The sequence below is a fragment of the Gymnogyps californianus genome, chromosome 1 (assembly GCF_018139145.2).
Source record: "Gymnogyps californianus isolate 813 chromosome 1, ASM1813914v2, whole genome shotgun sequence".
Lineage (NCBI taxonomy): Eukaryota > Metazoa > Chordata > Aves > Accipitriformes > Cathartidae > Gymnogyps > Gymnogyps californianus.
This window is the reverse complement of record NC_059471.1, coordinates 17510634-17580407: the sequence shown is the minus strand read 5'-3', so window position 1 is coordinate 17580407 and position 69774 is coordinate 17510634. Positions and strand designations below refer to the sequence as shown.

The following is a 69774-nucleotide window of genomic DNA, read 5'->3' as shown; positions in this document are numbered from 1 at the left end:
AATATTATTCTTCTTCTTCTTAGTTAGTAGTGTATTTTATTTTACTTTAGTTATTAAACTGTTCTTATCTCAACCCACAAGTTTTACCTTTTTTTTTCCTCCTCCCCATCCCACTGGGAGGGGGAGGGGGAAGCGGGCGCGTGGTGCTGAGTTGCTGGCTGGGGTTAAACCACAACACGTGTGTATGAAGGCCTGGAATGAGTGTGACTCAGGTGACCTGAAGATCAAATCGATGGGGTCAGGTTATTCACAGTGACCAAGGTATCTAATAGTTTCTTAGGAGGGACTTAATCCCTTGCAGAGATGTGCCTTGGGAGAAGGGCTCCTGGAGAAGATCCTGCCTTGTGCTCATAGAAATCTGCACATTTCTACACGCACTTGGCGTAACTTTGGTCTTGCACATTACTGTGACAGCCTGGCCTAGATGCATCCTCCAAAACATCTAGCGGGAGTGACCCAATTCCTTAATCAAAACTATGGAACACACTGAGCAATAAATAATCTAAAATGGATTTTGCATGTACCTCTTTTCCCTGCAGTATTCAACCATTTTGCTGTTCAGCTTCTTGTCCACTGACATCTGTTGGCATATCTGAAAGCAGGGACATAATTTTTTAAATACCTGCAATGCAGTGTCACTGGTGACTGCCAGTTTCAGTAGGATTAACCTGAGCCTTTCGACTAGGTTAGGAAAGATCTGCTTCTGTATGTTGCAAGCCATTTCCCCAATGGCCTTCAGTGGAGCTGGGCCTGGTGACATCAGACAAGGATCGGCCCCTTTGTGTTTCCCTGGTTCTGATCTGCTCTCTGCAAAAGCCTGTTTCAGCATCACCTGGAAGAGATACGCCAGAAGTAGTTTTAGATCTTTCACTTGAAACCAGTTTTGAATAGAAGAATTTCACTATACGAAATCTTACATCCTATATTTATTAAGCTATATTAACTAACACTTTAATGAACATATGATTTGGAAACACTAAGCTTCACACTTTAAATCCATAGCTATATTTTAAAATACACCTTTGAACTGCTAGGTTCTAAAACTTATTGGGCTATGAACAAAATAAGTAATAACAATTAACTGAGTTTAATATATTTTTTTCAACAAATTTATTTTTACAGTCCCAGTAGAACCTTAAATCTGGTCTAGTTTTTTTGAAAAAAAAATTTTTTTTTTGTTTAAAACTAAGTGAACTCAGGAGCTAATAAGCATTGAAAACACTAAGCCTTAGTTGTTTTTTTTTCAGCCTAGGATACTTCCCTACTTAACTATACCTCTGGGTACTTCAGCTGCATTTTCACTTGTGTGTCAGCAAAACAATTAAACTGAAACTATTCAATAAGATACAGTCAATTCCATGTCACAAAGAGGCTAAATAAAGTCTCCTGTGAGAATAATAAGTGGGAACTCCTACCTGTCACACTAGAGTCACACTCCCTTTGCAGTCTTGGTTGTGAATTTTGGCTCTTTCTCTGAAAGCTCTCACCTGAGCACAGTAAGTACTGAAAACTCCCTTACAGGCTTGAGGAAAGCTTGTCTGTATAAACAGCCAGACCCAAAGATATAGTGTTCATTTTCTAGACATAAGATCATATCATACTGCGCCCTCTGATAAAGAACAGGATGGAAGTCGACGAAATTCAGATGGGAAACACAACAAACAGCAATTTCAGCAAATAAAGGCCTATTTAGCCAGAATCAGACCAAGCCCCAAAATAAACATACTTTTTTTTCCTGGAAATATTACTGATTACAAAATGAAGTTGGGTACACTAGAACATCTGGTTGTTAATCAGAACTGGCCTATAAGAGAGGTGGTGACTGGGAGACAACCAGTAGGACATGGTGATAACGCAAATATCAGAAAGACAAAGCAGATGATATCAATAAGGAAGGTGCAGCATACATTAAAGGAAGCTTTAGAAAAATAAACAAACTGTTAAAAAAAAAAAATAGTACCCCTCTAGTCTGACATTTCAAAAATAGGAGCAATGCAATTAGGACTAACTCTCAACCAGGATATGACATGCTACAGGACACCAGCGAGGCTGTAGGCAGAAAGCACAGTGGCCACGGAAAACTTCAGTTACACACCGCCTCCACAAAGTGGGGACGTGTCAGACTGGGCTCTAATTCATGTTACATTTTTTAACAACATAAATTATTGTTTCTTGGGCAGTCAGACATCACAGAAGGAGAAGCCGTGCAGCCATTAACAGCACACAGGATCAGGATCAAATGTTACCTTTGAAAAATGATGGTGTGATAGTGACCACAATGTGCATGAGTGAAACATCCTTATGGGAATGGGAAGGCCAGAAAAAGAATCAGCAAAGCACACAAAGTAATTATAAATAAAATACTACCGTTCAAAACACAGAAAATGCATCCAAATTGGAAAACCTGAAAAGAACTCAGAAAAGTTAAATAAAAAGTCATAAGGAGGGCAAGAAAAAATGTTGAGTAACACCAGGCCAGATGCATTAAAAGCTAATAATAAACCACATCAGAAACAGGAAACCTGCCAGGGAGACTGCAGGGTCTGCAAATGATAGATGCACAACAGGAGTGCTCAGAGAATATAAGATTGGTACAGGAAAGGTATATTAATTACCTGTGGCAGTGCTCACTGTGGAAGGGCTTAGGAGGGTTCCCACACTAGAACTTTTATCTGCAGGTGATGAGTTGGAGAAATGGTCTCAACTGAAGGGCCAGAAGTCAATAGAATGAACAGTGACATACCAGGAGGACCAGACGATGTTCACCCAGTGATTTTAAAGGAGGTCAGATATGAAATTGCCTGCCTAGTTACTGTGGGGTGTAACTTATTGCTCATGTTAGACTGGTACCAGAGGAACAGAAGGTGGCAGATGCAGTATCAGTTTTTAAGAGGGCTGCAGAGGACAGTTACAGGGCAGTTACAGACCAGGAAGTTTCATTTCCATATTGGAAAAAAACCCAAACCACAGAAAAGCAAACAGATAGAATTCAAAGGCACATAAATGGAAAAAACTAGCAAGGCTTCTGCAAAGGGAAATCCTGCTTTTGGTATCTATTACAACTCTGAAAGGGTCAGTGAACGTCAGTAAAAGTGAGCCGATCGATACATTTAAAAAACCTTAAACTGTCGTGGGATAGAAAGGGAAGTTGTCCCTTTAACTGGTTGAAAGGCAGAAAGAAGGTGGCAGTGAAATTGCATAATAAAAGGAGGTCCATAAGAGACTGCATTGTTTAACACACCTACAGGAAAAGCAGGAGGATTGCAAAATTTTCTGGTGGTACAAATGTCATAGATGAAGAGTTGTAGAATGTCATCTCAATGCCAAATGATAAGTGATAAAATGGTAGATGATACTGAAGTTTGACAAATATGAAGTAGGACACACAGGGAGAAAAATCACTCCAACAAACAAAACAATGAGCACAGCAGACACTGGCACACAGGGAAGATCTGGGAATCGCTGCAGAGAGTTCCCTGAACACATCAGCTCCATGGTCAGTGTTGGAAAAATTGCAGAGAGGGGCAATAAAATGATAAAAAAACATTGTGACAGCTTCGGCTTGAGAAGAAATTAAGCAGACTAGATCTCTTTAACTTGAAAAAAAAAAAGCTGACTGAAGAAAGGATATGAGTAGTAACAAATGAGGGCACATGGACTGGCTATTTACACTTTCTCAGTCCATCAAATAAATAGCAAACATAATAGGGACACATCAAATGAAGAAAGGCATTTCACAGAGCAAAATTGAACTGTAAGACTCAGAAGTACAAGATGTTCTGAAAGAAAACAGGACAGATATGTTTAAAAATGTTTAGACAAATCTGTGGAAGGAAAAAAAAACCCATCAAGACCTGTTAAATATGAGGATAGACTTGCTGGCTCCATGGGAAGCTTAACCCACAGACTGCTGAAGCTCAGAAGGTATTCTGAAGAGTTATTGCTCCTTGGTTTACCTATTGTCAGGGCACTGCAGCGGCTGGGGGCTCCTCAGGGGCAGCAGAGCAGGGCCTGGCAGCCAGGGCCCGTCCCACCATCCCAGCCATGGAGCAGGGTAGGCCAGGGGCAACCAGTGGCAGCCCCAGCAGCAGACATCAGGCACCTCACTGGGAATGGGGATGGGCCAAGTAAGAGAAAAGAAGATTGTTAACAGCCTTCAAATATATACAGTATAGCAGCAAAGAAGAAAGCAATAAACTATTTTCCTTGCACACAAAATAATGGGCTTGAATGTTAGCAAAGGAGATTTCAGAGCAGTTTTCTTAGTCTAACTAATAGACAGCATAGTTGAGTAATATGCTACACTGTTGGGAGATGTGGGACTACCAATATCAAGAGATGCTGTCAGTGATTTTTAAGAATGGATTCAAACATGCATCAGAAATAGTTTATAGCAGCTGTCCTAGCTTGGAGAGGAGTACTATCTCTTGGGGAGCTTCCATGAAAGCAAATACCAAAGGCTACCCTTCTTTCAGTGCTTAAGAGGTCTCAGCCTCTGCAGCCCAGCTCAATGAAGAGGAGGATATTTTACAATGGAGAAAAACGCTAATAGAAAGTTGCTGCAACTTGCTTACAGGAATTAACAACGGGTATGTGAATAGGCCAATTTGCACTTTTCTAGATGGAATTTAGGAATTGTTTAGGTGACTTAGAGCAGTGTTTCCCAGCATGGAAAATGCTTGCCTCAGCGAAGGCAAGTGCTACAGAAGTTTTATTTCCTCCAGGCTGCTGCAGCCTCTTTGGGATCTCTCAGGCCTTGGAGTGCAGGATCCTTGGCAGTCTTTCTCCAAGGTGAGGGCATTCACAACAGCTGACTCCTATCCAGGCAACACATCATAGAATAGAATCGTAGAATATCTCAAGTTGGAAGGGGACCCATAAGGACCACTGAGTCTGGCTCCCTGTTCCTTGCAGGACTACCTAAAACTAAAACATATCACTAAGAGCATCGTCCAGATGCTCCTTGAGCTCTGACAGGCAAACTGAGTCAAAATCTCCCAACACAATTCCAACCCCCTGAAGGGGCACAGCCTCAACGTGATTGCCAAACTCTGATTTCCACCAGAAACTCAAGTATAATCAACCTAATTCGGTTAACAGAGTTTTCTTGGAGATAGTTAAGAAGCATCCCCACTACAATTGTTCCAGCAGTCAACTAGCAGCAAGGAGCTGAAACGCGGAGGTAGATGCAAGAATAACAAGGAGCTAGCAGGTAGTGTTATTTTTTGCCTTAGAGACCCGGTGGACCCAGCAGCACCGGGCGCCGTGATGGCCCTGCCCGGCGCTGCCCGGCCCGACGCTGCCCGGCGCTGCCCGGCGCTGCCCGGCCCGGCGCTGTCCAGGGTGCTGCAGCGGCGGCGCTTCCCCCTTCGCCTGTGCCAGGGCGGCTCGGGCCCGGCGGGAGGCGGCGGCAGCACAGGGCGTGGGAGGGACCCTGACACAGGGGGAACGGGGTCGTCCAAAACCTCTGGGGTTTTTTTTTTGCACAAGATCAGAAAGCTCTTGATTTGACCCCATAAAGTTCCTTGCTTATAACTCGGGGGGGTCAACCGGAAGGGAATTAATGTGAGGCTGTTCTTAAAAATATTGGTGCTTGTGGCTTTGAAGTTGTCTTTTGTGTTTTCTTCTCTTATCTGTCCTGTCTGTCTATAGAGGGCCTCATTCGCTCAGTCTTCCTGGTCAGGTGGCCTGTAGCAGACTCCCACTATAATGTCACCTGTCCCTGCCCTCCCGTTAAGCCTGACCCATAGGCTCTCGGTCAGCTCCTCATCCATCCCCAGGAGGAGCTCCAGGCACTCCAGCTGGTCATTGACATAGAAGGCGACAACCCCTCCTCGTCTCCCCTGCCTGTCCTTCCTAAAGAGCCTGTATCCTTCCTTTCCAACAGTCCAGTCATAGGAGTCATCCCACCATGTCTCCATGATGCCAATAAGATCACAGCCCTGCAAGCGTGTGCACACCTCTAACTCCTCTTCTTTATTCCCCATGCTACGTGCGTTTGCATAGAGGCATTTAAGTTGGGTCCCCAATGAAGCTGACTTACTGGCTGGAATTCCTTTGTGCTGCCCTTCACGTGCTCTCCAGCTGACCTGTGATCCCTCTGCAGGCTCTGGGCATCTATTGCTGGCACTGGCATCAAAAAGGTAGGAGTGGGATGGATTGAGGTTCCCCTCCCCTGGCAACTGTAGTTTAAAGCCCTCTTCACCAGCTTGGCAAGCCTATGACCAAAGATGCTCATCCCCTTCTCTGACAGATGGACCCCGTCAGCTCCCAGTAGACCAGGTTTCTCAAAGCAAGTCCCATGGTCTAAGTAGCCGAACCCCTGGCTATGGCACCAGTCCTGTAACAATTTGTTCATTCACCAGATTCAACTGGCCCTTTCAGACCCCTTCCCTTTGACCGAGAGGATTGAGGAAAAAACTACCTGCTCTCCAGAGTCCCTTACTGCCGCTCCCACGGCTCTGTAGTCCTTCTTGATACTCCTCAAACTGCTCCCAGCTGTATCACTGGTGCCCACATGAAACAACAGCAGCAGATAATAGTCAGTGGACTGTATAAGGCTTGGTAGTCTCTTGGTGACATCCCTGATACAAGCCCCCAGCAAGCAGCACACCTCTCTAGAGAGTGTGTCAGGTCAGCAGATAGGTGCCTTGATACCTCTCAGAAGAGAGTCACCTACTACTATCACCCGTTGCCTTTTTCTAGTTGCACTGGTTGTTATATGGGGAGCAGATCGGCTTGCCTTACTCAGCTCCAGTGTCTCTCCTGATGTGACAGGTCTTTCCTCTTCAGTCTGCGGAGCGGTGAAGTGGTTCTGCAAGAGCACCTCAGGCTTCAGGGGAAGTCCCTTCCTCCTGCAGGTCCTTGCTGTTGCAAGCTTCCATTCTTCCGCATTATTGGCCCCCCTCCCTTCCGTGTGCGCCAGTGGGGGAGTTTTTGGCTGTTTGGCCATGGGCTACAGCTGCACTGCAGACTGCGCTTGGAACCAGCTATCTAACTCCTTCTCAGCCTCCCTGATGTCACGCAGCCTTCTCACCGCCTCCTGCAGCTCAGCCACCTGCTGCAGGCGGTCCTCTACCTGGGCACACCTTTTGCAGGCAGGTCTGCCGCCTGTCCCTGCCCCAGGAGAAAGGTCTAGGCACTGCCTGCAGTCTGAGGTCTGCGCTGCAGCCTCTCCCTTCAGCAGCTCCATTTGGGTGGAGGCATCGGCCACCGCTGGGGCAGATGGTGCAGAGCCCCAGCCGGAGCTGCAGCCTTTGCTCTCAGAGGAGTGCCCACCATTCTGCCTTGAGGGTCAGGTAGGACGAGTGCCCTTGACCTGCACAGATGGCCACAGAACGGTGCCTGGTTGCTGGGTTGTGTGGACTTGGAGCCTCTCCACTCGGCCAGTGGAATGTCCCTCCTCCGAAGAGGCGCCCTCCCTGCACGAACTGCCGCGCCGACTGCCGCACCATGCCCTGGCTGCCGCGCCAGGCCCTGTTTGCCCGCTCTGGTCGCAGCGCTCCCTAGGGCTGCCCTGCGTGGGAGTGGGGGGTGGCTGCCGTGACTCCTGGCCCCTGCCTCATCAGCTGCTCTCCCTCGTGAGAGCTGCCGGCTCCTGGCAGGTCTCCGCACTCTCCTGGGCTTTCCCCGGCTCAGGAAACCCCCCTTGCACGTCGTGATCTCTCGCTCCGCTGTGGACCGTGCCTGCACTGGAGCTGATCGCCTCGGCAAGTGACTGGCATGTCTTCCATGCTCAGTGTACATATTGAGTGAGTAAGACAAATTTCAGCCATGTCAGAGAAGTGGTTGCCACAGTACCTGAGTCAAGATAGTGAGATCCTACCCAAAAGTTTTACTTACCAACTATAAACCAAGATATTCCATTCTCAAAGGATATCCTACTTGTTTTTTGGAGAAAGCTTCCTCATGGCTAGAAGCAAGGAAAGAGAGCTTGGGAATTCAGGCCTCTGCCATGCACTAACATAATTAAAACCTAGATTATTTTCCATTGCACCTCATTTTCCCCAAATGTGCTAAGTAGGTGTTAGTTGTCCATGTACAGGGATTTTGTGAAACTGAATTCCTTCTGATGTGCAAAGCGTTACTTGTCCTGGCTGGAACATGGCTATTGGGAATCAGTCGTAACAACAGCAGCTTGCTGAGATACATTGATATTATGTGGGCTTGTTAACAAAAATTTGCTCTCTCTAAAACACAGTATTTTTTCCCATTGCAGTGTTTGTTACAGGTAATTTTATATGAAGAAAATCAATTTATTACAACTGCTTTGATCCTAAGAGCAGTGAGCCGAGGTATCCTGGAATTAACTCCTGGCAGAATACAAGACAGATGTAGAAGTCCCACTGCTTATGCAGGTAATGCATCACCCTGTAGTTCCCAACTGCCTGTGGGTATTTCAGACTCATCTTTTTTTTAGATAGGTACATGGTCTTATAAACATTTTTGCTTGTGCTTATCTCCCTCTCTGAAGTTTAGGCATTTGATATTAGGGTTATATTATTGATTAAATTTTCAGTAGCATCCCAGATGACCTAACCCAAATGGCATAGGATGCAGTGCCCCCCACGATGCTCTACCCCAAAGGCAATTCTCTCTCTGGGAGGAAGAGAGTCTCTAACCCCCATCATTCAAATGTCTAGGAGCTGTCACTGCTGTGCCTGAAAAATAATGGAATAGAACTGTGGCATAGAATTTAATTACCCTTATGTATGAGACTCATGGGCAGTGATTATAGACATGCATAATAAATTTAAGAGGATCACAAAAGATACTGTTGCTAGACAGCGATGTTTAATTTGCATTTATAGGTGTAAATTAAGACTACAGAATAAAACATTGAAGTGCCAGCATCTCTCTCCATGACTCCCAGTTCAGAGAGCTCCAAAATGACTTGAACCACTGCGGGTTCCCAAAGGCACTGCACAACCTCTCTGTAGCTTTTGGATATCTACTGGAATCAGAAATTAGTTTAGTGCTCCAAAAGCACTGATATTTCTACATGATAAGAAAGTCACTGACTGGCTTTTCAAATAGTCCCTGAGGATATGAATGCTTAGTCTAGCTTTTAATACAAGGGCACTCATACCACCAAAGAAGGAAGACTTTCTGACCCACACAGTAGATAGTTGATGCTCACATCTCCCTCAGACCTGCCTTTTTATCCAGCAAATGAAGGAGAGGACCGCGCTGGGATTATAACTCCTTGCTGGGGCTCAGGGTCCCCTATTCTTTGCTGTTGCTGGATTCATCTCTTCTGGCCAGATTTGGAGCCAGTGTAAATTTGCACAGCTTCACAGCAGACAGGCATGACTTACACTAACTGAGGCCTGTCTCAGGCATGGACAAAAAAATAAAATAAATTCTGTTCTGCAAGACAGAAGAAGCTGATTCTCCCTAGAGAGAGCCTGGTGGGAGTTTGAGTGTGCTTTAGGGGCAGAACAACCCCATGCACTAAATCAGCAGCTGAGCTAGAGAAGCTCTGCGTTCCCCATGCAGCTACATGCTCATGCCCCTTTCCCCCAGCCCTCATGAAAGGCGCAAAGCAATTGGAGGCAGCAGTCTTGAGACAGCCAAGCTCAGAGTGGCCCTCCTACGCCTGGTGTCACAGTGGCCCCCTGCAAGCTGGGACAGGGCAGGATGGAAGGAGGGGGCTCACCAGGTCAGCTGGTGCCTGCTCAGACCTCTGCTCCCACCATTCTTTTTCTGCTCTTTTTTGGCCACAGAGCTACAGAGAGGTGACACCCACGTCCTCTGCAAAATGCTTCTCTGCCAAATGTGTGTGACAAGAGGTGAAAGGGAGAGAAGCTGAAGGGGCAGTGGGGACGGAGACATGGAAACTCAGGCAAAGTGTATGTCAGTTGGCTTAAATTCAAACAAACCAACCAATGTGAATGGAAAACTGGGAGAAAGTGAAGAGGCAGATGATGGTTTAGTCACAACAGCTTAAAGGAACATGTGAGACCATCCAGAGCCAAATCAGCATCACAAATACCCTTATCAAAGAGAGGCAGCAAACTGCATCCTCATGTCTTCTGCATCCTGCCCCTCTGGCATTCCCCTACTCCAGCACATCAAGCACGGGCAGCTTCACCGGGGTGAGCAGGCAGGTTTCATAGACTGGATCAGCCTGAGAGGTCTGTGTCACGAGGTGCAGAACACATGCCATTCCCATCGGCTAGAACTGAGTCGACTCAAAAAGATTGAGTCATTCCCAGGAGTCAGTCTGCAAGTCAGCAAAACTCACACCTGCCTTTGAGCAGGCAAGGAGGGCTCATGTGCTTGGGTAGTGCTTCCTTAATGCGTCTTGCCAGAAGGATGCCTTAGTTTGACAAGGGCAAGTGACAAAAGCTAAGGGGCTGAGCTGATTTACTGCTTTTGAAGATTTTAGTACTGTTTTTGCTGGGTGTATGCACTGCTGATTGCCCTGTGGTGAGATGGGTACTGCACGAATGCTTTGCTGGATGAATTAAAAGGAGTCTGCTCAGAATAGAGCACATCATCAGGGAAAAGATAGAGAACTCAGCTGTCAAATGCCTTTGACACAGGTGACCATGGCTGTTTTCTCAAATTTGGTCTCCCCTTAATTTCTGAGACTGTCCTCTCCTGCCTCCCACCTTTCTGATCATTACTGCCACAAGTCCTGTGGAGGGTTCTTTCTATCCATGGGGCTTTCCAGGGGGGTCTGCCATTGGTTTATTTTTCATTCCTGCTTCAACACTTTCTCCTTGGTTAATCTTGTTTGCAAGCACAATCTTGGCAGTTCTTGCCCCGTCAATGAGTCACAGAGCTCTCTCTCCTCCAGACTTTTATCTTGATGTCCATATTACAGTCCCAAGTTGTTCACCATTTCTGAATGACTCTCCCCGGCTTAAGCCTGATGTGCCTACAAAACTCTTTCCAGCTGTGGAGAACACTCCCATCTTGTCTCTGGACCATGACCAAGGGCTCCACTTTTGCCCCCAACCTTTCTTCAGGGCTTTACATCTAGGTTATGTCTACATCTTGTTGATACTTCCTGACTGGCCTCTCTTGAGAAGCATGGCCTCTCTTGAGAAGCACAGCCTTTCTTATCCATCCCCAGAAGTAAAATTTGCCCCCAAAGTTGTCCTTATCTTCTCCGGCCCTGGACCATGCAGTGTTGCCATTGACAGACCCATTCAGGACCCTGGCACACAGCCCTTTCTGAGCTCTCTGTGCCAACTGCACCAGCCCCATGATAATCACACCAACATCTCTGTGAATTCCCCCTTCAACACACATTCTCTCACTTTGGACTAGTTTTTCTCTCAAGGACCTTCTCAGCCATGTTGTATCTACCAGGGGTATGTCTGTCCTCATTTCCAGTAAGTCACAGTGCCATGCCCGGTTGTCCATTGGTTAGGTTTTTCACAGTCATCTCCTTGTGCCTTTCTTGGTTGCCCTTGCAATTGGGAAAAACTGCCCGTAAACATACAAGCTTCCTCATGTCCCTTTCTCCAGCTTCTCTTGTGCTGCTCTGCTTTGCTGAGCTGCCAGCTGTGCTGATAGGTGTTGACCCCATGCTCCCCTGTCTTGCTCACCTCCCTTGTTTCAGGCTGTAAGCTCTTTGGGGAATATGCCACCTTCAGTCGCATGGTTTTACAGTCCTTCAGTACAGTGGAGCCCAGGTCTAGGAACACAGCAACACAAGTAACGAACCCTCTCCCCTTCCCCATATTTCATTTTGATCTAAGCTGCTGTACCCAGTTCTTGCTTGGAGGTTTTAGAGCTAAATCTCTTTTTCTAATTATAGCTCTATATAGAGAAGAACAGTTTCCTTTACTGGAATAAGTAATGACCTGATTTCTATGTGTGCTGCTCACAGGGGAAAGCACAAAGCCAGTCCTACTATATTCCTACATGATCTTGTAGGAAGACTCCTGTCTAATCTTTGGCAAGTCTTATAGAAAACCTGCACTGCTGCGAACTAAGGAAAACAATGAATAATTCATTTTCTTATCTGTTTCAGGATTGTTTTCTGCAAAACATCTATTTTAATAATTCATGTGATTTTTAGCTACACCATGGTGCAGGTGCAAGTGTACAGAGGAAAGCCATACTGTTTTTCTCAGTGTAGCCTGGAGGATTCATTAGTGCAAAATTCCAGCTCACATTGGACCAAATTCCAAGTGAGGAGTGAGAGGTGAAAATCAGGGTGGTTAGCAAGATTCAAAGTAGAACATTTCTCCAAAAATCAGAGATTATGAGAGTGATCCACAGAGGAGTCTTCCTATGATGCCAAAGTGGTCATACGTTGATGATGTCAAGCTTGTCAAGAGCCAGCTGGGGGACAGAGGGAAGTATATAGAGTTCCCACATTTCCCAACAGTATATACAGAGTTCCCCTATTTCCCAACAGTACTTGCCAAACACATGAACTTAGCATTTATAGAATTGCACGCGGTTACTGTTTCAGGCTGTAACTGATTCCTACCTCAGTCAGATCCATCCATGTGGCAGAGCTGCAGATTGAGGTTTCCTCCAGAGCTCATGCAGGAATGACTCCAGTCTGCAAGACCCCACTAGTGGACAACCCTGCAATGCTGGTCGCCCCTGTGGAAGGGTCAAAAAACTCAGGTCACATTACGACAAAAATGGACAGGTCAGCAAACGAAATGTTAAAAGCTAACCACAGCCCATGAAGGGCAGGATTAAGAAGGAAATGATGATACCAACTGCATAAAGGAAACCAATGTGTGCATGATGCTACCAGGGATTCTTCGGGTCAGTAGCAGCAGATCTGGGTTTATTAACCTGAGCATCAGCGCTATGTTCACATACATCCTGCTCCACCTAACAGCACTTATTTCAACTGGGAACATGCTGAAAATTCTCTGCTCGCAGCAAAGTGCTTCAGCCAGCACCACTAAGCCATCACCACCCGGCTGTGCCCCACAGGGCACACAGCACAGACCACTCAGCGGGTACAGGTGCTTTTAAAGATTGCTCTTCCATTAATGAGGACAATGGATTAATCCTCTTTACCCTCTACACGACAGGAAATTTTCCAGTCCAGCTTCAGTGCTGCTCCAGGAAACAGCCAGGAGATACAATTCTCCAAGACAAACTGCATAGATAAGATGGACTTTATTTGCTTCTAAAAATAGTACATAGAAATACCACCAGCACCAGCATTTGAAAAAGTACCTTCCAAAAGAGACAGTAAGAACCTCAGCAAAAATAACTCTCCCTTCCCCAAAGGCGGAAAAAAGTTACAAGCCAAAAAGTGATGGGAAGCCAGAGCAGCACTCGCTCTCCTCCCGGCTGTAATCAAAACCCCGGGCACAGATCCTGCCCGCGCTCACAGCCCCAGCTCCATAGGTGCTGATGGAGCACTGAGGTTACTGAAGACAAATCAGTGCCCAGCCACGGTGTTGAAGGCGCCCTGGCAACAATTTAAATTCACATTAGCCGGGATAAGGAAGTGCTGTGCTATGGGAAGTGCCTGAATCTGTAACACGGAGAAATACAGGCCACCCTTGTATAATTTCGCATACAGAATTAAAGAACCACAACGCTACGTGGCCCTTTTTTCTGTCTTTAAGCAGATCAAGGTAAACCTTTCTGCATTTTAAATCACATGCAACCTGCCCATATCATGTTTTCATGAATTATATTTTCATCTGCCTGCCCAAAACAAGACATATTCTGTATAGCATCAGTACGTTATCTTGTATTTTATACAGTAAACTGGCAGCTTAGACTTACAACATGGCTGTGCCTTTTTAAAACATCTGGGTTGCATGGCGCTGCCAATGTAAATTATTTGCCTGAGAAAAATACCTGTTAAAAAAGTAAGGTGCCAAAGCGCTTTACAGGCTGGGCAGGCAGCACTTGCTGCCCAAGCTGCCCGTGCCATGCAGGGCCAGGGATAATGTTTTCCCAGCAGCAAGTGTCCGGCCAGCTTCACGGGAGCCTCCGGGAGAGGAGATGTCAGGTAAAGTGCAGCAACCGTGAGGCTGTGGAAAGTTTTTCAAAAGATCCAACCTAAATCTTCTCTACGCTTTATTAAACCAAAACCTGCACCCTGCGGTGAGTATAAATATTGATTCTACTTTCTTGAAACAACTTTTTATACTACTATTTTTTTTTGCTGTTTCTTTAGCTTTCTCCTCCCTAGGGAAAGCAGCATCCAGTTCCTCACAGGTCAGTTTGGAGATGTATCAGTGATAGTGTAAAATCTAATTTTTTAAAGAAAAGTTTAGGTATGCATTGTGGCAAGAGGCCGTTCCTGGGGAGGAGGGCAGGCAGTGCCAGACAGACATCCTCCCTCAGCAGCGCACAGCCAGTTTGGCCGTCACCAGGGACATTCTCTGCCCCAGGTTTGACAAGGATTTTGAGAGCAAGGATGTCACAGGCCAAAGCTGAAGCACGAGTGGGCAGGACAGTAAGATCTGTAGGCACCAGCATGCAGGGGCTCCACAGGAGGAGGAATTTCACACTTGGCTTCATTAAATCCATCCCCCTGCAAGACAGGAAAAACAATCACCCAAAGCAGCTAGATTATAGTGACACAATCTGACACGGAGCCAGATGACATTTTCTGATTTTATTTGAAGGTGACACCTTGAGACAAGGCATAACAGCTGAAAGGATCACACCAGTAAGAAGGTAGCAGGGACCTTTGGGCCTCCCTCCCCCCCGACTCCATGAACTCCAGTGCAGAATATTAAAAATAAACCAGCATAGCCTAACAAATTGCAGAAAGTATTTAAGACAGAGTGGGGCAGGAAAAGAAAGCAAGAGTCTAAGATTTGAAACAATGAAAACTGTTGCTAGAAACTTATTTTAGAAGCTTCAAGAGTGACGCAAAGAAGTCCTCGATATCTAATGATTATAAATAACCACTTTCCAAAATCAATGGTAGTAAGTTAAACATGCACAGTTTTTATTCCTTGTATTTTCATGCAAAATACGCAATAGTTAATATTTCCAGTTCCATATTTCCAAATTCATTGGAGAGGACTAATTATTGCAACACCCATAGAGTTTTGCTGATTAACTCCGCAATGAGTGCGAGTTTCCAGCCCTGCAGAGAAGTCCTGATCCCCATCTTACATTTTCACAGAGAAATGAGAGGGCTTAAATCCAAGGAGGAGTTTTCCAAGAATTTTAACCACTCCAATTGCTTTATTTTTTACTTTTGAAGTGATGGCACAAGCTGTAACTAGAAACGGTACAAAGAAGGAACCGGATCCAAGAAGTTCCAGTCACTCTTCAGACTAGGGAAATACCACGAAGCTGTTACATCCCCTTTTACCTGATCCATTAAAGTAAAATAACTTTCGTCTGTAATACTGCATATCTCAAAAATAAAACCCACAGTGCTTCAGTTTAGAATGACATATAATTTATTCATATAATTCACAAGTAGTTGGACACTACTCAATTTAATCTCCATATGCAAGTGATTTACACAAACATATAATACTAAAATTGATTGCTTAGAAGGTAAAAAATACCATGGGTATGAAATGCCATGGTAGATGCTCTTCAATATACTACACAATCTTACTGTCAGACGCTTTCACTCATTTATGTTTTTAGAAAAAAGGCAGTTTGCCATTTTTAATTTTTTTTATAAGTAGTCTGGGAAACTCAAGTGGTTTTGCACTAAACCTTCTAATCAATCATTTCTCCCAGTTCTTAGGAACTGAATTGACAACCAAAGCAACATTTTCAGTAGTTCAAAAAAATATATAGATTTTTGCTCCTCTGAATTCACCAAGCACAACGTGACTGAATCATGTTGCCTTCCAACATGCGACACAAAATACTAACCCCTGTATATTCAAAGGAATGTGCAGGAATTTAGACCATGCTTGAGCATGGTGGTGTTGGTGACAACAGCCTGATGACATAATTTTTGGCCCCTGCCAGTATCCAGTAGTTGTGAGTGTGTTTGCAGTTCACTGTGAATGTATTAGCATCACCAGACCATTTGGTATTCATGCAGCTGTGGACTCTGATTGTAATTCTGCATAAACTCTTCTCACCGAAACTTGTATCTCATAGGCCTCATTAATTCTGTATTAAGCATATAATGGCTGCATGGAGAAAATTGGACTTTAATGTGTGTGCCTGCATCAGATTAAGTTACACACATCTTCTAGACGAGGTTCAAACATATATTTTGCTTGAAATGCCAGTAGTTATCTTAAAACATACCAAGAAGTTAAAAAGCTTTCACAATACAAGATCCAGCTACTTATTCCACATATACAAAAACACAGCTAGAGAAATACAATTCAATTGTCAATGCTGAATTATGAGGAAAGTCTAAAAAAATAGAAAAACTCTGATACATGGACATCAATTCAGAATGTAACACTGCATTATGCGGCAATATGAGCACCCATTTAAAATGAGAAATCCCCAACAAGAGAAGCATAAGGGGATCTAGTACGTGTGACAAAAATAGATGAATACTGCACCAAAAACATGCATACAATCGCCATGGTCATTCAGTATGCTAATGATGGTCTGAACAGTGATCTAACACAAGAGTGAGACAGTGTTTCCAAATAAAAATCGAGTGAGTAACTACATATTGATTAAACTTTCTGATGCAGCAAAATGAGGGCACAGAGCCATCTCTGGGTTCTGGAGCTGTTTCAAGATTCGCTTGTGAAACTTCTCTCTGACACGATTGAACTCCATTATGTCCAGTGGATCTTCTTCAATCCAGAACTTGTGGAATTCATGCATTAAGTAGCCTACAAAATAATAAAAAAGAAGAAGAGATAAATACAGTATGTAAAGATCACATACAAAATTAGAAAGAAACCTGCAATTAACAACTATGATTTACACAGAGAATCCTGGTCACTGAGGTTTGACACCTCACAACACTATGCAGGGACAAGACTAAACCTATTTTGAACAAACCCAAAATTTGATGAATATTATACATTGGCAGAACTTCTCACAATGAATACAAGAAGTCGCTAGTTGTTTTGACATACGGATACATGAACTGAAACATTAAACTAATGAGTATAAACGCAGGGGAAGACGCTGCTGACACTGCTCCACCAGCCTTTTGTTTATATTCATGTTCTGTCTCACAGATATTTCCCCATGGGAACATTGCTTACTGTCCACTAAAAAAGAGCGCACTCGTAGGTAACGTAACAGTTGCCATCACGTCTGTCTCTATTAACACTTCCTCCTCATGCACAATTTTACCTTGCGTGTGCATGACCTTGCTGGAAATGTTGTTTAACACTTACGTCTATGATCCTGAAAAGATGAATGATAAGGTGATATACAGAACCACTAGCTTTGGTAAGACATCCCTGTTACAGGAAGAAACTTGATTCCGAAGTGGGTTAAATATACAGGCTCTGATTAAGGCCTTTACCCTCTCAGTTCTGTGCTGTCCTTGGACTCAGAGTTTCACTGACAGGAAAAATGTTACATCCAGCACTAGGATTTCAATGAACTGGACCTGATCTCTTGATCCCAACTTCCACAGCAGATGAACCGTTGAAGAAGTATAATCTTTCATCCCAACACAGCAAAACGTGCAAGTAAGTTTTCTGTATTCCAGAAAATGAGGGCATTTGTTGTAAAAAAGTCTTAATTGCTTTTATCCATTTATTTCTATTGTATGACAATTAAACCACACATACTTCTAACTTAAATTTCAAGGTATATGTGCATAGTCATATTTTTTTCCCCACATCATCACTTTGAGAAACTTTCTGAAATGAAACTTAACTGAGATGTTACTTTCAAAGAAAAGCTCAGTAAAATCCCTTTTAAAAAAACGTACTATATAAAATGTAAAACATTGTTAGATCTTCACCCTCCAAAATCTAGGAGATTTCCAAGAGGTACCTTCCGTACTTCAGCAGTGACTGTGTTGAGCACGCCATTGAGCAATGCAGTTTCATGCATTGCTTGTACAGTCAGAGAAGGCAACGGAGCCCAAGAGCAGCGAGCCAAATGCAATTCTCAGCTTCATGTGTGCCCCCATGGCCTGAGGGAGCAGAAGGGTGCAGATGAGGTGACATGGTGGATCAGCATTTAGGAGGTCCATGCAATACAACCATTGTGTTCCTCTACCAGCAAGGCTGCTGGCTGGGCAATGTAATTTTGACTTTCCAGTTCAGTCAGGCAGCCTGTAGGCATTTAATGCAGCCTAATGGTGTCTGGGTTTGAAGGAAATTTGAAGGAAACCTAGGATGACTGCAGTAAGGAGAGGAGAGAAACTGCAAGAGCATAAAAGCAGGGACTTGTCAGACTCAGTCTCTGGATGAATCGTCCTTGCTCCAGGAAAGTTTGTCTGTTGATGCTTTCTCTACAATAAAGTCCATTTGATAACCTCAAGTTTTCCTAGGACGGCAGGCAGAGTGTGCAGGAACATCCACCACCTTTACTGGCCCATTACTACACCAGAGACCCATGCAAGTTTTATCCCGCTTCATAACTTGTACATGCATGGGCTGTAGAGGGAACAGCTGCCAAAATCAGTTCTCCCTCCAGCGTCGTCATGATGGACTGGCCAGGCTGGTCAGCAGACACACTGGTACTGGGGCACAGTCCCAGGCTTAGCCAGCAGAACAGTCCCTCCTGCAGCCAAGACTTTGGCAGTGGCAAGAAGACACTGTAAAGGTACTAAAACATGTCTCTTCCTCCCCCAAATTCAGTGGTGGGGGATTTTAGACATGGCAAGAAACCAGAACCAAGACTAGGATACAGAATCATAGAATCGTTTAGGTTGGAAAGGACCTTTAAGATTATCGAGTCCAACCGCTAATCTGGCACTGCCAAGTCCACCACTAAACCATGTCCCTAAGTGCCACATCTACACATCTTTTAAATACCTCCAGGGATGGTGACTCCACCACTTCCCTGGGCAGCCTCTTCCAATGCTTGACAACACTTTCGGTGAAGAAATTTTTCCTAATATCCAATCTAAACCTCCCCTGGCGCAACTATGAGGCCATTTCCTCTTGTCCTATCACTTGTTACTTGAAAAAAAGAGACCAACCCCCACCTTGCTACAACCTCCTTTCAGGTAGTTGTAGAGAGCGATAAGGTCTCCCCTGAGGCTCCTTTTCTCCAGGCTAAACAACCCCAGTTCCCTCAGCCGCTCCTCATAAGACTTGTGCTCTAGACTCTTCACCAGCTTCGTTGCTCTTCTTTGGACATGCTCCAGCACCTCAATGTCTTTCTCGTAGTGAGGGGCCCAACACTGAACACAGTATTCAAGGTGCGGCCTCACCAGTGCCAAGTACAGGGGGACAATCACTTCCCTAGTCCTGCTGGCCACACTATTGCTGATACAAGCCAGGATGCTGTTGGCCTTCTTGGTCACCTGGGCACACTGCTGGCTCATATTCAGCTGGCTGTTGATCAACACCCCCAGGTCCTTTTCCACCAGGCAGCTTTCCAGCCACTCTTGCCCAAGCCTGCAGCGTTGCATGGAGTTGTTGTGACCCAAGAGCAGGACCCGGCACTTAGCCTTGTTAAACCTCATACAAGTGGCCTTGGCCCATCCGTCCAGCCTGTCCAGATCCCTCTGTAGAGCCTTCCTACCCTCAAGCAGATCAACACTCCCGCCCAACTTGGTGTCCTCTGCAAACTTACTGAGGGTGCACTCGATCCCCTCGTCCAGATCATTGATAAAGATACTAAACAGAACTGGCCCCAGCACTGAGCCCTGGGGGGAACACCACTTGTGACCAGCCGCCAACTGGGTTTTACTCCATTCACCACTACTCTTTGGGCTCGGCCATCCTACCAGTTTTTAACTCAGCGAAGAGTACACCCGTCCAAGCCATGAGCAGCCAGTTTCTCTAGGAGAATGCTGTGGGAAATGGTGTCAAAGGCTTTACTGAAGTCCAGGTAAACAACATCCACAGCCTTTCCCTCAACCACTAAGCAGGTCACCTTGTCATAGAAGGAGATCAGGTTAGTCAAGTAGGACCTGCTTTTCATAAACCCATACTGACTGGGCCTGATCACCTGATTGTCCTGTACATGCCACACGATGGCACTCAGGATGATCTGCTCCATAACCTTCTCTGGCACCAAGGTCAGACTGACAGCCTGTAGTTCCCCAGATCCTCCTTCTGGCCCTTCTTGTAGACGGGTGTCACATTTGCTAACCTCCAGTCAACTGGGACCTCCCCAGTTAGCCATGACTGCTGATAAATGATTGAAAGTGGCTGGGTGAGCACTTCCGCCAGCTCCCTCAGTACTCTTGGGTGGATCCCATCCAGCCCCATAGACTTGTGTGGGTCTAAGTGGTATAGCAGGTCACTAACCATTTCCCCTTGGATTATGGGGGCTTCATTCTGCTCCCTGTCCCTGTCTTCCAGCTCAGGGGGGTGGGTACCCGGAGAACAACTGGTCTTACTATTAAAGACTGAGGCAAAGAAGGCATTGAGTACCTCAGTCTTTTCCTCATCCTTTGTCACTATGTTTCCCCCTGCATCCAATAAAGGATGGAGATTCTCCTTTAGCCCTCCTTTTGTTGCTAATGTATTTATAGAAACATTTTTTATTGTCTTTTACAGCAGTAGCCAGATTAAGTTCTAGTTAGGCTTTGGCCCTTCTAATTTTCTCCCTGCAAAACCTCACGACATCCTTGTAGTTCTCCTGAGCTGCCTGCCCCTTCTTCCAAAGGTCATAAACTCTCCTTTTTTTCATGAGTTGCAGCCAAAGCTCCCTGTTCAGCCAGGCCGGTCTTCTTCCCCGCCGGCTTGTCTTTTGGCACATGGGGACGGCCTGCTCCTGCGCCTTTAAGATTTCCTTCTTGAAGAACATCCAGCCTTCCTGAACTCCTTTACCCTTCAGGACTGCCTCCCAAGGGACTCTGTCAACCAGGCTCCTAAACAGGCCAAAGTCTGCCCTCCAGAAGTCCAAGGTGGCAGTTCTGTTGACCCCCCTCCTTACTTCTCCGAGAATCGAAAATGATAATTTCATGATCGCTATGCCCAAGATAGCCTCCAACCATCACATCACCCACAAGTCCTTCTCTGTTTGCAAACAACAGGTCCAGTGGGGCGCCTTGCCTAGTTGGCTCACTCACCAGCTGTGTCAGGAAGTTATCTTCCACACACTCCAGGAACCTCCTGGACTGTTTCCACTCCGCTGTATTGTATTTCCAGCAGACATCTGCTAAGTTGAAGAACAAGGGCTAGTGATCGTGAGATACGGGAGCCAAACCAATCATACTAGACACATCCGTTCACAAGGCCATGGGCACATCAGGAATGTGGCAAAAAGACAGAGTAACCCTTCCAATGAAAATATGACCTGAAGATGCGTAAGTGGATATTTAGGTAGACACTTGTCTTTTTTTAGTTATCAAGCCAACCACCACCAAAGACAAAAGCCTAGCAGCTAAACTGCCCAGAGTTCCTACCAGCCAGCCTATCTAGGGCAGCAACCCAGAAACCATTGCAAAAAGGAGAGCCCTGCTACACCATGATATCTGGCCACATAAGATTTTGGGTGAATGAGTCTTATTACATAGCATCCTTATTCTGAAAAGCCTATGCTATTTAATGAAAGAGATGTACAGGACACTAATATTTGCCATTTATCCAGTTAAACAATAAGAAAATATTATAGCTGCAAAACAAAAAATCTGTTACCTAAATTGCCAAACCTAAAAAAAAAAAAAAGGAACAAACCCCTTGCAATTGTCATAAACGTGCAAAACAGTGCATGTTGACTTCTTTTATCAGTTTCTTGTCTATACACTGAAAAATAGTAGAAGTGTTGCTCCCACTGTGCAAGGATGCACAGCAGGTCTGTGCTGTAGAAGGGATGCTCGAATACAGGGGAAAGAGCTGGGAAAGCATTATTTTCAGCAGGGACAACTCTACTGAAGGGTGGAGGGTAACACTTGAATGTAGATGCAAATATCTTAAGACAGTTGGATTTATGGGGAAGCAATCTCCAGAAGCTCTTTAAAGTACCTTTAGTTTCTTACTATTGTTTTTTAAAAGCAGTCTAAGAAGATAGGAAGGTCACTTGTTCAGGCACTTGGTGGTTTTTTTGTTTGGGTTTTTTTGAGGTTTGTTTTACCCCTTGGTTTGGTAGTGGCATCCATCACAACCAAGAACTGAATCCAAGCATCCTAAAGACGGCAGAGCAAGACTAGCATGATAGTCTCTGTGCTGTGTCAGCAGATTTTTTTTTTTTTTTAAAGTATGGGTAGTACAAAAGTGTTAGCAGGAGTACAAATTGTGTATTTCCCACCCCCCTGCAACTTACAGAACGTCTGCTGAAAGTGAGTTAGTGTTGGTGCTTCTGGAGCAACGTTGTAGAAATGGGTCTTCAGAGCTCCACTCACAAGCAGGTTGTATGCGAGGTCTGTTATGTTAATGCCCACAATAGCAAAAGAATAGCTGTAAGAAAAAGAAGCAGCAACATTTGTGGAGAGTTTGTCTTCTTTCAGCACATTATAAGAAACACTGATGACACTGACACTGCAGATTTTGCATGCTACTGAGGTGTATTAATTCTCTCCTTCGTGAGCTTCCAAGGTGGGGGGTGGAAAACAAGAAAAACATTTATCCTGCCTGCTTTGTACACTCTAATGGCAGTGTTTCCCTGGCGAAACATATGGTCACAGTGAAAACAGGAGTTTCATCACTGTGCCAGCATTTTCAGTGGAGCAGCACAGATTCATTCCTACGGAATAAGAACAAGCCCAAGCGTCCCTGTGCTCCTGCACTGACACAGGGCAAGCACTCCACATGGTGGCTGTGTCTGCACGGTGACCCATCGTTTGCTATTTTAACCCATCTGCCCCACTGGAATTCATTACCCCCAGTTAGGAACATCAGGTTTCAACAATCAGTCTTATGAAGACATTCATGTGGCTAAAGAGCCTGTGAAAAAGATCCAGCTGAGTCACCTCCAATTTCTTCCTAACAGAGAACTACATACACAGGCCACAAAACAGGAAAAAACCTAAATCAGAGCATGCTAGAAACAGAAATAAGAAAATCAGACTCATGAAGAAAACTCCTGTCCTGCTAAGAGATATCAACAAGGAAAGTATATTTAGGCACAACAGAACTCAGAAATTGGAAGTTATTTCTTAATTTGTGAGCCTATTGAATAAAGAACTTGACATTTCTGGCAGTGACTATTTCCCAAGAAAACATATAATGTTCCACACTGACACTGATTAAACAAGCAAACTTGTTTAGTTATTCAATGATTTTTTTTTTTCTCCTCCTCTAAACACAGCTGTCTTATGTGGACTGTCCTAGGTATTTTTTCAGTTATCTCTATCAAGCAAACCAAAATACCTTCCTTTTCTTTAACCTTTGATATATTTCAGGAGAGAAAAAAAAAAAAAGTCCAGAAGTTAACTGCAACATGAGGCTTAATGGCAAGTTTCACAGAAAAATGAAATATGGGCATTAGAATGTTGTATTACAGATTTTCAGATACACTCAGAAGGAACATCCAGTTCCATACTCATGAATAATGCAGCTATACCAAACCCACTGCTTAAAAAGAAAAAAACCTCACTACTATTTCTTCCCTATTATACTTTCCTGAAAGCAGATCAGATCCTGGCTCTGACAGTAAGAAGTGAGACTTGATCACGTTATATGTTAAGAAGAATTGAACAGATATTCATCACTGCACTATTTATAGCATACAGAGAAAACTTCTCCTTGCTACAACATTTTTGTGTTATTTTTCCTAATACTTACTTCAAACTGTTTTTCCTGTAATCTTTGATCAAAATCAAGGTGTGGTTAAGACAATACATGTTAGTATGTACACTGAAATTTCCTTTAAAAAGTAACCAGGAAACACCTTTTTCCCCTCAAATATACAGCATCATTGTTAACTGTTGTGTTTGTGGCAACTTTAAAAAGATTTTTAAACCTACCCGATTGCCTTATCAAACTTTTTCTTCTCCCATTCGGCTTTGCTGAATTGGCTAACGGGGAAAAAAAAATAAATTAAAATCCAGATATTGCCATGCATTACTAACTGACAAATATTTTCTTCCAATTGCTTTGATATTATAACATTGACTGAACACGGTATTTTACCTCCATTGATATGGCTAATCACATTTAACTCTGCTTCTGACTGAATGGATTGGTATAAAAAGACTTGAAATGGGTAACTGGCTTTATAGCATGACTGATAAACTTGTCTCATCATTACAAAGTATGCGCTGACATCAATGCTCTCAGTAAAAGCCAGTTATTTTCTATATTGACCACAAAGATGATCCACTTCAATTAAGTCTGGGCTATACAAAAAGTTGAAAATACTACATTTCTTTTAACTAATCAAAGATGGTTTTAGCCTTTTGTGTTTTCAAAGATATACATGACACTCATCACTGGAGGCATGGTTCACCTGAGGCAGCAAATGTGAAAAATACTCCTCTGATAGAAAGTTTTTATCTCCAGCCAAATTAGAAACCACTCAACAGCCAAAACCAAGGAACAGTATTTCCTATTATTTGGCACAATAATGCAGAGCTTTTCAAGGGCACAGAAGGTTCCTCCCTTAAAACAAAACTAGTTAAGGAATGGATTGATTTTAGACTAAATTTCTGCTGTTCAACAACATATTCATTTAAAAGAGCTGTGTGATGCATCCAGTCAGCCGACATCCGACTAACCAGGTTTTAATCTACTCAAATGGAGCAAGTTTAGCAGAAATCATTGCCTGCATTTATCACCAGCTAAAAGCAGGCATGGAACCAACCCTAACCAGTGGGCTACAGCTTAGACATGCCTGTGGGAGTTTTGCCTTGGTAAGGCAGATCAGAGTTCGCAAGCTTTAGATCCCAAATTATAGACAGCTATGTGTGAAAGCCTTGTTCTTGGACTACACTTGAAGTACAATAAGTATATATTACACTAAAAACAATCCCCTGAGCTTCATGTAAATATACTATTTAGAAATTGTTGCCATTAAGTATTTCAGATGCTAATAGGTTCATACCCATCCTGACCTGAGTGTTACCAGGTGGCATGTGTGAGGACAAAACTTCACCTCCTAAAGGGCTTAGCATACAGGAATACAGCAGTCTTCACTCACTCTCTAAAATCTTAACCATCTTTGTAGGCTGTGGCATAGCATCAGTTAAAAAAAACCCAAGCAAACATGGAATAATAAAGGTGGCACATGTAGGATGCGGACAAGCAATACAGTTCAACAGAAACAGAAATTACATTGATCATGATCACATCAGAAACCAGCATGGCTGCTACGCAACCACACCAGGAAGAACACCTTGGGCACCACCAGCAGCATCTATCTTCTACTGAACGCTCTTTCAAGGGATAGGAATTGCACATGCTCACACAGCACTCCAAAACGGTCCTTGCTAATCAAACATGTAAATGAAGAACACTAATGTGTTCCAAGTGCTTTTTGTCACAGAATTACCATTGGGAACTCAACCACAAAATACTGAGGAGATCAAAAGCTTCACAGGATTCAGATGTGGACCTGCTATATGGATATCTAACATTACTGGCAGAAGAAAAATGTCTTTTAAGGCAACTGATTACTATGTAACTGGCTAAGAGGCATCTCCCCCCCCATCCCCCAGTAATTATGGAATAAGTCTCCATTCACAAATCATTCACAACACAAAATTTTTGCCACTTGAAGGTACCTGATCTCTCAACAGTCAGGACAATGGACTAGCCAGATTAGACCCATCATTAGTCAAGGTAGACAGACTATGTGGCTATAAATAAAGGGGCTCTTCAGCTGTGCTAACAAGCTTGGCCTAGACTACTTTTGATCAGGAAGTCAGTCACAGCTGTTGTGACCATAGTGGCACTGCTTAGACTTTTTTCCTACAGGTAAAAGTCACCCAAAATTTGTTCATTAAGCCTGGCACTAAATAGGCCTAAAATACAGTGCTCTAGCTACATCAAGCAAGGCTGATTTCATTCTTTATATATAAGCATGCTCAGATGTACCCAGTGTTGCACCATCAGCTATGTTTGAGTTAACTTTAGAGAAAGGAATATGGATTTCTTGGTGTTGCAACAGACTTTCAGTTTAGAACACACCAAATTGCAGTACGGTTTGATCTTATTTACATGTAGGGTCTCATAAAACTAAGAGAAAAGAAAAAAAAAATACCTTAGTTCCTTCTTAGTGACTTCCCTTCATTATGAAAAGACAAAAGAATTAAAAGAAAGGTAAATAAAAATACAAAATCACTTGAAATTAGAAGTATAAGTGAAAACATTTAACACTAAGTTTAACTATTTCTAGGATTCAGTATACAAGTTTGCCTCTTGGACTCGAACAGTTTTCAGGATCAGTACTTGAAAACAGATAGCACGTGGCAATACCCAAGCATATGCCCAACAAAAAGAAAAAAACCCAGCCCCCTCCCCCAAACACTAGCCAGCACAGTGCTCTCTCAAGTCATGTTTTCTGGTCTCAAGCATTACCTGTATTTAGGCTGAAGAGAATCAGAGAGAACTTGCTGAGCTATCTCAGTGTCCCATTCGGCAAAATACCTGCAGATAGATATGTTTAGGGTGAATTGTTAAAGAAACACAACAAAAAAAGGATCTTAAAGTCATACGAAGCTGTCCATACACACCCTTTTAAAGGTCACTATGTGTGTTATGCAGTATAAGTAGCATTTAACGTGTTAAATTTGTTAAGCTACCACTCAGACCCCCAAAATGAAAGATAAAAGCAACCTCAAATTACAAGTGCAATCCTATATGTGCTTAGTGAATGTGCATTACCAGAGTCCCCTTTCTACCCACCCTACAGAAAACCAGTTGATTATTACTAGAGCATGTTGGCTGCTGAGCCCAAGAGAAAGCAGTTCAGGCTTCTTGATTTGGCAGATTCATTAAGCAAGATAAGAGTCATCACAAGAGACTAAGAAATGAAATACATGGCAGGGATTCATCTCCAATGGAAGTTCAAAGCCAGAGTCAAGAGTCCAGATCCTCAACTGAGCTTTGCTAGAGAACGACACACGGACAGTGGATGATTTATGTCCTTCAATCTGTAAGAGCAGAAAATATTTCTTTTTCCCCTCGTAGGGAGAGGTTATTTTACCAATGTTTCTAAGTTATGTAACTACCTGCAGTAGATACAAGGGCTGGAGGAAATAACAGGCATTGATCAATTCCCAAATTACCAGCCACAGATATGGTACCAACACCTGTTGTGCGTGGGGCAGCAGGGAAAAGTGGTGTAAACTCACTGCTTAATTTTGAGTATCGATAGAAATTGAAGAAGTAGTCCAACTACAGAAGTCTGCCATCAGTGGCTGCATTTCAAGTGTTTTGCCTAAGAATTCAGCATGAAATTCCCAATCAAGAAAGCTGAGCAATAACATAACCCTCCCACCTACCTACTTCCAGGGCATTTTGTTTAAGGAGATCTAGATAATGGTGAAAATATACTTTACAGTTTCTTTCTTGTGGGAAGAGAGTGCTAACTTACTGTGTCAGAGTAACTAAAAAAAGCGCTTAGCAAGCGGTATTACTGAGTTGAATTAGGAATACTGAAAGAAAGGAGACCCCTTCGAGAAGAGAAACCCTCCAAAAATTGGGCTAGCAAATAAATTCTTTCAGGTTTTTTATATGAAGTCCCTAACACTTTTATAAGTTATTCCCACAGACTTGCTAAAAATCTGCAAGTAATGCTGCTTTTCATGACTTCAGACACACATAAACCCATCTACAGAGGAACATACTTACACCAAGTTATATAAGCCCAGGAGACCCATCCCTCTAAAGTCTGTTTTAGGATCGTCACCTTGGAAACCAATTTCACACCACTGCTTCGAAATCCGAGCTTTCAGTGGCGAATTGGGCTTCAAGCATTTCCACAACTAGGAAGATTACAGGTAAAACATAATTAAACATCCACACATTAGTACGGCTTTTTCTTCTTTTTAAACCAAGCTAAGTTCTGATGTAACATCTCTGCGTTGCTATCCCAGCAACCCAAACATAAAATCAAATTAAATTCCTGGGGGTGAGGAGGGTGGGGGGGGAAATCCCAAACCACTCTTAAGCATTGCAGACATCTCAGCCCTACAAGGCCCTTCCGACCTTATCTTATCGGCAGCTGCTGTAACGTCTCACACAAGGACTTGTTTTGTTCACTCTTTGTGCATCAAACTAGCGTCTGCCTCCATAAGCACAGAGACCAAAATGGGCTGGAATTTGGTTGTAAATCACTGACAAAGCGGCAGGCAATCAGCCCTCAGGTCCCTGAGGCTCTGCAGCAATCTTTTCTCAGGCATCTGTTGCAAGTCTCTGGAAGGGTTATAAATCAAGAGTGCTGACTTGGCTACCACAGTGCTGAAAAGCAAATCAGAGAACATAAAAAAAAAAAAAAAATCCATACAAGAACAGCATGTGCCACCTTCATATTTAACTAAGAGGTGAATCATTCATTGATCTCACATAAAAAAAAAGGACAAAGTGATTTAACAAGCCAGATCCTCAGCTGGAATAAATCCACTTAGCTGCACTGGTCCAGCAACTTTAGTGCCTAAATATCATGTTGCTAGGCACCTAAAAGCAGCCTAAATTGACATGTCTGACAAAGACATACCTTTCCGCACACCTTGTGCCATATCACAAACTCACCCTTTCCAAAGTCTATTAAGAAATCAGGTGTTCTCCATAAACCACGAGTTGGTGAGTAGGGCCTCAAGAAATGCACTTAGACAAAGCCTACCCAAGGGAAAGAGCTGCACGCACATTTCCCAAATAAAAAAATCCAGAAATTGTATTAATTTTAGCAATTCTAACTGCATTTAAAATGAAGTGCCTTAAGAAGGTTAAAACTTTAATGATTTCACTTTGTAACGACCGCATAAAGCATCACTGTTTAAATCGTATCTGTTATCTTTCTTGTTCATCCATCGACAGTAAATACAGTATTATTCATTAGTTCAATCACATTAACTTAATCTTTCTCTCATTCATAAAGTGCCCTCCTGGTAAACATGAATAAATGATAGACATTAGGAACTTGAATTACCCATTGCAGAGACCACTTAGCAGAATACCTAGAAGGAATGAAAACCAACCGGCCTATTCTTCCCCAGTGTGGGTTGGAAACCAAATTAAACCCTTGGACATATTTCCATTTGACATGAGAATTCGCAAAAGCAAAACGCCTGCTGTAAACAAGTGCTAATACACAGGTTATAGTGGAGGCAGATGGTGAAACTGATACTTTCTTGAACATTATGAATTTTACAGAGTAAGCTGCACTGTTTAATCTGCCGTCAGACAAACGCTCAGTTTCCATTCTGCTTTTATTCTCATGCAATTATGTTTTTAAAGCACTTATGTGACTACACATCATTGCTGACATGATTTGCAGGAGCATCTAAGAACCAGGACCTTGCCCTCACAGGCTGGGTGGCCAGGAAGGAGACCACTGCCAGCTCCTTGGTGCTTCTCACCTGTGATCCCATCCTCAGACCCAACTTCTTGCTCTCTGGGCAGTGTAGATGCCCAATGTATTTAGGAATGCTTTCCTGGAACCAAAGGCCCTTGTTAAACCTGCAGCCAGGTACCTGGTATTTTCAGGGACCAACATTGTAGGCTGGCACCTGGATCTCCCACCTCCAAGACACAGGCTTCCTCACTGGGTAAATCTGTGCGTCCTTTTAGTTAAAGTCCACTCCCAGAAATTTGTGCGTCTGGCTGCACAGGGGCAGGACTTGAACAGGAGTCGTCTGTCTGCCCCATCCTACCTGGTGGCTAGAGCACTCCTTCAGGGGCAGCTCTGAATTTGACTCCTCCTTGGCGAGACTCCCACCTCACAGCAAGGAGCCAACCTTAAAGACAGCTTTCCAGACACCTACAGAAACTCTTTGACCATTGGAGGCATTTTTCAGAAATAGTTATTTGCATCTGTAAGTGCTTATATAAGATGCCTACTGGGATTTCTGGAAGTACCTGGAAGCCCAAGTAACTAAGGTAAAATTTCCAGAAGCTCCTGCTGTAACTTGTGTAAAGCACTATACGGCAAGCTAGCGTGTGGAAGCCAGCTTCACCATCATGTGCTGTAAAAATCCCAGCCAAAGTTGGATAGGTGCAAAAGCACAGGTAGTGTTTAAGTTTTCAATATTTTTGTTTAAAATAATTAAAAAAACCCAAACACGTGGTATGTTTTTATGAGACCTCTGAAAATTCTATAAGAAGGCATTTTGCTTGGAGATAAGCTCATTATCATTATTCTATTTTCTTGCCATTTCTCTAAAGCATCTTGCAGTTGCTATGATCAGAAACCGGGTCAGAAGAAATACTGGGACTTGCTATTAGACTATTTTTCACCCCCTTTATTCTTTCCTCAGTTCCTTTCTAATATAAGAGCTCTCTAGCTCTCCCTCTGCTTATGGCTTCAAGATCATCTTCACAAAAAAATAATTTTATTATCTGCTCCAGTGCAAGGCTTTCCTGAAAGCATGAAGTAAGTAAAACCCAATTGGTATGGTTTTCATCACTCTGCATGTATTATCTAAAGAATGGTTTAATTTTGTTTTCATTTGAAAATATATTTGGTAAATACAAATGTGTAAGTCATCATCTCCCATCTTTCCATCCCACACAATGAAAGCTAGAGGTTTGCCATTGGGATACAAAGACAATGTCTTCAAAAATACAAGAAATTGAAGAAAAAACCCCATTTATTCTGGTTAAGAGAGAAAATACCCTTCTCATCTTGAAGAAAGGTGTACTGAAGTAGGACATAGGGCTATTTTTCCAGAGCTCATAGCGCAGAGCTGTTACCTGCAGTAAGAGCTGGGTATCCGTGCCTAGATACAGTCCAGCCAAGGGACATGCATTCATCAACCAGGGAGTGAGCTGCTTGCTTGGCAGGTGTTACCCCCAGACCAGATTAATATGTTGTATAGCCTTATCTTAAAACAGGTACATGATGGAGGAAGGCGCAATACCTCTCAATGTTTTAAAGAGGCTTATAAACCAGGCCATTTGGAGCTGACATGAATAAAGGATGCCCTCTAAGTACCTCTTGAGCACCTACCTTCAGAAGCATTTCCTCATGTTGCGGATTCTCCGAATCGTAAGGCTCTCTGCGCAGCTTTTCAACCTCTGCAATCAGACTTCTGTACCCCACAATCTGGAGCAGGCATGCCTGAAGAGACACTCCCAACCTGAGGGGGGGAAGGAGCAACATAATCCAACTCAATCATATGTAGCCATGAAACAGCACTACCACGTACATACCCGTTTAATTCACATGAGTAATGTTACATCAATTAATTGATAGTCCAACACTTTAATTACAACGGGAGAATTTCCAAGAGATCAATATTACATTAAACGACGTCTTGTGAAATGCATAGTCTTATTTAGTGCCTTCCTTAGATGATAAAATTTGGGATTTTTTAAAACTCTGAACAGTGAATTTTCACATTGAAATCTCATTATAACTATACACAGCAGCGTTGAACGCCTGCAACAAGCACATCGCTGAATCTTTCCCCTCATTCAAATGACAGCGCCTCAAACAATGCCCTGAGACCAGGGTTGTGAACTTAAAAAGGGGTAAGGGGGAGAAGAAACTCAGCAAAAAGCTAAAAATACTCATTTTGCTTCCATGCCACAAAAGCTAGCATAAAGAAGCCAAAACCACAAAGTAATATAGTTCAAAGATCTGCCCCTAGGCAGCTTTTATTTTTTGGTCTGATGTTAAGAATCACCACAATGGCGCTCTCTTCATTGTAATGCAGATTTTACATTTCCTTTTTACATTTCCTGATGCATCATTTTAAAAAAACAAACAACCCCAAAAAAAACCACCACAAAAAAAACCCCACACCACAAAAACAATCCCCAAAAACAAAACAGAAACCCCCCCAAAAAACTCCCCAAACATGTGGCTTCCAAGGCTTTAAATTACAACAGCTTATTCAGTTTTAGGTTAAGATTTTATAATATTAAATACAAGTTATGCAGTACACAACTACATAAGAATATTTAATTATATATGCAAATAAATCCTTTAATTTTTAATAATGTCTCAAATTATCTGAACACCTAGTATGAATTTGGAGGGCACAGCTAAATCTGTACCCTCATTCCTCTGTGGAACACAGGCTGCACTGATATTAAGCTGCACAGGTTCCTCATCTGTCTTGTTTGATATACTGAAACATTTTGTTTATTCCATAATAGTATTAAATTTTCTGAGCAGAAGGATTTTCACTGCTTATCTTTTGAGATTAATCTACAGAATATCAGAGATGTCATCACTAGGCCATTTCTCTTGCTGCAATTTCATGCTATTCGTGGCTATAACCCTTTCAGAATAACCTATGCAGTGTTCCCTCCTTTGCTGTTTGGTTTTTTTACATGCTTTACTTGCTATACCCTACAGTTTTACAGAAAGGCTGCATTTCAAAGAAAGCTGAAAAGCCTGACAAGACTGCATGTGAATTGCTGTAGTGCATCACTAAACCACAGCCATAATGTTTTTAACTACTCTATAACCTCAGAGTAGTTTAGAGCAGAACACCACAGGCAGTGGCAAAGCAGAGAAATTTTATATTAAAATATATATATTTTTTTAAGTTCCAAGTTGCACAATGTATACAAAGCAAGTCAGATTTGCACTTTATCTAAAGCCAGTCAAATGTTCCATCCAATGTTATTCATGGAGGGAGTGGAGGGGTGGAATTAGTTTCCCCACTCTCCTTTTCATTAAGCTTTTGCTCTCCTCCTTGCCAAACAGAGGATGCGGGTGAGCTACTGATGCCCCACACCTCCTCCCTGCCATCCCTGTGCTGGCAGTGACAGTTCTCAGAGCACAGGAGCAACCTGCCTGGGCTTGCACTCCCACTGCACTCAGCTCCAGATGCTCCACCAGATGGAAGTGAGTCCAAAACTGGGAGTATTTCATGGACTGCTTCCACAATTAGTGTAGACTGCACGTGTCACCACCTGGTTATTCAACCTACTTGCTTCCACCACTAAATACACACACTTATCTCAGAGGCATTGATAAAGGGAAATTACTGTGGGCTGCCTCCTCCTCTTCAGGTCATGGCAGCCCACAGCCTTCAAGAACAGCTCAGTGCAAACATCCCTGGGATGCTAGTTCAGCTCTGCAAAGATGTGACATTAACAAAAATAACTGCATAGAGATTTGCAGAAACACACATAGTATGACACGTCCCCTAGTCCTTACCCCAGGAGATTTCAAGTCTCTACTATGCAAGGGAAGGCCAGAGCTTCTGAACAAGACAGTCTGGATGTAGATTTTTTATGTTCAAGAGTAGGCAAGCCAATGGATTTTCCTTAATCCTGTCTAAAGAAATAGCTGACCTGCTTCTGCTGAAATTTCTCCAGAAAACTTTAGTATAAAATAAATGGCTCACATGTAAAACTTCAGTGCAGATGCTTAAAGTTTAGCAGAACTATGATTAATTTAATATAAGGAGCAATTTAGTGGCAGGGTGTGTTTCTATGCATGTGGCACCACCTTGCACACCCCAGGTCGCCATTCCATTCCTCACTGTTTTGAAAAGATACTTCACCGAACTGGGAGGAGCATGAGGCGGGATGGGGATGAAAGACTCAGTCCTGTAAAACGTTGAGTGCAAGGGTTCTAGTCCAAAAACAATTAAGCATTTGTTCTGTGCTAAGCATATGAACACCACCTGGATTAAACAACAAATAGTTCAGTTTTTTTAAATTTGTTTGTCTCGGGTTTTTTGTTTTTGTTTGTGGTTTTTTTGTTTTTGGTTTTTTTTTTTTTAATAGTAGGACCAGATCACTCAAAATGTAACTTAAGGTTCAGGGGCCTGAATCAAGCAAGCAGAAATCATTTGCACCTCTGCTCTCTCTCTCTCTCTTCTGGAAGACAGTGTTCCTTCAGAGGCCAAAGGCAATGCCATGAGGAGAATCAGATGGTGATCTCCAGTGTCATACAAAATACTATTTTAATGAATTCCTTGGGTTTCTTCTTGGAATTATTCCACCCAGTTACCCAAGGGTCCAACACTGAGAAGTGAGTACTTGAATCAGCCTGATTGCTAACGCTGCAGTTACTGATGTCCACAGTCCAGGTTCTGAGCTGTGCATGTTCACATCCTGCAGCTTTTCCCTCATATGTCACCTTCACTAATTTTGCCATTGCTGATTTTTTTTTCTGAATTTCAGCTATCAGCATCCTGTGCAACACAAGAGTACCAGAGCTGTGACACCCGCCTCAGATGGGCAGTGTCTCAGCGAGGCCTCGCATCCACTTGAAGCAACTGCTCTTTCACCACCCTCCCTTTGAAGGTCATGTGGGCAAGGTCCTGTGAAGAGACACCCGTGGAAAAGCTCTGGGCCCACTCCCAGAAAAAGTTCACAGTGCTTCTCATCTATGAGAATGAGGTGTTCTCTTTGCTTTATTTCTCTTATTTTCTTCCCTTCTTTAATGGTTGGGTCACCATTTTTTCAATCCAGGCGGACAGTGGTCATGTCCACAACAGTTGTCTCTCAAGTTAGAGACACACCCAGTGTACTCTATTTCCTTTACAATCAGTGAAGCCTCATTTTAAGACTACCCTGTTAGGGGGTAGGGCTGGGGGATCATTCCTGTAGTGAGACAAAAAAAAAAAAATTTATATTTTTCCAACCGAGCTTTTGGGTTTTGTTGTTGCAGCAAGACCTGGGGACCACCTTACCTGTTGATGCTGCTGACCACTTAAAGAAAAGCGGCTCTCAATTTATGGATGCCCATTTTGGATTACGTACATCAATTTCAAGTTTGGGAAGAGGAGTGAACCTCAGACTGATCACCTGAATAATACAACCCTCAACAGTTCTCTCACCGATTCCTGACCTAGACCATCTTGTGCCTTAAGCTAGAGGCTGAGAGGTAAGGCAACCACAAAAGTGTCATCACTTACTCTTGAAATACACACTTGTAAATTTAACGGTTTGTTGTCAATCTGTTCTTACCACTAACACCTTGTAGCATTAAAAAAATACCAGCTATGTTGTATCGTTAAAACTTGTGTTTGGATAATTAAAGGCAGTTTTAAAATGTAAACCAGTATACTGTTTATATCAGTTAAAACAGGGTGATTTCTTCCCTACTCAAAAGACCCCATACAGCCTTGCTAAGAAGCCATCACTGTCACTGCCAGGACCATCTGCCTTGGTGGTATTTTATCCCTGGGGAAGTGGCCCCCATAAATCAATGCATCAATATACTAAGACAGCATGATTCAGGAAGCAGCTAGATAAAAGAGACTCAGGACTTGCCTATTACAGTCACCATAAAAGATCATTCATTTTTCCATCAGCTTTTTGACAGCAAAGCTTAAGTTGGCGTTTTATGCTGAGAGACAGAATTCATCTTCAAATTGTGTGCCACAATAGCTATGAAGAACCAGTTCTCCATGGACCTAAGCACTGAAGAAATCAATAATTCCCATTTCTTTTGTAAGGAAACCATGAACTTACTGTGGATTTATATCTGGATTAATCCTTTTCAGCTCCATGATGTCATCTATAGTTTTTTCAATAGCATCAGGGTGAACACTTACTGAAGTTTGCAGCCGCTAAAAAGAGGTTTTAAACACACATTAATTCTTATGGAAGCTATTATTCAATAGAAGTTAACAATGGGAAATTTGATACCCAAAAGCTTCTAGATTAAGAGCCCAGAAGGCCCAACTCAATATATATATAAAAACACCTTTCCAGTCTATTCAACCCTACTGACTAGTTTCAGAGCACTAGTCCTAGAACTCCTCAAGTCGCTTCACCATGCCCTTGTAGTCAGTCTATCGCCTTTCTGTGGCGGCTGCCAGTGAAGACGACCTGCACTGAGGCCTTTGATCACGAAGCAGCTTCAGACTGTCTGCCTAATTACACTGGAATTGCTAGCCTTCATCTGACATCCTCTCTCCCAACACGTTGCAGTAACACAGCAAAACATTTTTCCTTTCTCTTGCATGTCATTACACTTTGTAGAGATGCCCCTGGAAGTTCAGTATTCAAAAATCAACATGCCCTCCAAAAAATTAAGAGGTTGAACTTTCTAGTGCTTTGTCTCAAAACTACACAACTGCTTAAATGCAAGCTTTTAAATAAGATTCTGCCTTTCTGTTTGTGCTAGAAGTACATTTGGAAGCACTATGCTAAACTATGAGCTATGTGACATCATTTTTGCTAATGCTGAGGTAAGCTTTTCAACATCACTGATTCTCACGCCAAAGAGAAATGAACAGCTGCATGATGCTATTTAACAAACACACAAATGCTTTGTGAGAAGAATTTAGGTTAGCACAACCGGTGCTACAGTGAAAGGATGAAGTGACAGAGGCTCTTCTCCATTAACATATTTAAAAGGAAAGCAGAGAACAAAGTTGTCTTGGCTATCTAGGTACTGCTGCCTTCAGTCTCTTATTCCTGCTTTCAAGACAAAAAAACCCGAGGTGTAAAGTGTGTAAGTAACTGACTGCAGATTACAGAAATTCTAAGACAGGATGACGAATCAAGCCAAGAAACCTCAAATTACAACACACCACTCTTATCTCCACCATGGCCTGTTGCCCCCTTGATTCCATCAGTGCCACCGTATGCTTGTCCCTGGAGCACAGGACACTCTCCCTGACTTTGCACGATCACCTGCTATTGCGGACACAAGACCCTCTTCAGTAGAAGACGATTTTAATGTAAAATCATATCAAACCCTAAAGTGATTTTTTTGGGGTATGCAAACAGCAGACTGAACAAACCAACTGCACAGGACACAACAGAAAAGGTGAATGATGAGATCTTTCACTCACCTTACTTTTTGAACCTTTCAGTGATGCCTCTGTAAGAGAACAGTATTTGAAAGAATCATGTCAGACAAGCTAAGTTTACATTGGATTCATTTAACAATTTATTTATTTATAAGAATGAAGTCATACTATTTTTAGCACATGCAGAAAGGTACAAAGGCATGCAGAACTAAGTATTTTGCAGTTACCTATTTTCATAGTTCTGGCAGCTCCAGGTTTGGTATTGTAACAGATCCTTTGCAATTCACATTGACCTGTTAGTTTCCTGACCATGAATTTCAGGCAGCGCCACAAGCATTTGCAGTAGAAGTACAGGCATACCTGGACAAACATCCTGGCAAAAGAAGAAGCCTGAAAGTAAGAGTCTTGAGCAGAGTTTGTTTCAACAAGGTCACCACCCAAACAGAAGGTAGTTCCTCACCCCAAATTCCCATTGCCTAAGGGCACCTTTAAAGCAAAAGCAGCATTCACACTGCAAACTTTATCCTGAAGTGTTAAATCACGCTTTTCAGTCTTAGCCAACAAAAAAACCACACACAAAGCACCAGAACTGGAAGCACAGAATAAGTCAACTCCAGAGTTTTCAAGAGAGTGTTTCTAGAAAACTCTTTGTCCCTTTAAAATAAAAGGCCGTATAGTTCCTACTAATGCTTTGGGGAAACAGGACTACATGAGAAGGGAGCACAGCTCATCCTGTTATCATGGCTGCTGAGGATCCAGGGAGCCACTACACCCTGGCTTAGCTTTGCCTCTGCATCCAGCTGCTCCAAGCAGAGTGGCTGGTTATCCTGACAAACATGAATCAACACTCATGTCAGGTCCCTAAGAGTGAAGAGTGACGATTAAGGAAACCAAAGCTTCCTCCCCTTCAGGAGAGAAGGTGTTTAAGAACCTGTCCTGAGGACTGCTAGTTCTTCCCAAAATCAGCTGTTATACAGCGCTGATGCTGCACAATTTCTCAAAGTACGGAACTGACAGTAAGCCAAGAAAGCCCTTGTTTAGATACTGCATCCAGTTTTGAGCCCCAGCAATACAAGACAGAGTTTGATAAACTGGATGGATTTCAGTGGAAGCCCCCGAGGTGGTAGGGCTGGAGCACAGACCTTGCAAGGAGAGGCTGGGAGAGCTGGGCTTGTTCAGCCTGAAGCAGAGATAACTTCAGAGGGACCTAACAGCAGCCCCCAGTGCCTGTTGGAAGATCATGGATGAGACAGAGCTGGGCTCTTCACAGTGGGGCAGGGCAGGAAGACAAGGGACAACAGTGATAAGCTGAAACATAAGAGGCTCAGCCTAGATATAAGGAAAAGCTTTTTCCCCATGAGGACAGTCAGGTAGTGGCACAGGTTGCCCAGAGAGGCTGTGCAGTCTCCTTCCCCAGAGTTTTTTAAGCCCTGACTGGAAGAAGCCCTGAGCAGCCCAGTCTGACCTCAGAGCTGACCTGCTGTGAGCAGGAGGTTGGACCAGAGACCTCCTGAAGTCCCTCCCAGCCTGAACTATCCTGTGATCCTATGAAAGCCTGAAAAAGGCTGCGTACGTGAGAAATGCTCTCTTTTAAAGTTTGTTTGCATTGCAGCTGCTACCAAAGCCCGCATACTGCTACCACAATTACATAATACACCCCAAAACCAGATTTCGTGGGCTACAACTTATTTGGACACAACTTAGCTTTCTTGTTTCTACGACTATGTAGGCACAGATCCTGCCATATTACCCAACTGTCAGCCCCCACAGGGTGCACCAGGACTTGAAGTGGGGGAGGAGGATCCACCCAGGGTCCTTGGGTTCAGAAGCACACCTCAGAAAAGGCAAATTGCAAAGACCTGACAATGGGAACATAGCCATCTGGACATGGTCCTGGGCAACTGGCTCTAGGTGGCCCTGCTAGAGCAGGGGCGGGGACTAGATGACCTCCAGAGGTCCCTTCCAAACTCAACCTCTCCGTGATTATATTCTATGATTATATTATGGGAAAACATCAATACAGCTTTGATATGCTAGCTTGCCATTAAATGGTCAAAAGTAATTCGGTCCATTATGTTCTAAGCTTGTGTGTATGTGTATTCATCATTAGCCCATTATTTCCTCCACATGTTGTTGATGCTTTCAAAGGACAGTTTTTTGTTAGGAGACTGTATTATCCTTTTCAATGGAGTGCAGTGGTTATTCGGAAATACTGAATTCCAGATACTCAAATCAGTTATAGCTTTAATAAAGCTTGAAGAGCTCCATCGCTTCCTAAAAACATCCTGAAGGACATCTCGTAGAAGGACATTCAGGAAAGGGAAGATAAGTTAACTCATGTTAATGTCCACATAGGAGTTTAATCTGCTTTATGTTCTCTTCAGCTTAATCCCCTTTGAAGGAGGATTAAGCTAAGGAAACTAAAGCCATTTTATGTCTAAATGGAGAGCATCCACACAAGTATTTAACATGCTTTAAAAGCATTCCCTTTATCTTCACACTTTTAGTTAATTCACTTAACACTCCCAAACGCCTGCATGCAGGCAACCCCCTTGTCTTTATGCAACAGCAAGCCTCTATCTTAGATACAAAGTGAAACCTAAAGAATCACTCCCACGCGGGAATCAAGTTTTAGACAAGCAAAAAAGTTTCAGCTGCTGACACTGAAATATTTGAGTCACTCACCTCCTCACCTCCCCCCCCCCCAAGATGTGCCAGAACACACTACTGTGAGGAGTTTGTACGTGCTTCACAGCCACTTATCGCCTTCAGTATTAAGAACAAGACCAGTTACCAGGAGGCAAGTCCATCATCAGCTAAGCAGCCATTCTTTAAGTTTCCAACAGTCAGAAGTGTAAGTCAGTTAAAGCTTCAATCTCATATAAAGTCAACTAATGGCTTCAACTGCAACCTTTGTGGCTTGAAAAAACCCACAGGCTAACATTGGGCATTTTGGTTTTCCAATAGACATTTGCTATCAACCTTCATAGATTTGACTAGTCCACCATCCCTGAAGAATCCAAACACAACCTGTAGCCATCCCTCAGCCTCCTCAGCACACCCCAGCTCTGTAGTCAGGCTGAAGGTCTAGAGAAATGAATACAAGAGATTAACACCACACTCCACCTTCCAGTTTGGCAAAACAAAGTTCTGGGTTTTCACCATACATTTGTAGTAGAAATTAGAGTTGCTTTCTTTTGGCCTGCTTTGTTTCCAAAGGTTAGGTCTCTATTAGAGCAACTCACTACCCAGAGAGCTCATTTATATGAAAGAAGGGAGGAAAGACTGGCTTAACTTCATGTTAACAGCCCATATAAGAAGATTTCCTTCTAATGAGCAAGATAGCTCCCATAAAAACCACACGTCCTTTAAGAAAGTTCATGCCTACACTTAATTGCCTCCACAGCTGAAACACCACAACTCATTTCATTACTCAAAACCTTGTTTCTTACTGTATTGTGTGATGTGGATACATTTGGAGGGGGGGGGGGGGATTAGGTGCATTTGAATTATATGTTCCTGCCTTTAGGCTCAATGACAGATTTGCAAATCAAAGGAAAAACTCTAAATGGGATAGAGCTGTGACCACATGGTTGCAACCACCTTCCCCACTAAAGTTTTGCTTTGGCTGTGGTTTGCACAAAGATTAACTAATAAAAATGCATCTACTAAAAACATGTCATTACAGCACACAAACACTACATCTGTGATTCACTAAAATATACTTAGCAGCTATTACTAATAAAGCAAACAAGCACTAGTTTTGGCTAGGTAGCTCACAGAAGAAAGTTAGCCTTTGTGGATACCTTCAATTTTCTACTACTCATCCATCTCAAGCTTACAACAGTTGAAATCTTCCATTTGTAATATGAACAGCATAAAAAGTAACACAAGTTTGTTTTCAAAGGGTTGTTCTTTATAAGAGGGAATTCTTGCTTGCAGAAGTCCTGTAATAAAAGCACACTAGTGATTAAATAAGACAAGTTTTATGTTAGCCGCTATGCACTTCAGTTCACGTAGGCGAAGTGGAGACAGTGGCAGCTATAAAACAAAACATAGCATATCATGAACAGGAACCCACACGGAAGTGTAGCATGAGCCACATGTCTGACTACAGCACAGTGGCATTAATTTCTGGTTTGTTTTAGAGTCCAATTCCAAACCTCCTCTCCACTCAATCTCTTCTGTGTTTTTGGTTTTTTTCCCCTGCTTGCCTTTGCAGGTTTTCTCAGCACAGAAAATAGTGTGTTTCACCAGCAGTTTGTGTAGTCATGTACAGCAATACTTCAGATCCTGAGGTGAGCTTTAAGAACAGAAGTATTACAGAAATGAAGGTGTTCCTCATAGACTTGCACTCTACTCTTCCCCATCCTGATACAAGCTCCTCCTCCTGTATTACATGCAGCTATACAGACCTACAGATTTGTGTTTATACATGCAAAGTGCGTTACAAGAGTTCATATGAACATTTCTTCAGGTAAAGCAAAGAAAAAATTGCATAGTAAGATGCTGATGCGCACAGGCCCAATCAACAGGCAGTTCCCTTGCCAAGGATGCTGTCTGAGTGGAAACGCATGCAGCCATCCTCCCATGAGGAGTCAGGGTTACACATTCCCAGTCATCAATGCCAATCACTTGGACATCAGAAGCTACCTGTTAGCCCCTGAGCAATACCAATGCAACTCAGCATAGTTCTCCCAACTTGGCTCACAGAAAGGGTCACTGAACTCTGAGATCAATACTACAGAAAAATGTACTTGTTACTTGGGTTCCAAGAAAAAGAAAATATCAAAACAACAAAATATGCTGAAATGAGTAAGCATTCCCTTGCATCTCTGGAAGAGACTTATGGAATACTACCCAGTGCTTAAAGCTACCACCACAATAGCCTGAAGTGCCACAGAAATATAAAGTTTTCTCCTGTATAATTAGCAAACATCAGTTAGGGGCTGGTATATGCACCTATTTCACCTCTCTGTCCTCCTTGCTCTTCTACTTTTAACTCTTTCATATTTTCCCTGCTCTATGTCACTCTACTTCTGAGCTCTAATTTCCTGCTAAGAACAGCTTTAACCAAAAAAAGAATTAGGCAGTCAGTACCTTGCAAGGACTATCAGGAACGCTGCAAAAACAAGCAAGCAACTGATCTCTATCAGCAATAATGTGGCTCAGCAGAGGCTCTGGAGAACTCTCTTCCTTGAGGGAGGGGATAAAGAAAGGAGGTTCTACAACTGCTAGGATCCCTGCAAGATACAGAGAAATTTAGAGCCAAAGAGAGCACAAAGTAAGAGTACTGCTGCTTCAGTCACAGCACTTCTATTCTCCACAGCACGTGATGCTCTGCCTGGGGTAAGAAAGCACACAGCAGCAAGAAGCAGAAAGAACTGAGCATGTTGTTTCACACCCTGACATTGCAAAGGGAAGGACAGAAGTGGTTCTCAACACGGGGTCTCAAGGTTTGCCCTCAACTAGCCCAACTGATGTTGGGTCAGTGTGATGGGAATGGCACATGTGATGGTTATTAGAATTTACATCTCTCTCCAATAACAGTATGACATCACATTTTCATGAAATCTGGCTTTTTATTTAAGGGTGACTGGCTCTAGACAGCCTTCTCCATGATCAACAGGCAGAAGCAAAATTGAGCAAAGGTTTCCAAAGTTGTCTAATATTTCTGTGAAGCTCTTTCCTGTGTGAGGTATGTTCGCCTGAATAGAAAGATGTATGTATAATGCAACATGCAGTATTTCACTGACATGAAGGGAAGTAGAGATTAATTACTGTGCAACATTTTTGAAACTAATAGAAGGTGCTTATTCCCTCCCCCTGGTAATTTCAGAACCTTAGTATTTTCAGAGCTAGTAACAAACAGAATGAATACTTTGGGTAGAATAAAAACTTAACTAGATACCCAATGCTAGTGACTGGACTTAAAATGGGGGGGGGGGGGGGGGGGAAGGAAGCAAGCAAAAACCAAAAAACAACAAAACACCCCAAACCCACTAGTTTAAAAGAATGAAATAAAAGTCACTGAATCTACTTACACATCATTTTCTTTCCTGTGTGTCCTGTTTTAGGTCCTATGAATAGGAAAGATTCTTACACAACTATTTTTCCTGAAGGACATACTCAGCTCAGAGAAGAAAGCGTTACACATCAATAATATTTCCTTCCCGAGAATTCTGATCATGGCTTGAGAAGTCAAGGACACACTAGTTATGGATGTGTGCTGGTTTTGGCTGGGATAGAGTTAATTTTCTTCATAGTAGCTAGCATGGGGCTATGGTTTGGATTTGTGCTGAAAACAGTGTTGATAACACAGGGATGTTTTAGTTACTCCTGAGCAGTGCTTACACAGAGTCAAGGCCTTTTCTGCTTCTCAGCAATTAGGCTGGGGGTGCACAAGAAGTTGGGAGGGAACACAGCCAGGACAGCCGACCCCAGCTGACCAAAGGGATATTCCATACCATATGATGTCAGGCTCAGCATATAAAGGCTGGGGAAGAAGAAGGAAGGGAGGGATGTTCGGAGTGATGGCGTTTGTTTTCCTAAGTAACTGTTACGCGTGATGGAGCCCTGCTTTCCTGGAGATGGCTGAACACCTGCCTGCCGACGGGAAGTAGTGAATGCATTCCTTGTTTTGCTTTGCTTGTGCATGCGGCTTTTGCTTTCCCTATTAAACTGTCTTTATCTCAACCCACGAATTTTCCCACTTTTACCCTTCCGATTCTCTCCCCCATCCTGCCGCGGGGGGAGTGAGTGAGCGGCTGTGTGGTGCTTAGTTGCCAGCTGGGGTTAAACCACAACAGGATGACAAGCTGTCCAAATAGGTGAGTAAGCAAGTGATACTACCCTGTTAGGAGCTAATTAACTTGAATATCTTTGGTTTATTTGTATAACTTACAGTGTGTATACAAGGTCAACCAAGAAGTAATGTACCAATCACCATTTCTGCCATAGGCAAACTTGCTATTAGCTCCTTTAAAACACAAGAAATATTTTTCATTCTGTGCCTTTGCAGACTTGACAACTGAAATCCACCTTATCTCTCCATTTAGACATGAAAGCAAGTCACCGTGGCAACTAAGGAAGACATAAAAGTAATTTTTAACAGCAGCTTTCCACACTTTCCCTGCTCTTGCTTTTTGCTGACTTGATCTTCATTTTATCTGATGTGACTCCAGTAAGACAGAACTTATGCTTAATATCTGCTAGTGCTTACAGACTGTTTTTGCAGTAGATCAAGAGAAGGCATCAAGTTTCTAGGATTTATTGGGGGAAAAAAAAGTGTCTGCTACAGTTGGTTCTCCCAGTTGTTATTATTTCAGATGTTTAAGATAAGTTACAGTCAAAGTGGAAGTGTCACTGACAGACTCCTCAAAACCCCTTTACAAAAAAAGAAAGCACTGACAGATTAAATATTTCTCTGAGAAACAGTTTTATTATTTCATAAGTAATATTTCAGACTTTAAGAATAATTCACATCAGAGCAAGCTGAGAAAGAAAAGAAACCTGGAACAGCTATTTTCATTTAGACATTACCTTGGATTAGAGGTATAAGTGTAAGAGTCCTGTAGTTTACTGGCCAACAATACTCCCCTAAACTGAGGGATTTAGAGTTATTCCAAGTACTAGACTGCCTGTTTAAAAAAAGCTTCCCTTCCACCAGAAAGCAGCAGCTGTTGAAAGCAGGTAGATGAAAAGCCAGAGATGAACTTCTGTTAATTAAGGATCTCCTATCTTTATAAAAGATCTAGATGTCAAAGTAGCCCGTTGTTTGTGCAAGCACAGCCCCTTTCTTCGCTATTCAGATGTGTGATACAGTCCTGGGAAAGGCAGGAATAGAGGAAGTAATTCAGACTGAGAAATGAGACTGCACAAGCAACTGAGTCAATTTAGGACTTATTTTGAAGTTTTGCAATTGTTCAAGTACTGTAGGACTTCAGTTTATTAAAAGCAGTCTTACTACATGGCACCACAACATGTATCTTCTCGTATCTTTTTAATTGTCTCATTCAATGGATGAGCTTTGTGTTAGAAGTGTACTATAAGACACATTTTTTTAAGTTACTTTTACAATGACAATTTCACTTTCCAGTTAAAGTAGAGATAGTGACTGTCAGCAAAGACAGGTAACTTCAGAGTCGAGCCATTTTGCAACAGGTAAAGACTACCTTTCAGAGTATGTCTTAAAGAGAAAAACCACACACAAAGAAACAAAAAACTCCCCAAAACTAAACCACCCGCCCCACACCTCAAGTAAACACACATGTCAAAAGCAATAAAACATTACACCATAAGTTTTTAAAGGGATATTGCATACTTGTCTCTTATTCTAAATATCAGTAGGAACAAATTCATCACCTTCACGTAAAATGTAGTTTAGCCAGTGTTGTCAACAGCATGAAGCAAATATCTTTTTACTTCCTTTAAATATGAGGACGTACAAGTGTTACTTGTATAAAACTAAGCAATTGCTTCAACTGTGGAAGAGCAGTCAACGTTCAAAGTTTTACCTTTTCCACTGCCTTCCATATTAGGCCCTTAAAGCTCCATATATTTGTGGATCATACTGATCGTACTCTATACTCAGCCCCGGTGAGACATCTGGAGTACTATGTTCAGGGCTGGGCTCCCCAGTACTAGAGAGACATGGAGAGAGTCCAACAAAGGGCCATGAAGGTGAATAAGGGACTGGGAGCATCCGTTGTAGAAGGACAGACTGAGAGCTAGGGGCTCAGGGGGATCTTATCTATGTGCATAAATAACTGATGAGGGTAGTAAAGATGACAGAGCCAGACTCTTCTCAGTGGTGCCCACTGACAGGACAAGAGGCAATGGGCACAGACAGAAATGCAGGAGTTACATTTAAACATAAGGGTGTTTTTTTAATTTTTGTTTTGTTACTGTTTTTAAATTGTAAGGGTCATCAAACAATGGGAACAGGTTGTTCAGAGAGGCTGCAGAGTCTCCATCCTTGGAGATGTTCAAAATGTGACTGGACACAGCCCTGAGCAACCTGCTGTAGCTGACCCTGCTTTGAGCAAGGGGATTGGACTTGATGATTTCCAGAGCTGTCTTTCAACCTCACTAACCACAGAATCACAGAATGGTTGAAGACTAAACAGGGCTTCTTAAATGGAAAGGTCTGAGGGAAAAAAAAAAGACAATTCACTGATACTAAATACAAAATAGACTACGTCAAAAGAGAGACAGGAGATGCCAAACTGATTATAAAAAGCCATGTCAATGGTCCAACAGATGAGTAGTAGGCACAGCAAAAGCAGCGTGCAAATTACACTAATTCCTCATTATCTGTACTCACATCTGCAGTGTTTTGTTTAGAAGACAAACTCCAGTAGCAATTAGAGAGCCCTGATGCAGCATGCCCTTTGATAGTAGGAGCAGAGACTACAGCATGACTCCAGTACACAAACCTAACTCAGATATGAGTGGCAAGTCTGCGTACAGGTGAGAGTCGTCTCTTACAACAAGCTGGATTTGAAAGCCACTGTTAAAAGTCCTCCTTGGGTCTCCAGGTGAATATCTGCTGCATGAAGTTGCTGCAGGTAAACTACTGAAACTACTCAGAGAGAGCATTTGAGGTTATCTTAACTTTACAGATGAAAGCCCTGCTCCTCTCTCCATCTGTTTTATGGCATTTTGTACGTTGCAGTCAACAAGATGACTTGCAGTTTGTGTGGACTTAAACTCATTGGTTTTAAACACAGAGATAATCCATGCCATCAGCATCAGCTAGTCCAGTGTCTGCTCCATGTTGTGCAACAAGGAAAACACTGTGCCACTGAGCAGTCCTCACCATCAGTACACCACATTCAGCCCAGCATTTGATCTTCACAAACAGTTAAGGAAGCTTTTAGCAAGCTCCTGGGTGGCTGCTGCTGTTGGTAACGGACAAACACTAGGGGACACAATATACATTAACTTGTTTATTTTCCAGCTGATTTCCAAGCTGGAATGCTTAATATCCTTGTCTTGCATGTATATCTCTCTGCAGCTCCAAACTTCACCGCCTTATTCCCTATCACACAAACCTGCAACCACAACACAACAGAACTCACTATCCCCAGTAAATGCTTTTCTTGGAGGATGACCCCAGTTTATTTCTTCATCTCCCCATATTTCTTCTATATTTACAAAATATGACGAGTATAGTACTCATATCAGTTCATGTCAAAGGATTAACACAAGAAAATCCAGATGCTTGTAAGTAAACAGAATAGCTGTCCTATTTCAACAGTGTTTTCCTATTTGAGGTGCTCTGTATCTTCCCCCCCCACCCCCTTAATCCAACTTTCTATTCAGCATTTGGAATACTGGACTTTCCATAACGAAGTCCTAGACTGTGCTATTTAGATAAGCAATTGCTTTTCAGAAGATCTACCTTGGCAACTTAAGAGAAGCTAACACCATCAAGACTTCTCAAATCTTTTAGGATTCACTGACTTTAGAAATACCATGAAAAGAAGTAGGAGGTAGTTTCTTCAAGACAGCCTCAGGAACCCAAATATTCAAAACAGCACACTTTCTCCAACATGGAAAAAACACCAAGGGGCCAGGATAGCCAAAGGAGGGCAGAACAGGCAGTTTAAAGGGAGAAGCAAAGTGTTTACTGTAGTCAGGGAAGAGCTGGCAGCTTAGAATTTGTCAGCAGCTCAGCTTCTCCATCAGGAGGGAGCAAAATTACATTATGCTCAAAAGATACCAGGCCATTATGGGGGCAAGCTGTGACACCCTCTGTGACCCCAGCTGGAGGCTCCCACCCCACCCACAGGATGGTAGACTCCCATTTATGCAGGATTCACAGCCCAGATCCCATATGGCACTAATTTGTGACCTTGGGCCAGGCTGCTGAGCAGGTCTGTGCAGAGAAAGAAAGGTAAAAATTATAGAGGCAGGACTGCTGAGATAGAAATCCAGCAGGATCCACAAAGGAAGGCTCCAACATGGGACATTATAAAATTGTAAAGGGAAAAAGCACTGCAGGGACATTAGCCAGGCTAGTTGTGAACCATCAGGTCACTGCACCAGTATCAATGGAGTTTGTGGAAGACTTGGGACCATTCAGGATCTGGGCCACAGAGCTGCAGGTGCCAATCCTTTCCCTCCTGACTGGTGCCTATCAGGGTGGTGAGCACACTAATGCTTAGCCTAATGGCTCGTTAAATCTTAGCTGTCTTTTGTGGGTGTTAGCAAATAAATAATTGCTTTATACTTTTAACCTGTATATGTCCTGCTTACAGAGTCCTTTTGCACCTGGCTCAAGATACCTGAGGAAACTGACCCAAACACTCCACAGAAATGCTTAAGTCAAGGCTGGCTTGGCAGCAAAATCATTACAGATGATCAGCCTAGAGGTAATGATGCTGTTATCCATAGTGTATAAGACTCTTTGCTATAAACAGTCTAAAAAAAGAGAAAAATATAGTGACAGATGCTCTATACAGAAACATATGTTTCAGTCCTCTTTAAAAGGTTTTTCCCATCCAGACAAAATATTATTTCTTTGGTTTATACACAAATTAAGCTCTTGATCTGTATTAGTTTCTAGGAGTGCTCAACTGTCTCTGCTGACTACAGAACAAAGATAACATGGGCTTTCTGCACCTACAGCTGGTGTCTGCAAGTCCCCCATTCTAGCTCTGGTTTATAGAGAAACAACTGCAAGTCATGTGTCAGAGAAAGTAACAGACATTTCTCCCCAAATTGAGCATAATCGGCTTCAAAAACATTTGCACATCTTCACTAAGCATCTCCCCTTCTCCGCTTTCACAAATAACACTCTAAAAATCCAGAGAGCAGACAAGAATGGGAAAGAAAAAACCCAACATTTTTCAAGAACTGTTCTATGTTACTCTTTCTCCTAATTTCCCGACATATCAGGCACTACTGATTTGATACATCACTGCTCCAATCCCATAAGACAGTTCCCACATTCTTTGCTTCTATAAAGAACTGGAAAGGAAATTTTAAATTAAAATAGCTTTAATTAAATAGTGAAATCTAGGTGAACAGAAAGCAATCTAGTATAAACTAGTTTATACCTTCTGTACTACTGGTAACAGCTAAAACACTTAACTCACTGCAGCACAGAAGTAATTAGAATAATTTAACACTTTTGAAAAAAATACAGAACAGTTACCTCAGGAAGTGTTTCATGGTGACGGTTTGGTTTGGGTTGCTGGAGCTGTAATCTGTTGATCACTGACGACCTCTTCTCTGCAGGCGATATCAGTGCTGTAGAAATAGAATTGAGATGTATTTACTAACAGGAAAAAAAAAAGGAAGTGGTACTTCAGTTTTCTAAATTGCTCCTGAAGCAAACATCTATGGAAATACATGGGAAAGATGTTAAGAAATCTCACATCAATAAAAACAAAATGAAAAATTATAATTTGTTCACACTCTTCAGCCTGAGCACATACTTTGACCAGACTATACTACCCACGTCTCTTTTCAGAAAAGTAAAAAATTTGAATAAGAGTATAGAAATAAGTGAGAAAGCTGGAAGAAAAATCTAGACAATTTCAAACACTTCTTGTGTTCTTCAAACACCTGTCAGGTTCACAGCAGCTTCCAAGTGGCAGTTTCAAGAGACACTCGGCTCACTCTGCTGTTAAAAGCCCTCTGTTCCCCAGCATTTACAACAGTGCTTGGAGGCCTTGGGTAAAAGTAGCATGAAAGCAAAAAGCTACTACTGGGTCCTGATTTAATTCACTACAGATGTTGTCAGGTAATCAATTTTCCTGGTGACCAACTTTATTAAATGATACATATGAGGTCTTAAAATAGATACAGTTGACCAGGTTGCCCATCCATTCTGAGATCCGGTGTCCTACAGTTAATTTTCATTATGATTACCGTTTAGTTCCAGTAGAGGAGAGGAACAGGAAGAATTCAGGAAGAAACATCATAAATATAACCCTGCCCAGGTACTGCAGACTCTCCCCAGTCACCACCTCTTTACTTCAGGTTTCTAAAATGGAGTATGCACATACAAGCGATATTTGACTAAGAGAGACACAGACTTCTCAGATTACTGTACTTCGTATCCTGTAAAAGGCAATAAAACATCTTTACTTGCTGCCAGAAAACAGGGTACTACTACACATGTCTGCTATTGGGACAGCTTAATCCAAGACTTAAAGGGAACAAGACCACACTTTCAAGCTCTGTACTAGTACAAACCACACACAAAGGCCTGAATGAAAGCTGTGCTGTTAAGAAATCATTTAAGAGCCTATTTTTCATGCAACATGCTGAAAAGTACCTGAAGGCCTTAAAAAATCTGGCCTCTTTTGTCACAAAGTTATAAATCTAGAGAACCTCAAATCTATTTTCTTTTGCAGGACCTATCAGCACTGATGGGATAAAAATATTCTTGCCCTATCTTGTTCTCATATTCTTTCCCTTTTGTAACTTGCAAGTTTTACAGTATGCTGTTGCCTGCTGACAGGAACAGAACAAGCATTTAAGTTTGGAAAAACGCAGCTATCTTGTTGGATTACATCACACACAGCTTGCTAAAAATATATAATCCCTGAACTGTGAAAGCTTCATTCATTTATATGGTTTTTGACTGGCTGAATCATGTTGCTGTCCCCTGAATACAGCTGTAATTGGTGCTGGCTGCAGTGACACCTGCTTGCAAGGGCTGAGAGATGCTAACATCAAACTCTGGTTCATTAATGAACACAGTAGCCAGGCTCCTAACACTTTCTGCTACAGCTTTTGATAGGTCTTCGATGACAGCAAGTACAGGGAGCACAGGAGATAGGCAAAAACTGGAGGGGATGTAACCTGCTCCCCTTCTCCAGTCTAATAATTTGCTGTTTAAAAGATACAGTTTGTGAAAGATTCTCACAGCTGAGTCTCAGCTTTTTAGCATCAACTTGAACAAAGGAAGCTGCACCACAATATTTGACCCGTAAGGGCAGCAGTGTAAGGAACATGCCAGAAGTGCCAGCAGCTGTCAAATCAACCCCCTCTAAAAGTGTGTGCTGGCCTCAGACTCTGAGGTCAGCTCCTTCTTGATTCTGATCAAGGTCCTTGCTGAAAATGCTGCTGCTGCTTTACTACTGCTTTAAAGGGAAGAGAAGTTCCACTTGCCTGAACTCCGGAATTGGCTCATCCAAGTGTGGCATGGTAGGAGCTTCAAGATACTCTCCCTTCAAGAACAGTTACCAGCTACAGCCAATTACAAATTTGTTTTGAATGCTCATTAAAAATTAGACTGTTTCAAAAATTGTATTTTAAGAAGTCAACGTTGCTGTTCATAAACCCCTGCCTTCTACCCAGAAATCTAAACTCAAAGGAAGGTCGTTGGTTGCAAAGAAAAAGCATAACTAAGTGACACAACAAGCATGACAAGTGCTTAAAAGTGCTGATTTTGGATGTCTTTAAAAGCCCACCCTTGGAATTACAAGAATAATTCTCCTTGCTCTCTTCCTTTTTAATTAAAAGGGGAGGGGGGAAGTCACCAGAAAGAAACTTTATAGCTGAAGTCCTCATGCCACAGAAGTCAACATCAAAGCCCTCCAGCTTGGCGAGGAACAGTTCACCCTGCAGATTTCAACAGCTAGTCCCCTACAGCATAGGCCCAGCCAATAACCAGGCCCATAGAAAGGCTATGGCCTCAAAAGCAGTTTCCTCCACTGGAGCACAAAGCAATCAAATTCCACCTGACTCTACCAAGAAGGTTTTCAAGACCTAGAGGCAAGACTTCCAGCACAAACAAAAGTACAGAGAGTTTATGCTGCTGTCTTGGTTCATAAGGTAAAAAAATTTAATGTCTGGCAGACAGGCTTTGTAAACGCTGTCATCTGCTAAGCACAGGGATAGAAATTAATGCCGCTCTGCGATTCTTGCAACAATTCACTTATGTGGATGCACACATACACACAGCATTAAGCTATTGACATCCAGGCTAGACTGGGAAGTCAAATCAGAAGGCGAGAATTTACAGTCATCTTCAAACAAGTAGGACTGGAGGGCAGCATTCCTGATTTCCATATACCTCCATAAGTGATCCTCTAGGGGAGTTCAGTAAAGATTTTCTGTGAAGAAAACAGTGTTTAAACTCTTTAAAAATATTGTTACCACAATTCACAGCTGAGTAAGTTCAACTATCCATAAACCTGTAGAGCCACAAGCTAATTTCTGCCAACCTCTTTTCCTCTCAAAGTGTAATAGATTTCTTTTAAGTGAAAAAAAGAAATAAAATCCCATACAAAATAAATTAGTACTCTATTTTACTTCCAGTAAAGTTGTTACAGCATCTCAGTGAACAAGAAGAGCAGCTATAGCTTTGGATGACATTTACACCACTTCAGAGTTTGCCTGAAAAGTTTCAATGAACTGCCGTTAGGTGTGCTTAGAAAAAAAAAAAAAAAAGGCATTTGCGGTCAGGGAGGGGGGACTTGACTTACAGCCTTCTGTTTTCTTTAGGAAAGAGTTCCCTCAGCAAGTTGGATGTCTGCAGATCAGGAATGCTTTCAACGTCCACTTGTGGGAAAGGAAGACACATATGAGAAAAAGATTTCTACAAGTGGCAGATAATCAGGGTAATGAATGTTTGTGAGCTCGTTGAAAGAGCACAACAATTATACAATTTAGCTGAGAAGCTGACAGCAGTTATGAATTTGGGGAGACCGAAATACAAATTTCTGAAGACTCAACTTCCTGCACTTTTGAAATATCACTTTTGTCAGAAAGAGCCAGACTCGCAGCACGACGCCCAGAGCCAGCAGGTACCCCGTGGGGAGCAGCCTGTTGGCCACAGCACCCACTCACCACTCTGAGCGCCTGAGTTTGCGCTTTTACATAGTTCCACTCATGTGAACTTGCAGCTGTGTTTTTCTGCAGCCTAAGAAAATGTTCCAGCTCTAACCTATACACACTCACATTTTCTCACTGAGGAACCTGCAAGATAGTTCCCCTCTTCTCCTTTTGTAGGCAGCTTTTCAGCCTTTTCTGATTTTAAGTTACGCTGCTGGAGTAAGCCTAAAGACAAGTAGGTTTGACTTTGTTAGCTATCTTTCATTAATTCCCTAGAAGTAGCTTACGCCAACACCACAGATCCACCACTGAACACCTCTTGGACCAATGTTTAAAATTTGCTCTTTGGCATGAAGAGACTCATGTTCTAAGGTTCTAGATTGAGGATGATAGAGCAAGGATGCAGTTTGGATCTCCCATGTGCTCGAGTTTCTCGGCTTGCAGGATTTTATCCCATACCACACCACTTCCACAAATCAACCTCCTCCTCCCTCCAAAAACACACCCACGTACCCATTCACTGCCAATTGTTTCATGCAGTTTATCTTCAACCAGGCAGGAGTTTCAACTCCTAAAACTAGCTGCAGCTTTTCTTGGAAGAGAAGCAGTACTACTACAATCACATAGAACAGCAAAACTATTGCAAGATCTGTCTCAAAATATAAATGAAGTTTTCCTTAAATAAACATTAACTATTTGAATTCTTGTGACCCTATGATCTTTTAAGTACTATAGCAAAACATGCATCAATCTGAAAGGTTAACAGTTGCTGGAGGCTGAAAGAAGTCAAGAGTAAGCCTTAAAAATGACCTCTCTATCTGAAGCTGAGGGTTTGCTTTGTTTGTCTTCAAGAAAGCTGCAGATACAGCTGAGGGAAAAAGTTGCGTTATTTAATATAAATTACCATATTTGCAGAGTAAAATATAAAACCAAGGTAGTTTTCTTCACAATGTTTGTCTTGCAAGCTAATGACTCACCTGGCATATTGCTAACATTTTTAGAAGGTTTATCTTCTAATTATAAAGAAAGAATAGCCGTGCTGAAGAGACAAATCATCAGAACCACTAAGATGAGCAGGCTCAATATAGGACTTTGTTTATATGGATCATTAGATTACAGTTCATCCAAACTTTCTTCTTCACAAAAAAAAAAGGGCATATATTTGAAATAGAAGGCAGTAATTGCATCAGTCATCTTGAGTGCAGACAAAAAAATTCATTCATTTATTTTTAGGTTTAGTTGTTACAGTTTCAAAGTAGGTTCTTCTGAGCTGAATGCCACCAACTACCATAATGATGTTGATTTCAGGTTGCAACTTTTCTTTCTGGTAGCATCCTGGGTTGTCACCTATCCCTCATTCACCTCAAAAGCCTACGTGTTTTCATTTGTGAGGGACAACAATCTTGAGCCTTATGTCACCAAAAGTGTTTTGCTACTGTATATTCCCTTTTTTTTGCTGATGGGAATGTTAATGCTGCTCTATCCTGAGCACCAATCTGTGATAAGTAGAATTAGAAAGAGGAAGAATAGCTGATATACGTTATGAAATGTCCCTTGAGGTCCTGGTGGATAGCAAACTGGCCACAAGCCAGCAGTATGCAAAGACAGACAACAGCACCCTGGACTACATGAACACAAGCAGAGCCAGTAAGCAGATTGAGGGAAGGGATTATCTTCCCCTATTCAGCACTCTTTGGACCACATTTAGACACCATCTAGTTTTGGGCCCCAGCAATACGCAAAAGACACCAGTAAACTGGAGAGAGTTAAGCAGAGGCCACTGAGATGATGGGGGGAGGCTGGGGGAGATGGGCTTGTTCAGCCCAGGGCAGACACACCTTTGGGGGTGACCTAACAGCACCTCCAGTGTCTACAGGGAGGTCATTGAGAAGTCTTAGATGGACTCTTCACAGCAGTGCAAGGCAGGAAGGTGAAAAACAACAGCCATAAACTTAAACAAGAGAGGTTCAGCCTGGATATAAGGCGAAAACTTTTACCCACGAGGACAGTCAGGCAGTGGCACAGGTTGTCCAGACAGGTTGTGCAGTCTCCATCCTTTGAGGTTTCAAGCCCCGACTGAATGAAGCTCTGAGAAGCCTGACCTCAGAGCTGACCCTACTGTGAGCAGGAGGTTGGGCTGGAGACCCTCTGAGGTCCCTTCCAGCCTTTGATTCTCTGCTTCCCCCACAGTAACTCTTATGGGGAGATCTCAGATATCCTGAGTTATATCCAAGTACTCTATACAACAGACAGGGTGCCCAAGTCATTGCTATTTTATTAGTTTAAGAGCTACCAACTTCTCACTAGAATCCTGTATAATTTACAGTGTTTCCCATGAAACAAGCTTAGCTTGAGGATGGAACAAGATTACTCCCTCTACCTCATCTCTCCCCACCGCTCCCACCCGAAAGCCTCCACCACTCAATTTAACCATAAACAACTCAATTCAAGAATGAAAGTCTACAAGAGTCCTGCCAGTATCAATATAACACACAAAAACTGCAAATACAAATAAAAGCCCAATGACTCTAGGACCCCAGTTTGGTCAAGCCATACTAATTCTCAGCAGGTATTGTTTACCAGGCTATCCCATGCAATACACACATACCTACTTGCACCTTCCAACTTGCATTCATGCTCAAAGGCGGAATAAGTGTCACTTAAAAATGTATTTAAAAACCCAGTAAAAACAGAGGATCTTTGACCATCTCAGTTGCAGCATAGTCATTTATAGGTCTTTGAATGTTATAGCAAGAACAGTGCGTAGGTCTCTCCAACTCAGAACACATCCTGGGAAATGGCTCTGTTGCCGAAAAGGCTCTCAGGAACAGGCTGCCTCAAACCCCAGTTCCATGGAGTTCAAAAGCGCTTTGTGTTGGCTCAGAAGTGGCTTTGCCTGACACCAATAGATGCAGCCACTGGCAGGACCCACCTCAAAGATCAACAGTGGATGCCTTTTTTGTGTGAGCTCAGTTTCCTATCTCAGTACAGAACAGTATTTTCATTTCCATGTGCCCAAGACGAGGCTGCATTCAACTTCAAGCGTTCTTTAGAAGAAAGTCTTGGAACAAAATGTCACACTTGATTGATGAAGCTAATAAGCAAGACTTGACTTCAGTCACACTGTCACAGGTAATAAGATTTTTTTCCTCTCCTAATCTCCATCACACATTGACATTTTATGTTTCTGTATTTCACTAGGAGAGTGAGGGAGAGGCTAGACATGCAGTCAAAATTCACTGAATTTTAGTCCTGTCTAAAAGAGCCTGTGAGCATGAGCACATACAACACAATTAAGCAATACAAAGAAAGAGCCTTGAATAAAAGCTTAAAGTCACAGCAGAGTTGGGGGGTGGGAGAGCACAAAAAAACCCCTTCCCCCAAGCCACAGAACAGTGCTTTGAAAGTCTCTAGTTCTGTAGTCCTAACTTAGCGCTTCACTTCAGTCCATTACTGCCTCTTTAAAGTGGTAAACAGCGTCACAGATGTAAGACAGAAAAAAGGAAGCATCAAGAAGGTCTTACAATACCTGTAAGACAGTCATGTAGGACTGCATTTGGGTTCAAGAAAACTTACTCATCAAATCTCACCTCTGGCAAGTTACCTCTAACACCATCCAGTTCAGCCTACACACTGCAATTCCTCAGTAGGTTTTTGCTCAGTGATAACCCACAGTTTGATGAAGATAACATCAAACCAAAACTCAGCATTGTAGAAGCATCACCACAGTTCATTGCTGATCTCTGCCCTTTAAAAGAAAAAGGCTATGGTTCTGTAACTCACTTTTTAAAGCAAACTAAATCCCAAAAATTCACCAAAGGAGATGTACATGCATACAGACATCTTTTGCATGCAGAACTGTGGCAATAATCTACTTTCACCAATTTTTGTTAGCTCTGCTCTATTACAATGTTGAAAGATGTTGAGGATAAAGTTATATGAAGTCACTTCAGGTCACCGGTGAAGACTTCACTGGGTACATTCTATTTCTAATACTAAATACAAAGTTAAAAAGCAGAGGAAACTCTCTATACCCCAGAGTACTGTAAACTTCTAGAAATGTAATCAGATGCTTAACTTCAACAGGAATTAAAGTATCCAAGTGTTGTCTCTGTCTATAATGTTTCCACCCTTAACGAGCTTACTTTACTTATTGAGGAAAGTGTATTTTATCCAAGGGAGGCCTGAGTAGATGATATATCAGCTAAAAATGAAGTCTCATGCTTGAAAACAGCCTTCAACCCACAGCAACTTCCCCTCCACACCTTCATGCATTATAAAAAGGCATCATTTTTAGCCACTTCTCATGAACTTTCACTTGACCACTGATGAGTCCACCCAGGAGAGCAAGAGCATCATCTGGGTGGTTTGTGTGTGCCTACATGGTTTGCAGTGCAATGTTTCTGGCCTACTTGCTCTGTTTCCAGACACACTGTACAACAGCTTGTACTGCGAGGAAGTCTGTTTTAAATAAAACATCACACTTTGTAGCAACATTCCTTCAAGTTTAGAATAAATCCTTCAAGACTGGATGCATAAAATCCAAAGAAGCTGCCTCGTTAGCTCCCAGACTAATTATGGGAGAAGCTCCATGGAAAAAAAAAAAAAAACCAAAAAACAAAATTACTATTTCTAAGAGTGAATGACTGATGTTCTTTTGCCTTTCCTTCTTGGTTTCCACCTCATTGCCTAGATGAGAGGAGGGTATAAGGTAAAAGGCAAAGATGAATTACTCACTTGCCACCAAAATTACCTGAAGTCTAGATTTGCTTTAGAGCCCTACCAATTCCTAACGCGCAGTAGTTTGCGGGGAATAGACATCATCCTATCAATGGGTCACATGCAGACCTGCAATGTCAACAGAATTACGCCAGAGATGCTTGCTCTATCCTTTCCCCTGCCTTCCAACATTTGTTATATTTGCTTGGACCAGGCAGAGTTAATTCAGCCGTCAGATCAATACAACCTCACACCAAGCATCAGCCTGAAAGCATGCAGAACTAAGGACTTTCATATTTATTGTGTTAACCGACAAAAAAAAAAATTAAGACAAGGACACCAGAGGTGTCAGGACAAAGGCCAGACAAAGCTTTCAGGCTAGAGGAGCATAAAGCAATTTATTTATCCAGGAACTTGAAGGCCAGACACAATTCATACTGATCTAACAGAAAATTGCTCCATGTGGTGCCCAATTTTCCCATCACTGCATCCAGATTACTTTGACATGCAAGTGACAACTTTTCCACAGAGCTCTGAGACAGACATGCAAGAGTAGGGTTCATGACAGTTTCTGCATGTCCTTCTGTAATTTTACAGACGCACTGTTCCCTAAGACAGGATTCAAGAATAATGACCTCCCATGCAGTAAGCCAGTTAGATGATGTCATGAAGCACCACTTTTGTGAAACTGTGAGTATCCTATAGCAAGTGTCATGCACCAGCTGTTAGCTGCCTGCGGTTCTGCAATCTGCAGAGGGACCACAATAAATGAGCACCATACTTAATCTGCAGACAAGAGGACTAAAACTCCCAGTGCAGTTTTTTTTGCAAGCTTCATGGCCTACTATTTCATCTCCTGTTTGCTGCTCAGTGAGATGTTCTGCATCCCAGGAGGCAGGAAACCAGGACAGCTCCAAGTACATGACCTTGCTGGAAGCCTGGTTACGCACTTTGCTGCCCAGAACACCACGTGCAGGGTAGATCGCTCTGGTTTTACCAATGTCTGGGGTGAGGAGAAGTGGAAGAAATAATCTGTTTGCCCATGGAAACGAGAAAGTTTTCTTAAGTTTCTGCAATAAATATTGCAAACTCCATGCTTTGGTTGAAACACGTTCAAGCCGTTCTTTAGGGAAAAGTTTTGAATGGCAACATGGCCAAAAAAAAAAAAAAAAAAAAAAAAAAAAATCACTTTAGGGGCATCTTCCCAAATCTGTTGTTCAGACAGGCCTATGTACCAGCAGCTACCAGCTGACTCTTCAACTTGGATGAGTCACAAGTATCTTACCAAATTTTAGTTTCCATTAACAAGGGTTGTGAACAACTGTAAAATGACTGTATTAAGACTGACTTCACCCTTCTGTAGCTTAAGCTAACCCCAAGCAGCACCAAAATCAAGCTTCTATACGTAGTGGAGAAAGAAAGCTAGGATGGAGTTTGGTGACAGGGACATTCATAGCAAGGAGGGATACAGTAACACAAACACCCCTCTAACATGACGAAGCAAAAGGAAAAGGTGATGAAAATCTGCAAAAGGTAAAGATGGAAGGAATGGTTTAAAGGTCAAAGTTATGCCATCTGGTAAGCAAGACTTACGAAACACTTTCAGGCATGGCCCAGGAACCATCCTTATGTGGTAATTGCACAAGATGCCCTTTGTCAACCAAGTAGGAAAAAAGTCAGTGGCAAGGGAAGTGTGAGGTGCCGTGGTACTCTTCTTCCCTCTGCCACTTCCTGCTTGATCCTGTCAGGCGTTTGCTTTCTTTTAGGTGCCCAGCCTCAGATAGAAAAGGATGCTGGCAAAGATTTGATAGCAGAAAATTGGAAAGAGGGGAGAAGACAACGTGGGAAGAAGAGAGAAAGAAGAGACATGAAGACCATTGGAAACTGTTCCTGCAACACCATTACCGAGGGGGAAGAAGAACAAAGCAGAGCCAGGAAGAATACAAACTAGGACAGCATGAGTGACAGCATTGCCATAACACACCTATTCTTAACACAATGTAACACTTGTCGTCTTCCTTCAGCATCTCTTTCTACTTAGAATAATGGGGCATACATTTTTTACAGTCCTACCCTTTACCTCATAAGTGTAAAGCGATAGTTAAAAAAACTTCTAAAAGAAAATAAATAAAACCAGTTTCCAGAACACTTGCAGCAGATACACCCATAATAATTTAGTAATATGAACTGATCTCATCCTTGAGATGGTAACCGGTATGATATAGCACAACGTGCAGACCGAAATTTTCTCCAGATTCAGTGGGTTGATTGTTTTCAGTGGGGTTTTTTTGTTGTTGTTTGGTCAGTTTTTGGACTGAATGGTGACCACAATCTCATCTTTCATGCTTTAGACCTAGTCCCAAATTGCTTGGTTTGCATATGATGTTAACTGGATGTGCAAGATGCACAAGAGCAAGAGCACTCCCTTGCTTATGCTGCACCACTCAACTCCCCCTCTGGAAGAAAAATATCCCTCAGAGCTTCAAATAATCCCTACAACACAATAAATAAAGGCAGCTGGGAAGAAAAGCCACTCCAGCTAAAACAGCCTATAGTATAAAAAAAAATGCTGAAACATTTTTCCCTTCCAAAGGGAAACCTCAATCCAGCAGTTCTAGGGCATCTCATTTGCATATAGGTGCCTAAAGACTCCAAAGATTTGTGTAAAAACGACAAGCCCCGACCCAAAACACTTGTACTGTAGGTGGTCAGGACAAACAAGGTTCAAAGAAGAACAGGACTATCTCAGATCCTTGGAGATATTGCTGTCGTCCCCCACCAAATAGCTGGGGCAGATTGCACGGCCTTTTCTTAATTTGTGCCCAGAGTACGTCCTGTTTTCCATATCTTCCTCTGGGAGCACCATCACTCCTCCCCCTTTCTCAAATGGTTCAGCAAGAACTCCTCTTTTCCTCCTTCAATCCATCTGTTCTCCTCAGGCTGCCTTAACACTGACAGCATGAAGGCCTAGCAAGCCCAAATTTAACAAACCCCACATTGATCTTAGCGTTTCAGAGGCACAACCTGTTTGATGGCACGCATCCAAGCCAATGTTGATATGGATGTGGCTTTGTGAAAGCAGAGTGGGAGAAAGAATAAGAGACTTGCTCTTATAACTGCCTATCAGAGCTACAGAAGAGGACTACAGTTTCCATGACCACAGGACTGCTTTGTACTAAGGTGCCCAACTCCTATCACCTGCGCGCCCACTCGATTGTGCAAGTATTATCAATGCAGTAACAAAATTGTTGCTACACCATGGACAAGTCTCAATACCCAAAGCATCGTGGAGGACAATGAAAAGTAGAGATTTATTTTTGTTTCTAAATATATAAATAAGACTACTAAAAAAAAAAAGAAAAAAATCAGTGCCAAAACTTCTGTTCGTTATCAGTGCAATCTGCAACTGGTCACAGGAGCCCTTGCTCAATATGGTGATCCCAGCAGCATCACAATTTTGGGGTCCTAGGAAACTTATCAGTTCACTTTTGGCAGACTCAGACACAGGCACACAATATGGGCTTGTGTGGCAGACAGGGTATACGCTAAGGAATAACTCCTATGTTTGTGAAATTGATAGCCAGTTGTACATAGTCCTAAATAAGCATTCTTTACAGAAACAGCCTTTCTTCCTTATGAAGACATCAGTTAAGTGTGAGTGGATTAGCAGCATGATACAGGGAGCTGTGGAGACAGGACCTCATACAATTAATTTCCTTGGTTTTGGTCCTGTCCCTTAATCTCTCTACCTGAGCATCCTTCCCTGGAGAAGCAAAATACATACCTACCACAGGAGCTAGAGCTACATCAGTGCATAGCACAGACCAACAGAAGTGGCTCTGCCGAGGAAAAAAAAATGGTGCCAAGCATTTGAAACTGAAACTACATAGATGGGGAAAGACTGTTTGTTTTTAAACAAAACACCCAATACAGATGCTGGAATAGCTCCAACCTGGTCCCTGGGACTGAATGCCAGGTTGCACTTGGTGTGCTCCCAAAACAGTTCCTCTTGTTTATTCTCAGGTGCTCCAACACTAGTCCACAAAGTGAAGAACAAAAAGACAGGGACAACTGGGACATTTGCTTAAAAAAACACCCTCTGCCTCAGCTAAAACATTAGTGTAGACATGTATATTAAGACTAAAAATGCCTGTGAAGTAATTCTAGGTACAATACCACCAGAGTGGTGAGAGCTCACAGGTATGCACAGTTTCCTATAGACACAGTCATGAGGACCACAGTATCCTGTGCCTCCTAAGTTGGCTCTAACAAGTTGCAATTTCACCTGCTCAGTCTGCTGATTGTTTTTGATTCCAGTCTTTGCACCTCCTATATTTCTCCTATTCTCCAGGCTCCTTTGTACGTCTGTGACTGCAGCTGGCTGAACCAGAATGGAGTGCTCAGCCTGAGGATCTGCAGACAGATTAGGACATGTTAAAAACACCATGCCCAACCACTTGGTTTCACTCAGGTACTATACCTACTATAAGTGCTGGAAACTATCTTCTTGAAGGGCCTCTAAGCTGTAACAGAAAGCTGAGAAGTGTTTGTTCACATTTTGCAGGGGAGTGGGACATAGCACTCCACAATGAACTGCCAGAAATGTTTGAAGCTAACAAACTTGGTGCAGGGCTCTTCATTGGTTTTATGCTAAAGTGGATGAGAACTGCTCACTCGATTACAGCTGAGAGGTACTTTTAAGAAACCAATATCTTTTATGCAAGACTCAGTAATTGACTGGGAGTGCTCCCAGAGCAGGACTCCTGGTTTAGTTTCATTGGGAGAGTTCAGGTCTCTTGTAGCGAGACTGCTCTGAGACCTGAACCACCACAAGGCAACTGGAGAAGGTCTCCAGAGGATGTGTCAGATACTCAAGCTGGACGTGAGCCAAATCGCTAGCGTAAACACATCCATAATTTGTTTCAAGGCAAAGTCAAACACGTCAGTTTACCACCAAAATGCTTGCTTTGCCTTGAAAAGGAGTGCTTACGCAGTCCCACGTACCACTGAGAAGTGGCTCTGGAAGCTGCTCCCGCAGCCTCTGCTGTCAGACTACTCTTTCCACTGCCTGGCAGGAACGAGCAGCATTTCCACCTCGGGCTCAGGCTTGGCAAATCCTGCGGTGCAGCACAGCTCAGCACTCAAGACCAGTTATGTGGCTGAGCTCATCTCATGTTATATGGATGCTGAGGATGCTAATCCCGAACCATAGCCTCAGTCCTGCACTACCACAACCATTCTCCACATCTCTTTACTTCGGTCTCATTTTTAGTTTTATTTTTCCTTCCTTTATCCTTCTTTCCTGATTGGAATCTCACCACCTGTCTTCCTTCCGAGTATTCCAGCAAACCCTGCCGTGGAGTTTACTCTTCCTGCCTCCTTCCCAAAGCTTGCGTTCAAGGAGGGTAACATATTTCATGCAGTCTTTTGGCCTACATCACCAAGCAAAAGATTTCAAAGGAATGTCAAATAAAACAAACTTTCCAATCAAGAAGTCTAAGCAGATATTCATTAAAAAAAAGAGAGTCTCATGAGCCAGAGGGCATTAAATCCAACAAGATTTGATCTCCAGGCAGCCCAAGCTTGCTCTTCTTGCAATTTTCTGCCAACACTTCAAATGACCCCTTGGGAAAAATGAAGCTTGCCTGGCTCTGTATAGCACTTATGCCCTGTCTGTACAACTAAACAGAATTTTTGTTAACATTGGTTAGAGCTGATCACAGCTTAATTCTAAGTACAAGTTCCCCGGACAGCTTTAAAATACAAGATGATTTAAGTACTAGCAGCAGTCTGGAGCCCTACACACACTAGCATTTGTACAACAGCATTTTCTCTGCTTCTACCACTGCAAGCAGCAGCAATACTCTGTTTGCGCAGGGGAGATGATAGATAACAAAATAACCACCTAATGCAACATAGCCCTGAAGTTTCCCCGCCTAAGTATAGCTTAGCTCAAGGGGCCGTAATTGCCCGGCAAGAGTGACAGAAAGATGTTTGATCAGAGGAAATTCTTGGGTTCACAAGTGTCAGCACAGCTAACGTGATGCTACCCCATGGCTAATAAAGCCCTGTCTCAGGAGCTGAGCAGGCAAAGGATTTGTAGACACTTTGGTTATATGCTTAGCCCTCGCAGGTTTTTACACTAGCAGAATATGTTTCACCGTCTGTCAGTGAACCAGCAGGGAAGTTAAATGTATTCTGTTACATGATTTTTCCATTGTTTAGTGCTTTCGTGGAAGTATTTTCTGCCAGTTTTCTGTCTAGAGTGATACAGCATCTGATGCTGTCACATGATTTCACTCCTGAAAATCATAGGCTTCCTGTCTCCGAGCATCTATTAGGCTTGGTGATAAGTCAATTCCTACAGCAGTGTGGTTTTGCATTAGTTTTAGTTGAAATACTGCTTAAAATGATATGCAAATTAAGAGAATTGAACAAGTCAAAAGATGTTTCTAAATGTAACTTCACCTGTTTGGTTTGGAAATGCAGTGGTCCACATTTTTTAAGAAAGTCAGAGAAAATCAGGCTCTCCTAAGAATCAGTAAGTCTCCTCTGTACTTGTGCTTTGCTAAATAGACGTAAGTATGCAACACCTACCAAATTACTGCATATAACGAGTCTTTTGCTGTTCTCGTCTTAGGGAGACAAGATGTTCCTATCACAAGCACACTCAACTGCTTCAACTATTCACGGATCTACCAGTACAAAATAATGTTCTTTAAAAAAGCATAACGAAATGTTTGAAACAGAAGGCGAACAGTAAGCTTGCTGTAGTGCATAGGGATGATGCAGGATTTAAGAGATGCCATTTCTTCTATTTTACTTCATTTTAGGATAAATTAGGATAGCGGGGGCGGGGCAGAAGAAAGAAGAATGAAAACCTGGATTTACTAAAGCATGCAAGCCACAAAATAAATTTCTTTCAGTTTCTAAAATGGCTCCTTTGTTTCAAATGCCTTTGTCACAAAAACCAGCTTGTTGTGATCTGACTGTTGACTGAATTGGGACAAAGGTGTTGTTCTCTCCCCCCCCCCCCCATTCTGACACATACTTTAACTACTCTCTTTTAGCCGTTTTCATGGAAATGGTAAGAAAAGCAGAAACGGTGAGGACAAAGAGAAACATAAAAGACTACAGACATCAATCCTAGAGTTAACTCAGGAGCAAGTGTAACTTCAATACACCATGACCATGAGGGGGGATGAAGGGGAGGCATGGAAGAAGAGTGCCATGGGGGGAAAAAAAAAAAAAAAAATTATCATTATCATGTCCACATGTCGGTGTAACTGAGGTCCACAGACCTCAGGGCAGCTGCGCGCCGCGGCGGCGGGGCAAGCCAGGCCGGCGGCCCCCGGCGCAGGGCGGGCTGCCGGTACAGGGCGCGGAGCACACTGCGGAGCCGCAGAGCGGTGCGCCTGGCTGCCGCTCAGCGCCGGCCTCCTCCAGCCGCCCCTTCGCGAATTACAAAGGATGAAGGCGTTAAAAAAAAAAAAACCGAATAAAATTAAAAAAAAACCACCACCACCACCACCACAAACCCCAAATGCGCAAACCACCCAGCGTCCCCTCAATTTCCTTACGCCGCAAGGTCTTCCCAGGCAGAGTCCCGCATTCAAAGGGGCAAAACTTCGCTCCCACTGCCGAGCGGGGGTGGGCAGGCAGCGCAGAGGGGCTACGATGCGATGCCCGGAGCCGCCTCCCGTCGCTAGGCGACCCCCGGGGCCGCCGCCACCACCGCCGTGCACTCACCGCTCCGCGCCGCTACATCCCCATGGCGCGGCGCAGCGCAGCCGCCGTCCCGGGCCGTCCTTCCTAGCCGGGCGGGTGTGCTGCCGCCGCGATCTGGGTCACACGGCGCCCGGCGAAGGTGAGGAGGAGGAGGAGGCGGCGGCGGCGGCGGAAGGCGGGTGGCGGTGCCGCCTACCGACGAGCGCGGTGGGAGGCTGCGGCGGGGACCGAGCCCGCCCCGCGGGGAGGGGAAGGGGCCGAGGACCGCCGGCAGCCCGGCGAGCAGGGAGCCAACGCGCCCCGGGGCGCGTTGGCTCCCTGCTCGCCGGGCTGCCGGCGGTCCTCGGTGCAGGATGCACCCCTCCTCCCTTTTTGACCTTCCCCTGTCCCAAAATGAAGCTGGACTTCCGAGACCTTCCCTCCCGTCCTCCCCACGCTTGCCGAGGAAAGGCGATACCTGTCTGCGCTTGAGGGGAGTCCGGCCACAGGGGTACAGTTAAGGTCCTACAGGAGAGCGGGGAACATCTCCAAGGTGTTAAGGTCCCGGCTAGCTAGGGTAGTATCCAGCGAGTCAGCATCCTGCCTCCATATGCCATTCCAACTACCTGTCAAGGAGATCAGTGTCCTTTCTTCCCCAGCAGTATATCCTGAAGGCTTTTGATCTTCAAAGTTTAAGATCTGCTAATCAGGATCACAGGCATGCCAGTCTATTTATATGGCTCTCCCCTCCAAGAGAATAATCACCGTTGTCTGAAGCATCCACAGAATCATTTAAAGTTGTCCAGTGCTATAACTACTGCCAGTAGGCAAATAGTCTGTGTTTCTGTTCATCCTTACTGCTGCATGCATCTGTCCAGATGTTCCTTTCAAGCTGTAAGCAGGCTGCCAGGCCACACTGGCATCCCCACATTGTCCAACAGTCTTGGGTTTTCAGATGTCCTTTTAAAAAGCTAATGAAACTCTTTTTCAAAGTGTTTTCTATACCTAACCTGAAAGTAGCTTTCTGCATGCCTGTTAAAGTGACATGGTTTAATTTCTTCTGAATCTCCTTTTTCAGTCATTTTGATCCTATAATCAACTGTCACATTCAAGAAGTATGGTAAAAACACTAGAGTCACTAAGTTAAACATTTAATGACTAGGAAATGCTGTTTATGTCTCACGCTCAAGGCAAAGCAGACTGCTACTTAATCCTCCTAGCTAGAGCTACGTAGTCCCTCTTCCACTTCTTGACATCAGCATGCCTGATGCACCTGGCTGGCAGATGCTGCGATCCACAGAGCTGATTGAATGGCAGGGACGGGTCTCAGCAGCCTCCGCTACAGCCATGCTGTCCATTAGCAACCAAGGTCCAATACTCAAAGGAACCCACTAAATGATGGGTACCAGACTGCAGCTTTACTAACTCATCTCTTATTTGCCTTGTGTTTTGTACATTGAAGTAAGGTTTCAAGCTTAATTCCATGCATCAATGCAACTAGAAAAGTAGTTCTTTCTCCTTTCTCCTGCATTATGGTGGTTTTTCTAATTACTATATCCCAATGAATTCCCACCCCCCTCACACACACAGACTCTTGCTCTCAGTTCTTAAGCCTGTCAGGAACTGCTCTAGTGCTAGGTTGGAGGAGCTACCACAGGTCACTACATCTCTGAACAGAGTAAACACAGTATTGGGGAACTTCTCAGGGGCTTCAGGAGCAGAGTTCAGTTATGCTTCCCAAAATAAGTTTCAGAACAGAGCTTTGTGAGACAATTCATTCATAATTATGCAAGATGCATCATGAGCATGAAAAGCCAGATCCATGCTACAGAAGTAGCCTTACCCTCCCAGATGCCATACTCTTGTCCACAAATGCGGAGGAATTTAAAACGTAAGCTGGAAAGGCTCATTAACTCTAGTCCCTTACTGTTATGGCAAATTTAGGGGATCAGACCAACAGGTTTGGAGTTTCCAGATGGCCTCCTGCCCATTCTCTGGAATCCCATAGTAGTACGTAGCTATACTGTAGTCAAGCAGTGCCATTTCAGACTTGACTGGATTTTTACAAGACCCTTGTAACCAAATTGCAGTTTGCTGTACTCATTCACTCAATATCTTGGGATGGAAGTTACCTGGATTACTATGCCTCCTATGTTCAGCATCACTGTTCTCATGGAAAGTTGAGGCTAACCAGCATTTTAAAGCTAACAGGGGCCTGGATTACAAAGCCCCCAGCTCTTTTCATTATAAGCACTTACAGAACATTTTACTATGCTGTACTTTCCTTCTAACAGCATAACTATTTTTAATTTATGGCAAATGAAAGAAACTGTGCATGACAGCAGAAATATAGCCTGTACTTAGAAGTGGCAGTGAAAAACACATTAGAAAAAAAAATATATACAGGACCCCACTAGTTAAGCAATGTCACACTTTTCCAGCAATAGCTCATACAGCCTCTTGTGCGTAATAAAAACCAGCAAGGTCACCTGCATGATTAATTTAGCCTTGGAAAGAAGGTGACAGAAGCAGCAAAAAAACCAGATAGCAACATACCTAGCTCAGATATTGGTGAAAAATCAAAAGCTCAAGTCCCTCATTATTTTGGATAGAAGCTCTTGTTGTTGCACAATTTACTGATAAAGACAAGATTGATAGAGTACATGTGCTATGCCCTTGTGAAGAACCTAATATGTTTTGACACTATCCAGCACTTTTTGCAGAAGACACGCCACCCAAGCATTATTACATGCACCATAAGGAGTTACATTTTAGTTAATGCTTTTATAGTATTATTTTGTTTTTTTTAACAAATAACATTTTTCATTTTGTGACAATACAGATGGTGGCAGAAATACTTTAGCTATATTTGTATTCTTTTACTTAAAACAGACAAAAGAAGGAATATATTTTACCTAGCAATCCTAGTACTCCCAGAATAGTCTTAAAAGTTGTAGTAAGGAAAGATAAGGAAGCAATAAAAACAACCCCCCCATTTACATAAGGAACTTTCCTACCTCAGTTTTCAAAATCTATAGTCCAGATTATCAATCTGTTTAGGTTTTACTCAGGATGAGACAGGCTACTCTCAGCATAAATTAAAACCTTCTCAGGCTGCTTTCAATCTTCCTCACCTGCCCTGGGCATTAGGGGACCCTTTTGTCAGCTGGGCATTATCAGGGTGTGATAAACCACACCCTTGTCTTTAGTCTGCTAGCAGTTTTCCTGAGACCTGTGGATCAGCTAAAAGTTTTCATTTTTTATGTCTTATTGTTTGATCTTTTGGCTCTACTAACCCAAGCATGATTTAAGAGACCATAATACATTAGGCAACTGGTAACAGTGTTGTGCATTTAAAACAAAATTGCTGTAATGGAAACATGCTGCTAAGTATAATGATACTTGTGATGTCAAAGGAACAATAGCAGATTAAGTGCTGCAAGACCAGCCGCTGTGTTCCTTTATTACTTTGACCGAGCTGATCAAACATTTTGCTTGTGGGGAAAAGCTTTGCATTAAAAAGGCTATGCCTTTCTCCTAGTACTCTTGCCTACTGGAACACATGAAGTCTGATTTCAGTTTAAACAGCTATTTGCCCTCACTCCATAGAAAAAGGCATCTCACCTCTTGTCATTTGGAAACCCATATGTTTATATGAAACTGTATGGGATCTTGGTGTTAGACCTCTGTAAGAAATGACCAAACACTGGTATGCGGTGAAATGGAGCCTTTCCAAAGCCAGTAGCAAATAGATGACAAAAGAATGCTGTAATTAGTGAGTCTGATGGTAACTACAGCTTTTGTTCACAGAAGAATCAAGCTCAGATTACCTTAGGTGTAGGATGTCATCAAGCAAACATCCAGCTATGTCTTCTGTGAGGTGTTATATGGTCCAGGTGAATGGGATGCTCAGGTAAAGGTGCAGATGGGAGGACATTTGTCTAAGCGCAGCTTATCACTGTTCTGCACGCATGGAGCACCTCCCGAATGAGGACAGGCTGAGAGAGTTGGGGTTGTTCAGCCTAGAGAAGAGAAGGCTCCAGGGAGACCTTGTAGCAGCCTTCCAGTACTTAAAAGGGGCCTACAGGAAAGATGGGGAGGGCCTCTTTATCACTGAGTGTAGCGATAGGATGAGGGGTAACAGTTTTAAACTGAAAGAAGGTAGATTTAGATTAGATATCAGAAAGAAATTCTTTACTGTGAGAGTGGTGAAACACTGGAACAGGATGCCCAGAGAAGTTCTGGACACCCCCTCCCTGGAAGTGTTCAAGGCCAGGTCGGACGGGGCTTTGAGCAACCTGATCTAGTGGAAGGTGTCCCTGCCCATGGCAGGGGGGTTGGAACTAGATGATCTTTAAGGTCCCTTCCAACCCAAACCATTCTATGATTCTATGATTCTATGCATTTGGGTGTAAGTTACTTGCTGAAAAAAAACCTTCAGTAAGGATCATTGCAGGAGAGGAATCTGGAGTCTTGGAGGCTGCCCATGGGAGCAGGAATCACGTGAGGGGTATATTAATTATAGCAAGCTCTGTAGTGAAAGGTGTCTATAGTAACTCGATTTCCAGCTGCTGGACTGTACTACGTATGCAGCTGGACAGGTGCTCCCAATACAGTTCTTACTCCCACGTCAGCATAGCCAGAAACTTTTATGTATCTGCCTGGAGCTTTATAGTTTACTTCTAATAAACAAAAAAAAGATATAAAAGATTTGGAAACAGGCCCTCTTGGGGATCCATGAGAATCTAGAAACAGAGTACTAAACATCTGTAGATTTGCTTATA

At 42.9% G+C, this 69774-nt stretch overlaps 1 protein-coding gene across 3 annotated transcripts; it reads right to left on the bottom strand.

Moving 5' to 3' along the window:
- Positions 1–15288: 15288 nt before the first annotated feature.
- On the bottom strand, positions 15289–68060 carry ELMOD1 (ELMO domain containing 1). 3 transcript variants are annotated; one of them, XM_050902772.1, is made up of 12 exons: positions 68008–68060; positions 48930–49024; positions 36994–37139; positions 36809–36837; positions 35478–35575; positions 31042–31171; positions 27726–27859; positions 26451–26519; positions 26134–26157; positions 23900–23950; positions 22258–22391; positions 15289–16736 (listed from the first exon to the last, which is right to left on the bottom strand). In XM_050902772.1, the coding sequence occupies exons 2-12, from the start codon at positions 48944–48946 to the stop codon at positions 16564–16566; spliced, it is 1005 nt and encodes a 334-aa protein (XP_050758729.1). In that variant the 5' UTR covers positions 48947–49024; positions 68008–68060; the 3' UTR covers positions 15289–16563. The 3 variants fall into 3 exon arrangements, with proteins under 3 accessions (XP_050758729.1, XP_050758743.1, XP_050758736.1); XM_050902786.1 differs by lacking the exon at positions 26134–26157; XM_050902779.1 differs by lacking the exons at positions 48930–49024; positions 68008–68060 and adding an exon at positions 42811–42873.
- Between the last annotated feature and the right edge of the window lie 1714 nt (positions 68061–69774).

Excerpts from the sequence above, each read along its gene's own strand:
- ELMOD1 (XM_050902772.1), bottom strand. Across the intron at positions 35,576-36,808 it reads TGAAAGGTTCAAAAAGTAAG|CGGCTGCAAACTTCAGTAAG; the intron begins GTGAGTGAAAGA and ends ACCTCTTTTTAG. Across the intron at positions 23,951-26,133 it reads GTCACTAAGAAGGAACTAAG|CCAATTCAGCAAAGCCGAAT; the intron begins GTATTTTTTTTT and ends TTTCCCCGTTAG.